Raw genomic sequence first — 72089 nt, 5'->3', positions numbered from 1 at the left:
AGAAATTTGAATCTCTCTCATAAAGCAAGAAACATCCACAGTTGAGATTTACATAAGTAGTACCTCTTTAAATAAATAAAAAATAAAATGATATCCTGTCTATAAAGTTGTACTAGTTCATTTTACAGATTATTAAAGTGCTTATGAATGCATTAGTTCTCAGTAAATAAACATGGTGCTACAACACATCTAAAAGGAAAAAGTCATCACACTGGCCCATAGAAGTGCCTAGGATTATTTTATATCTCTTAACATTAGAAAAATTAAATGAAATAAAGAATTAAAATTAAAAGATAAACAAGAAATTTTACAAAATTAGAACACCATGGCCTAAAAATATACTGAAATATTCAATTCGGTAACTAAGTCATTTCTGGATTGAACACCGTATAATTAGGTTTGGAGAGTGCTTCTGTTAGCAAGGTCATAAGGTATGTGGAAATAATATAAGCATTTTATAAAGACTGACCCTGAAACAGTAATTGTTTATAAACATCACATACACCTGGTGCTGTGATATAGAAGGTTAAGCCTCCACCTCTGGTGCTGACATCCCATTTGTTCCTTAGTTCAAGTCCTGGCTTCCCCACTTACAATCTAGCCCCCTGCTAATCTGCCTGGGAAGGTAGCAGAGGATGGCTGACGTACTTGTGCCTCTGCACCCACACAGGAGACATGGAAAGGTTTCCTAGCTTCTGACTTCAGCCTGGCACAGCCCCAGTCACTGTGGCCATTTGGGGAGTGAACCAGTTGATGTAAAATTCTCTCTCTCTCTCTCTCTCTCTCTCTCTCAAGTAAATAAATAAATCTTTCAGAAATAAATAAAAATCACATGCTAAGATACAACCAGCATACTCAAGGCTTTTGATTTTGGTGGAATTAAATCTTAGAGTGGGAATACAAATGAAACCAATAATCATGGAGATGCCACTTGTTTTCACCAAAGTAAACAATAGGAACATCATTTCAAGGTATAGCACATTGACAGACTAAAATGAGAAACTGTGAACAATGTTAGTTAGTACCAAAATATTCCCTAAGTTTGGAAGTAGTTCTAGTTCTGTTGCCTGTACAATTGCTCTTCAAAACATGTGTTATCCTTAGAAAATATGTCTTCTGAATGGCTTTGTAGTCAGTGTGGAAAAGTAGGAAATGGAGTTCACAGTGAAGCTGAGTGAAATGCTTCCAAGATGATTCATTGTATCAGTTAGTAATCTCACCATAACTACATGTTGAATTTCAGGATTTTGTTTTTTAACTCCTTCTCAAGTCTGTGGGCTTCAGCTCCTCAGGTAGTAATAATATTTTTCATGTTTAAGTATACAGGTCCCTGCTGTATATTATTCTATAGAGTATATGTCCCATAATTTCTTTATCCAGTCTACTGTTGATGGGCATTTGGGTTGGTTCCAGGTCTTAGCTATTGTGAATTGAGCTGCAATAAACATTAATGTGCAGACAGCTTTTTTTGTTTGCCAATTTAATTTCCTTTGGGAAATTCCAAGGAGTGGTATGGCTGGGTTGAATGGTAGGGTTATATTCAGGTTTCTGAGGAATCTCCAGACTGACTTCCATAGTGGCTTAACAAGTTTGCATTCCCACCAACAGTGGGTTAGTGTCCCTTTTCCCCCACATCCTCTCCAGCATCTATTGTTGACAGATTTCTGAATGTGATCCATTCTAACTGGAGTGAGGTGAAACCTCATTGTGGTTTTGATTTGCATTTCCCTGATTGCTAGTGATCTTGAACATTTTTTCATGTGTCTGTTGGCCATTTGGATTTCCTCTTTTGAAAAATGTCTATTGAGGTCCTTGGCCCATCTCTTAAGTGGGTTGTTTGTTTTGATGTTGTGGAGTTTCTTGATTTCTTTGTAGATTCTGGTTATTAACCCTTTATCTGTTGCATAGTTTGTGAATATTTTTCCCATTCTGTTGGTTGCCTCTTCACTTTCCTGACTGTTTCTTTTGCAGTACAGAAACTTCTCAATTTGATGCAATTCCAAATGTTAATTTTGGCTTTGACTGTCTGTGCTTCTGGGGTATTTTCCAAGAAGTCATTGTCGGTACCTATATCTTGCAGAGTTTCTCCAATGCTCTCTAATAATTTGATGGTGTCGGGTTGTAGATTTAAGCCTTTAATCCATGTTGAGTGAATTTTTGTAAGGTGAAAGGTAGGGGTTTTGCTTCATGATTCTGCACATGGAAATCCAATTTTCTTAGGGGATGATTTTATGGTTATTGGTGATTGCTTTGCCTCAGGATTTTGGTTTTAAGATCTGGCATGCTATAGTGACTCTCCTATGGCTGATTTTGTGTGGCACAAACTGGAAAGGTTACTGTTGCCTAGTAACCACAATAGTCTCAGGAAATGTATTGAATCTGTAATTTGCTTTCAGAAGTATGAACATTTGATGATGTTGCTTCTTCCAAGTCATGAACATGGAAGTTTTTTTTTTTTTTTTTCATTTTTAAATGTTGTTTTTTTTTATTTCTTTCTTTACTGCTTTTGTAATTTTCATCATAGAGAACTTGGTTGAACTTCTTTCTTAAATTTATCCCAAGATATTTAATTATTTTTGGAGCTAATGTTAATGGGACTGATCTTGAAAGTTCTTTCTCAGCTGTGGCATTGTCTGTGTATACAAAGGCTATTGATTTTTCTGTGCTCATTTTATATTCTGACACTTTACCAAACTCTTTTATGAGTTCAAACAGTCTCTTAGTAGAGTCTTTCAGATTCCCTATATATAGGATTATGTCATCTGCAAATAGGGATAGTTTGATTCCTTCTTTTCCAATTTACATCCTTTTGATTGCTTTTTCTTGCCTAATGGCTCTGGCTAAACCTTCCAGGAATATATTAACTAGCAATGATGAGAGTAGGCGTCCTTGTCTGGATCTGAATCTTAGAGGGAATGCATTCAGCTTTTCACCATTCAGTAGGATGCTGACCATTGGTTTGTCATAAATTGCCTTGATAATGTTGAGGAACATTCCTCCTATACCCAATTTGTTTAAGGTTTTCCTCAGGAAAGGATGTTGTATTTTATTAAATGCTTTTCTGCATCTATTGAGATAATCATATTGGTTTTGTTCTTCAGTTCGTTCATGTAATGTATCACAATTATTGATTTATGAATGTTGAACCATTCCTAAATACTAAAAATAAATCCCACTTGATCCAGGTGAATTATATGCCTGACGTTTTGCTGGATTCGAGTAGCTAATATTTTGTTGAGGAGTTTTACACCTATGTTCATCAGGGATATTTGTTTATAGTTATCTTTATTGTATCATTTTTCTGACTTAGAAAGTAAATGACTAACATTTCATTTAAGGAGTTTGGGAGGATTTCCTCCCTTTCAATTTTTCTGAGTAGCTTGAGAATAATACTGTTAGTTCTTTAAATGTCTGGTAGAATTCAGAAGTGATGCCATTAGGTCCTGGGCTTTTCTTTGTTGGAAAGGTCTTACTGATTCATTCTCTGTTGGTTATCAATCTGTTTAGATAGTCTATGTCTTCATGACTAAATTTTGGTAGATTATATGTGTCTAGGAATCTCTCCATTTTTTCTAGTTTTCCAATTTTTTGGCTCACAGCTTGTTCTAGTAATTCCTCATGATTCTTTTTATTTCTGTGGTGTCTGTTATATTTCTATTTTCATCTCTAAATTTATTGAATTGTGTCTTCTTCCCCCTTTTTTGTTAGTTGACCCAATGATGTATCAATTTGCTTATTTGCAAAAAATAAGCTCTTCATTTCACTGATCTTTTGTGTTGGTTTTTGCTTTGAGTTTTATTTCTTCTCTAATTTTAATTATGTATTTCTTCCTACTAATTTGAGGTTTGGTTTGTTATTTTTTAAGTCCTTGATATACATTAATAGCTCATCTATTTGGTTCCTTTCCAATTTATTCATGTAGGCAACAATTGCTATACTTTGCTCTTAACACTGCTTTTATTGAATCCCATAAATGTTGATATGATGTATTGTCACCTTCATTTGTTCCCTGAAAATTTTTGATTTCACTTTTGATTTAGTCTATGAACCACTGTTCTTTCAGGAACATGTTTTCAGTCCCATGTGTTTGCATATGATCTAGAGATTCCCGAGTTGTTGATTTCCAGCTTCATTGCATTGTGGCTAGAGAAGATGTATGTTGTGTTTCAACATTTTTTTAATTTGTTGAGACTTACTTTATGGACTTAGCATATGGTCTAGCCTAGAGAAAGTTCCATGCACTGATGAGAAAGATGTGCATTCTTCAACTGTAGGGTGAAATGTTCTGTACATATCTGTTAAGTCCTTTTGGTCCATAGACTCTATTACCTATGTTTCTGTACTGATTTTTTTGTCTATTTGATCTATTGATAAATGTTGGATACTGATATCCCCCCTTACTATTGTATTGTAGTCTATGTATCCTTTTATATCCATTAACATTTCTTTTGAATAGCTAAGCACCTTATAATTAGTTGTGTATACATTTATTTTAGTCACATCTTCCTGTTGAATTGATTTCTTAATCATTATATAAAGCCCTTCTTCATCTGTTACAATTTTTTGTGTTAAAATCTATTTTGTCTGATATTAGGATGAAAACACCTGACTTTTTTTACTTTCCATTGGCATGGAAAATTTTTTCCAGTATTTTACTTTCAGTTGGTATGTCTGTTTGGTAGTGAGATGTTTTTCTTATAGGTAGCAAATAGATGGTCATATGTTTTAATCCATTCAGCCAGCCTGTATTTTTTAACTGGATAGTTGAGGCCATTCGCATTCAATGTGACTATTGATATTTAACAACTTGGCTCTGCCATTTTCTAGTAAATATTCCTAGTGCTTACTTTGGATTTCTTTTGTATGTTTACTGGAGGATTATCAGACTTTACATTCTTTCATATTGATGGCTATCTTTCTGTGTTTCTGTGCATAACACATCCCTAAGCAGCTTATGTAAAGCTGGATGAGAAGTGACAAGTTCTTTCAATTTATGTTTGTTATGAAAGGTGTTTCTTTCACCTTCACTCATAAATGACTACATAGCAGGCTACAGGATTCTGGGTTGACAGTTTTTTTTTTCTCTTAAGATTTGGGATATATGCTGCCATTCTCTCCTAGCTTGTGTTTCTGATGAGAAGTCAGCTGTGAGTCTAACTGGATCCTCTGAAAGTAATCTGGATTTCTCTCATGCACATTTTATGGTCTTTATGGTGAATATCTTTTCTGGTAATATCTGTTAGGAGATCTATATACTTCCTCTACATGAGTGTTCCTTTCTTTCTCCAAATTAGTGAAGTTTTCTCTAATTATTTTACTAAATGGGGCTTCTAATCCATTCTCTCTTTCTACAACTTCAAGAACTCTAATACCTGTATGTTGTGTTATTTGATAGTTATTTGATAGTTTTCTAATTTCTTCTTTTTCTTCTTCTTTGATCTAATTGAATGATTTCCAAAGTTTTGTTTTCTAGGACAATATTCCTTCTTCTTCCATGCCAAGTCTGCTGTTATGGCTTTCCACCACATATTTTATTTGGTCTATTGAATTTTTCATTTCTAATATTTCATTGTGATTTCTCTTTAACATATCAGTTTCATAGGAAAATGTTCATTCATACCATGTATGGTTTTCTTAAGTTTGTGGATTTGCTTCTGGTTGCTTAAGAATAACCTATGTTTACTTTTTAATTCTATTTCCAGAATTTCCTCAATCTCTTCATCCAAACATTTAAATATTGAAACATAGTTGTGTTCCTTTAGGGGAGGGTAACAGGGTCTTCTTTATTATTGTTTCTTGAATTTCTTCATTTGTATTTAGTTAAATACAATGAATAAATTTGTGGAGTTTTTTTTTTTCTTTTCATGGTAGAGTTTTTTTTTCTTTGAGCTATGAATCTATGACTTAATGTAATGCCTGCACTTTTATTAAATACCCAGAGGTATATGGTTGGTATGGCCATGGAGCTCTGGTCAGCGCTTAGGTGTGGGGTAATTTCCAGAGTAGCACACAGGTGGTTATAGTAGATCTCAATGCCTGGGTGTGTTCTGAACCATTATAAACCCCACAAGTGTTCTGCACAGTCTTCACTGTGAGCACATTTTCTGCTGCAAAGACCTGTTATTAGTAACCAAGGAAATCCGAGCATGTGGAGCTGCAACCAGTGATTGCCCACAGGCCCCACTATACCCTCTACCTTTTCATGTATCCACCAAGTCTCTACAGTCTCAGTACAAAAGGCCCCAACAGACTCCGAGTGCACAGGTTTCTCTGCCCTACCAGGCTGTCCAGTCAATAGGGTGGCAAATGTTCCCCGAGACAGTTCTGCCTAGGTGTCTTGCTCCTGGGAGTCTGTGGGTGCTTTATTGTCCTCTGAGGTTGACCGCCTACCTCCCTGTCAGGCTCAAAGTCAGTGGGGACTGCCTAGTATTCTCTTTGCTAGAGTCACTGGATCACATGCATACATAAAAGTCACTGGCCAAATGTTGCTATCCCCTTACCATTACTGCCAATACTGCAAAAAACAGGGAGTCCTGCTCAGCCAGTTGCTGTGCATGTGCACAAATTCTTCTGCAGCTCCTGCTCTAATGCAAAATGATGCTCACTCCTTCTCATCCAAGCAGCAGGAGCTTTTATGGGGAAGTTGAGGTGAATTAAATATGCCCCTTGTCCTTCCACTGGGTTCGTGGACAACCTGTAGCAACTGCTGGCCTTCAGAGCTCCAGTCCAGACTCACACTGTGACTCCCTCTGGCTATATCACCATGGGTCGCTTCAGCCCAGCCTCACCTCTGTCTCCAAGCTGCCTCCTGCTCCAGCTCTTGGCTGCTTCAGTTGTGCTTGTGCTGGTGTTCTTACTGCATGGCTGCACCTTCCACACAGGTCCATGACATTCCTTTTCCTGTTGTAGGATTTCCAGTGCAGTTTTCTCTCCTATTCTATCCTGAGAGTGTACTCCCTATCCTTTTTCTTCCTGTTCATCTGTAGCCTATCACAGTGTGTTGGTCCCAAATTCACCATCTTGGAATCTCACTATAGTTATTCTTATCACAGAAGAGTGAGTGAGTTGTAAGAAGAGTCGATTCTGTAATATCACCCACAAACCTCACTCAATTTGGAATTTGGCTTAGAGACTACTAGAATGAAGCCAGTGGGGATTCATAGCAGAGACAATGCTCCACAGAGAAGCAGATTAAGTCAGAGTTGTGAAGTTGGAGGGTATTTGAAATCTTCAGAATTATTTTGATCAATGTGAAACCTAAAGCAACTTTCATTCCTGGGAGATTGAAACGCTAAGACAAAAGGGTAAGTCATAGTGTGTGTACTTTTGTGTTCTATAACACCTATGGAGTTTCTGGCTAAAAATGAACAAGTATTTCTGATATGAATTTGAGCCAATAAAATGATATATTTAAAACACAGTTTGGAAAAACTTGATAAATTATTCATGAAAATATGCATGGCTACTTTTTTAATCTCTCAAAAGTGTTCCATCCTCCCCATGCCAACCCACAGGCATGTGAAATTTCCTTTAACATTTCCATGCTTTTTCTTAAGTATGGAAATCAATGTCAAAACCAAAACTGTCTGTATGACTTCTTCCTCAGCATTTCCAGTTGATTATTCATTGAGTGCTGAGGAGGAATGTGAAATAAATAAGACCAAATAGCAGTGCTTATTTCCAGATGACTTTCCATTATATAGTCATTCATGTTCTTACAATTATTTTGGTTGTTTATCTTGCATGTTCATAAATCTTGTATGTTCATAAATTGTAATTTTAAATATAATTAGAAATCAGTGACATAACTCAAAGAATGATTTATTACTCTCAGGAAGTACTGAGGGCAAGCAGTCTTAAAGTAAAGCACCATATTTTTATAGGTTTGAATTAAAAACTCTTAATTTTGTAAAACACATCTAGACTATAAGATTAGAGATCAGATTATCCATTATTATTTACAGCCAGTTGGATCTGTAAAAGAAAGAAATTACAAAATAAGTCTGACATGATACAAAGCAATTTCACACCAGATGTTTATCTACATCCTGAGAGTATGTAGCTGAGGTGGTCTACTATTGAGTATATACAGTATTATAGTCTATAGATTATACACCACAATGGAGACAGAAGAAATCCTGTCACTGTTGATGATTTAATCCATGGAGAACCTACAAAGAGAAGAAAGGAAACAGAGTACAAATCCATTCTCTAAGTACTTCAGATGAAGGAAGCTGACTAAGATAGACTCAGGGGCATCTTCCTGTGTTCTACATATTAAACTAGTCAGTTATCTCTGATTAACAGCAAGCATTGATGTTGACTTTTCTTTAGACCTAATTTTTTCCTGGGATATATTTTTTACCATCTACCTTTGGGTTAACACAGAAGTTTGTAAGTTTGAAGCTTGTAAAAGATGACCTATTTTATCTATGAGCACAGCAAAATATTTACCATCAAACTACAGTACAAGATAGTTTTTGAGCACCCATGATTGTTTTTAACAAGAAAATTAACAGGAAACAGAGGGAAATATCTCAAACTTTGTGGCAAACAAAGGGAGATCAAGGATCAAAGGAGAGAGAAATACATAGGAAAGTAGGGCCCTCATTCATAAGGGTGATAGGTGCTGAGTGTCTTAGTGCAAGAACATTTCAGCTCTCTTATAGAGTTGTGAAAAAGTGAAGAGACCAAAGGGGAACTGATGCCATCCATCATCCTTTTACATTAAATAGGACTCCCACACTAATTCACAAACTTGAAAGTGCAAATGATATAATACTGGCAGCCAATGTGAATGTAGGCAGGTGTATCATAATTCCAATGACTTTAGAAAGAATTCACTCAATGTCATAAGTTATAAGAAAAAACAAACAATGCCTACCAAGCAGCACCATAACTCTTCACTACTGGAAAGAATGCCCTCCCCTATGTGCACTAACAAGATGTAGAAACATGATTCTCAGCTGGGTAAGTTTGACTTCCCAGAATTCTGAAAACTGTCCAGAGACATTTCCAGCTGTCACATAAGGGGCTTCACTGCCTTCCAGTGGATAGCTGTCATCCTCCTAAAAACAGCACTGGCCTGTGCCCCAACTATTATCCAGCTCAAAATGAGTATGGTGCCCAAGTAGAGCATTTTGGCATAGGAAAAGGGTCTATATTCCCCCCTCTTTCAAACTCTTCACCTTTTAAACCACTTTTCCAATAGTTTGAGATATTGGGATATTTTTGTATCATGAGCAAAGTTTTTCATAGAAGAGTGGGCACAGTAGGCAGAATTTTAAGGTGGCCTCTGACTTATGCACACTGTGTTATGCCCTGCATTTCCCTCACCCTTAGATTAGCGCTGAGTCTAGATGATTAAGGATGGCAAAGCTGATATACAGACACTCCTATTGTTATGGCCTTTGACATGAGGAACCACTTGAAAGACTTGAGGGAAATTCCTTTGCTGGACTGTGTACTGTGGTATGAGTGGGAAGTACAAATATACCCTAGGAACTGAGGTTAGATGACAAGTGACACAGAGAAGCTGAATCTCTCAGTCATGTGCCATAAGGAAATAAATAATGCTGATGATAAGTATGTATTCATGAGCAGATAAATATGATCCTGCAGATGACAGCCAATGCATGTAGAAATTTGATGGTGTCTTCAATTATGACTGTAGCCCTTTCTTGGCAAGGGGGTCTTTCCTTGTCTCCTGGGCTTCCTACTCTACCATGACTGTTTCTGCCTGCTTTTCTAGATGATTCATTCCACAGTCCTTCTCTCTCAGATCCTCCATGTCCCTGGATATTTCCTGTAAGCATGATCAGTCCCTAAGTTAAACTAATAAAACTAAGAATCCTGTCACAGTGACTTCAGCAAGGTGTTTCAATACTAACATATCTAATATGTTGAACCTGCCTAACTTCTTAAAATAAAGCTTTCCAAAATTATATGGTCAGAATCTTATATTTTCCTGTATATCTTATTTCACTTATACCAAGTGTTTCTTTAAGTATTTTTGCGTCTTACTCATTAATGTGATTCAGATTAGAAATATATTTTTATTCATGCGCATGATTTTTACATTCTGTGTCTCAGCAGTGTGAGAAGAGGAAGACAACTTTACACAAGAGAAGGAAATGGTCTAAACAAGATAAGAGTCGGAGAACTCAAGGGGCTTCCATAGCCTTGGAAACTCATGACTGGTGCATAGGGAGATTACTGATGCCTTAAACAGGAGTGTCAATTTGTAAAGTCAACAACAGGAGTCACTGTGCACTTACTCCTCATGTAGGATCTCTATCCTTAATGTGCTGTACACTGAGGCTTAATGCTATAACGAGTACTCAAACAGTATATTTCACTTTGTGTTTCTATGGGGGTGCAAACTGTTGAAATCTTTACTTAATGTACACTAAACTGATCTTCTGTTAAAAAAAAAAAAAAAAGAAAAGAAACTATCAATTCCCAACTTGACTCTCACTGGGATTAAACATGACAATAGGTCTGATCTGATTTCATCATCATTTAAAAAAAAATCATCTATTATTTTTCACTGTATGTTTCTGTGTGGGAACAAACTGTTGAAATCCTTACTTAAGGTATACTAAGCTGATCTTCTGTATACTAAGATAATCGAAAATGAATCTTGATGTGAATGGAAGGGGAGAGGGAGTGGGAAAGGGGAGGGTGGTGGGTGGGAGGGACGGTATGGGGGGGAAAGCCATTGTAACCCATGAGACGTACTTTGGAAATTTATATTTATTAAATAAAAGATAAAAAAAAAAAGAGAAGGAAATGAAGAACTGTGATTTATATGCTGTCCAGTCTGATCATAGTGACTTCAGTCCACCGGATTGAAACCTTAAGTACTCAGTGTGACACACTTAACCAAAATCCTCTGCCATAAAAATCTTAGAAGCAAACTCATAAAAGCTTACTTCAAAGAGAGGTTGTGAGGAAGAAATGCTAAATTAGGAACTTGCCTTATACATGGTGCTCCTAATTCATTTATTCAAGCCTATTCAGTCACTGCAAGAATAAAAAAGGCACTGAGTGCTAATACTCCTGTGAGCTGTGTGAAGTGTATATTTTATTGGAGTAGCGACAGAACAACAGAACAGTAGGCTCCAAATAATCATTGATAGACAAAATTGGGACAGGAGGGCATGGTGGTCACACTGACTACGATGTCATCAGTGTGACAGACTGGTAAGGGTCTTAGAAGTTGAGGGGATGGGAGAGCAGAAATGCAATAAGAAACACAATGGTGAGCCACATTAGGAGCAGAGACAGGTGTGATGACTCTTTAGTGGCCCTTCTCAAGACTCTGAAGTTCAAGTGGTAAGAAACAATTTATTCCAGAGCTAGAAAGGAAGTCTTGGGTCAGATTCTCTGTATTATTGATTCTGGATGACCCTGTAGTAATTCTGGCCATGTAGTCACCATTCTAGCAGACAATAGAAAGCCCCTGCCTCAACTGTCACCACATGATATTTCTCATCACCAAGAAAGACTTGAAACCTGAGGATGTAAGGAAACATCCACCCTCATGAGCATTCATCCTGCAGTGTTTGGCACTCACACAATACCTGTGCCAGTCCTCACGCAGGAGCAGTGATGGGGGTGGATGGCTAATGATCACATCACCAAGTCACAGGGTTAGGGGAAGAGGAGTTACGGGATTTGATCTGTGTCTGAGGTATCCCAGTACCCATCTGCCCAGACTCTGTATCTTTATGAACGGTGCTGCCTTCTGTGGACATCTGTCTCCTTGGGATCTTTCCACAATTTCATCACTTTCTATTTTCTAAAATGTGCGTCTGACTGGGCTCCTGTGTCTACAGTATGCTTTCTCATCACTTTCTGGACCAGTCTCCTAGTGGAGGGAGCACATGGAGACAACTCAATTACGGCCATGAAAAGTTGAGTGCAATTGCCAGGCTGTATTTTGAATACTTTCCTGAACCTTAAGGAAGAGACTTCAATCAAGTTTTTCACATTAGTGCAGGAAGCCTCCAGGGGTAAATGTCAATCAATAACCCTGGGCAAGTGCTAGGAGCAGAAATAATATTTTCCTATTCCTGAGTCCCAAAACCATTAAGATTCAACAATTATGATTAAGTCCTGACAGTGAACCTGGTCCTATTTCCAAAATTTCACAAGTGAGATTTGATGTTCTGATTATAGAAATAGACTAAACTATGATCAGAGTGTTGGTAAGTGACTGCTCACCTGCCATGTAGTATCAGCCAAGTGACTTTATCTTTCTATGCCTTGCATTCTCTATAAAAAAAGGGCAATGATTCCTGATGCCCAAAACTGTTTTTGAGTATAAAGAGTTCCAGATACAGACACTCCTCAGCTAGTGTCTGACAAACCCTAAACCCTCAATAATTCTTAGATATCAGGATTTGGAATGTTACACCTTGTGATGATTTAATTGATGTTTTCTCATTCCCTGTTCACCTCTAGTATCCACAAAGTAAGGGGTCTTTTCAGATTACTTCTCATTCTCAAGACAGAGACTGAAATGTAGAAGACCTCCAGACTGAAGAAAGGAATGATGAACCAAGAACACAGTTTTTTTTTACTCAATTCTGTCATCTTATCATGTGGATACTAGTCAGGCAGTAAAAAGCACTGAGTTCTGGCCTCACTTCTACCACAAAGGTAAGTCGTTGTCTCCAGATGAGTGTTACTGTGGCTATGACAGCCTATGAAACTTACATACACAGAGGCCTTATCTCCTAAACACAGGCCTTGTACACAGGCCTCTCACAAACACAGGATAGCACATCACACAGGCCTCTCTCTCTCTCTCTCTCAGAAAAAATATCTGGCAATCTGTCTCAAGGGTGTCCTACATGCATAAGTGTAAGGAATAGATCTCGCTCCTCCCTTACTCGAGTAACAAGAACACACCAGAAATCATTGAGTGAGTATTAATAATTGGACATGAAAAGTTCATAGTGATGTGGGAGAAGATGTTATGGAAATAACCTCTGTGATCCAAAACAATGAATGCAGTGATATGCTCTTATGAGGTTCTATATGGATTTATAGAAACAACTATCAATCCCACCTGTACATGCTCAGGGAAGACTTATCCTAAAAGGTGAAATCATATTGAAATATTCTAAAGCATTACTTTTTCCAAATCTTAAACTGTCTAAGGAAAGAGCAAGGTCAGCTTTGCAGATCTGAAGTCTTGTGATGCTGAGAGTTCGGAAATCATGTAAAATAGACAATCAGAAAGAATCTAGTCTTAGAACAACCAGGACACACTGCATCCCAAGGACCCAGAGAAGATAGACATAAATATATTAAGACATGCAGTATTTCAAATAATCCACTGAAAATCATAAGTCGTATAGATGCAGGAGTGCCTGCTATTCTGTATCTCCCTCCCATACCACTTCAGTCAGACTCTAGAAAGATGATGCTGGGATCTGCGGGACCTTGGAAACCCTAGGTCATAGAGGTCACTCAATAGCTCTTCAACATTAGAGGTCCCCAGACCTAACTGTCAGCAGTGGCTTTTGAACATGAATCATTGAGGTTCCACAGACATAGCAAGATGGCTCAAGTGCATTACCTTTTGCATGAGTTCAAACAGATCCTGGGCACCTGCTGCTTCTCAATTTCTGTTTGAGGAGATCATGTTGCAGAGTTTGAGAATCACTTAGATTAGACATGGCAGCCCTTGGGTTATGGTGAAACATTCACCAGTAAAAATGAGGAGACTAACACTTTGCCACACTTGCTTTCTCTCAAGAAAAAGAGATCTCCCCTTTATGCTTCTCCTCCTGTCCCCATTCTCAACATCTCTGTGTCTCAGTGCTCTGACACTCTCCATATTAATTGTTTCTCTCTTTTAACTCATAGCAGCTTCTACCTCCAAATTACAACTTGGCATGATCTTTCCACACTACCCACTGCCAGTCCCCACATCCATTTATAACATCTCTTATTTGCATAATTTAATTTCTTTCCTGGACAGCTACTAGATTACTAAGTTTCCAAATTCCATGAAGTAAATCAATTATTGGATGGTCTTGGGTCAAGGGTCCAGAGCCTATTAGTTGGTTTATTTTATTTATTTGTTCTGCTTTACTTCATTATTTACCATGTTGTATGCACTACACTTTACTTCTTGCTCCTTCCTAATTATTTTTCTTGCAGCGATTGTTCTCAGGGAATCTCATTCAGTCTAACATCTTTAAAGGACATTTGAAAGCTCATGACATCTTAATGTCTACCTACAGCCCAAACACCATCTTCAGCTTCTCTTATATTTAGTATACTGCCTTATAATAATAACTTATTTACATGACTTACTAATCATGATGTCTAATTGCCAGCTCCAAACTCACCTGCCCTGACCATATTTATCTCTCTTTCTTTCTTTCTCTCCCTCCCTCTCTCTCTCTCTCTCTCACACACACACATACACACACATACACATGTATACACACACACACACACACACACACAGAAGTCTGCCTTCATTATACATTTGAGTAATCCTAAACTACTATTTTCTTCTCATACCAAGGCAGGAGTCAGCTAAGGGTTAATTGGGGAATCTGAGAAAAACAAATTCTCAAATTATTTTGTAGTCTTAGTGTGTTTTTCCTTTTTCCAGTCTCTACCTCCTTGCCCTTATACTTGACCTTGAGGCAGTAGACAAAGAGATAATTGGGGAAGCTAAGGAAAAAAGTTGCAAACTTGACCTTCATATGCATGTGGTAAGGTCCAGATGGCTTACATGCCAGATGATCTCAGAACCACAGGGAGGGTTGCCTCTCACCAAATAACCACACCTATAAATATACAGACCTTAACCACATTCAAGTGGCTTTGGTCTCTGTTGCCAGCTCATATTTTCATAATGAGTATACTTTACTTTCCTGTAATAAACATTTATTTCTTTACTCACTGCTTGTGTGAGCCTCGTTCAATTCGTTGTCTGAAGTTCAAAAGAGCTTAGTCATGAACTTTCCACTCTCAACTCCAATGATACTAAATACTTAAATAAAAAAAATAGCTATTTCTGTATTTTAAAGATCTGATCTCAAGTCCATCTACCTCTACCGCCAGCATTTTTCATTCTATTCCTACATGACTCCATCTCCTGGACTGCGCAAAATCAATATTCTCAAATTGGTACTTATTTGGGGCTGGTGCTGTGGTGTAGTGAGTAAAACTACTGCTTGGAGTGTCAGCATCCCATATGGGCACTGGTTGTAGTCCTAGCTGCTCCTCTTCCAATTCAGCTCTCTGCTATGGCCTGGGAGATCAGTAAAAGATGGCCCAAGTGCTTGGGCACCTGCACCATCATGGGAAACCCAGAAGAAGTTCTTGGCTCCTGGCTTCAGATCGGTCCAGCTCTGGTGGTTGCAGTCATTTGGGGAAATGAACCAGTGGATGGAAGCTTGCTCTCTCTCTGCATCTGTCTCTCTGTAATTGCCTTCCAATTTTAATTTTTTTTGACAGGCAGAGTTACACAGTGAGAGAGAGAGACAGAGAGAAAGGTCTTCCTTTTCCTTTGGTTCACCCTCCAAATGGCTGCTGTAGCTGGCGCACTGTGATCCAAAGCCAGGAGCCAGGTGCTTCCTCCTGGTCTCCCATGCAGGTGCAGGGCCCAAGCACCTGGGCCATCCTCCACTGCCTTCCAAGGCCACAGCAGAGAGCTGGACTGGACGAGGAGCAACCGAGACAGAATCCAGTGGCCCAACCGGGACTAGAACCTGGGTGCCAGCACCGCAGGCAGAGGATTAGCCAAGTAAGCCACGGCACCAGCCGTAATTGCCTTTCAAATAAATAATAAATAATAATAAAATGTTTTCTTAAAAAATTGGTACTTAGGAGCTGGCACTGTGGCATAGCAGTTTAAAGCCCTGGCCTGAAGCGCTGGCATCCCATATGGGCACAAGTTCTATTCCCTGCTGCTCCTCTTCCCATCCAGCTCTCTGCTATGGCCTGGGAACGCAGTAAAAGATGGTCCAAGTCCTTGGGTCCCTGTACCTATGTGGGAGACCCGGAAGAAGCTCCTGGCTCCTGGCTCCTGGCTTCAGATCAGCTCAGCTCCAGCTGTTGTAGCCATCTGTGGAAGACCTCTCTGTTTCTACCTCTCACTGTAACTCTGTCTTTCAAATAAATAAAATAATTTTTTTTAAAAATGGTACTTCATAGTTGCCTAACAATAAATCATTTATTTGATTGAATCTTATCATATTGCTGCATAAATATCCTTTAACTTCTTTAGTCATAAATGTACATCCCTGATTAAAATTTTATGTTTTCCCATTCTACTCTGATTTTAATGACAACATCTCTAATCTAATTTGTATTTCCAATATGATCCTGAGTAAAGCCTTCCCTTTCCCTAGGCCTTGGTTTCATAATGTATAAAATGAACTCACTCAAAATGAGCACAGAAATGTTCAGTAGGGAGACCCGTGGGTCTGTCACTCCATTGGAATGTGCTAAATTGGAATGAATGTATGGTCAAAACAACTCTGTGAAAGCCAGTTTCTAATTTGACCATCCATCACATCCATCATGAATATCTTTTTTGAAGAGATAATCTTCAAAGCACTAATATTTAAGAAAATCTCTGCCAAGTCTGATCCAGAGAGAACACAATAGAAATTTCAGTGACAACTCACAACAAGGAGTGCATACTTTGTAAAATATTTTGGTAGGATCTTCATAGAAATGTATGACTGCAGCTGCCACAAAAACTCTGATATGCAAAGGAATCTGGTTTCTACAATAGCCCTAAATTACATATCCAGACTGTCAAATTCTGAGCAAAATGAAATTAACACTTTTATAAAAGAAAATTATGTTTCAGTCAAAAAAGGCATAAACTTTCCTTATGAAAAATTTATATTTAAAAAGTTTATTTCCTTATGAAAAGTATAATTACTTTTAAAAACATTTAGTTAAATACCCTACAAATGCCCAGAGGGTTAATGAAAGCAGGAGAAAGATGTATGATTGTCTAGTTTATACTGTGCCTCACCAAACTATACAAGTGCTACCTCTTAATCAAAATGTAAAAAGTAAATTATGTAATATAAAGATTTTTAAACATTAAATAGTGAATAAGGTATCAAGATATTGAGGAGATGATGATATAAATATGGAATTAAAAATTATGAAAAAAATTAAATAACAGTTTTGAAGAGACAGGAATCAATGAACATCAAGAGAAGGCAAATGAAGTTATCTAGATGTGTTACATGTTTTACTTATGTTATTTACTAAAACACATTGCAAATGAAAAAATAAACAGGCAAGCTATTTGTAGTACACCGTCAATTGTACTAACGCATGCATCGTGGGATACCCATTATGAGTGGAGAAGGAGAGGTAGAATATTTACAAAATTATGGCAAAAAATATCCAAATATGACAAAACACAGTTATCTGCCCATGTAAGATAATCAGTGAAGTCTAAGAGGATGGATCATAAAAATCTGCACTAAGAAACATTCTACTAGAGTTAATGTACAAATAAGAATGCACAATCCTAAAAGGAACAAAAAAGTGACTTTCGATTCACCAAACACCTTCAAATAGGATAACAGCTGATTTTTTGTACAAAACAATATCAGTCAGAAGTTAGTGGGTGGCACATTTAAGTCACTGAAAGGGAAACAACCACAGCTATCAGATATGAATTCTGTATTAGATAATGTGACAAGTAATTGAAATTGTGTTCCTGGAACGGCCATCAATAAGTGAGAAAAGAAGTTTCTTAGGCTAAAATGAAGGACATTATGCACTAACTAAAACCCATATGAATAAATCAACATCATAGATATTGGCAACAACATAGATATATGTAACAGTCATGCTTTTTTCTTTATGTGTTTACTTATTTTTTCTATGTCAAAGTCCAATGCAAAAAAAAAGTAATTATAAAGCCATGTTGAGGAGTACAGAATGTTTATGACCTAGTGGTGTTAAAGCTGTATTAGTGGACACATATTTAGTAATGGGACCCGAAGCTTTTGTATGTGGGAAGATTTTTTTGAATATTTTATTTTTTTATTTTTTTAACTTTTATTTAATGAATATAAATTTCCAAAGAACGACTTATGGATTACATGGCTTCCCCCCCATACCGTCCCTCCCACCCACAACCCTCCCCTTTCCCACTCCCTCTCCCCTTCCATTCACATCAAGATTCATTTTCGATTCTCTTAATATACAGAAGATCAGTTTAGTATACATTAAGTAAGGATTTCAACAGTTTGCTCCCACACAGAAACATAAAGTGAAAAATAATAGATGATTTTTTTTAAATGATGATGAAATCAGATCAGACCTATTGTCATGTTTAATCCCAGTGAGAGTCAAGTTGGGAATTGATAATTTCTTTTTTTTTTTTTTTACAGAAGATCAGTTTAGTATGCATTCAGTAAAGATTTCAACAGTTTGCACCCCCATAGAAACACAAAGTGAAATATATTGTTTGAGTACTTGTTATAGCATTAAATCTCAATGTACAGCACATTAAGGACAGAGATCCTACATGAGGAGTAAGTGCACAGTGACTCCTGTTGTTGACTTTACCAATTGACACTCCTGTCTATGGCATCAGTAATCTCCCTATGCTCCAGTCATGAGTTTCCAAGGCTATGGAAGCCCTCTGAGTTCTCCGACTCTTATCTTGTTTAGACAAGGTCATAGTCAAAGTGGAGGTTCTCTCCTCCCTTCAGAGAAAGGTACCTCCTTCTTTGAAGACCTGTTCTTTCCACTGGGATTTCACTTACAGAGATCTTTTGCCAGAGTGTCTTGGCTTTCCATGCCTGAAATACTCTCATGGGCTTTTCAGCCAGATTGCAATGCCTTTAGGGCTGATTCTGAGGCCAGAGTGCTATTTAGGACATCTGCCATTCTATGAGTCTGCTGAGTATCTCACTTCCCATGTTGGGTCACTCTCCCCTTTATTTATTCTATCGGTTAGTGTTAGCAGGTGCTAGACTTGTTTATGTGCTCCCTTTGACTCTTAGTCCTTTCATTATGATCAATTGTGAACTGAAATTGATCACTTGGACTAGTGAGATGGCATTGGTACATGCCACCTTGATGGGATTGAATTGGAATCCCCTGGTATGTTTCTAACTCTACCATTTGGGGCAAGTCAGCTTGAGCATGTCCCAAATTATACATCTCTTCCCTCTCTTATTCCCACTCGTATATTTAACAGGGATCACATTTCAGTTAATTTTCAACACTTAAGAATAACTGTGTATTAATTACAGAATTAAACCAGTCATTTTAAGTAGAACAGACAAAAAAACTACTAAGAGGGATAATGTATTAAGTTGTTCATTAACAGTCAGGGCTATGCTGATCAAGTCACCGTTTCCCATAGTGTCCATTTCACTTCAACAGGTTTCCTTTTTGGTGTTCAGTCAGTTGTCACTGATCAGGGAGAACATATGGTATTTGTCCCTTTGGGACTGGCTTATTTCACTCAGCATGATGTGTTCCAGATTCGTCCATTTTGTTGCAAATGACTGGATTTCGTTGTTTCTTACTGCGGTATAGTATTCTAAAGTGTACATATCCCATAATTTCTTTATCCAGTCTACCATTGATGGGCATTTAGGTTGGTTCCAGGTTCAATTTAGGTAGGTTGCATGTGTCCAGGAATCTATCCATTTCTGATAGATTTCCCTGTTTGCTGGCATACAAGTCCTTGTAGTAATTTCTGATGATTCTTTTTATTTCTGTGGGGTCTGTTGTTACATTTCCTTTTTCATCTCTGATTTTATTGATTTGGGTCTTTTCTCTTCTTTTTTTAGTTAGTTGGGCCAATGGGGTGTCAATTTTGTTTATTTTTTCAAAAAACCAGCTCCTCGTTTGGCTGATTTTTTGTAATGTTTTTCTTGATTCAATCCTGTTGATTTCTTCTCTGATTTTAATTATTTCTCTTCTCCTACTAGATTTGGGTCTGGTTTGCTGTAGGTTTTCTAGATCCTTGAGGTGAATTGAAAGCTCATCTATTTGATGCCTTTCCAATTTCTTGATGTAGGCACCTATTGATATAAACTTTCCTCTTAACACTGCTTTTGTTGTGTCCTATAAGTTTTGGTATGTTGTGCTGTTATCCTCATTTACTTCCAGAAACTTTTTGATTTCTCTTTTGATTTCTTCTATGACCCATTGTTCATTCAGGAGTATGTTGTTCAATCTCCATGTGTTTGCGTATGCTCTAGGGATTCCTGAGTTACTAATTTCCAACTTCATTCCTTTATGGTCTGAGAAGCTGCATGGTATGATTCTAACTCTTTTGAATTTGCTGAGACTTGCTTTATGGCCTAGTATGTGGTCAATCCTAGAGAAGGTTCCATGTACTGCTGAGAAGAATGTAAAATCTTTAGCTGTAGGATTGAAAGTTCTGTATATATCTGTTAGATCCATTTGGGCTATAGTGTCGTTTAAATCGACTGTATCCTTGTTGATCTTCTGTCCTATTGATCTATTTCTGAGAGTGGAGTATTGAAGTCCCCCAGTACTATTGTATTGGGGTCTAAGTCTCCCTTTAAGTCCGTTAACAAATCTTTTAGATAAACTGGTGCCCTGTAGTTAGGTGCATATACATTGATAATTGTTATATCTTCTTGTTGTATTGATTCCTTAATCATTATATAGTGCCCCTCTTTGTCTCTCTTAACAGTTTTTGTGGTAAAGTTTATGTTGTCTGATATTAAGATGGCTACGCCCGCTCTTTTTTCATTTATGTTGGCATGGTATATCTTTTTCCAGCCTGTCACTTTCAGTCTGTATGGATCTTTGTTGGAAAGATGTGTTTCTCGTAAGCAGCAAATAGATGGGTTTTGTTCCTTAACCCAATCAGCCAATCGGTGTCTTTTAACTGGACAGTTCAGGCCATTCACGTTCAATGTGACTAATGATAAGTGGTAACTTTGCCCTGCCATTTGCCAAAGATAAGTTCTAATATATGCTTTGAACTCCCTGTGATCTTTTGCTGTGAGGTTTCCTTCCTTTACCTTCTTTCATATTGATGACCGTGTTTCTGTGTTTCTGTGTGTAACACATCTTTAAGCATCTTTTGCAGGGCTGGACGAGTGGCAACAAATTCTTTCAATTTCTGTTTGCTATGAAAAGACTTTATTTCACCTTCATTCACAAATGATAGCTTTGCAGGATATAATATTCTGGGCTGGTAATATTTCTCTCTTAGTACCTGGGCTATATCTCGCCATTCTCTCCTACCTTGTAGGGTTTCTGATGAGAAGTCAGCTGTGAGTCTGATTGGAGATCCTCTGAGAGTAATCTGACGTTTCTCTCTTGCACATTTTAGGATCTTTTCTTTATGTTTCACTGTGGAGAGTTTAATTACAACATGTCATGGTGAGGATCTCTTTTGGTCGTGTTTATTAGGGGTTCTGTGAGCTTCCTGTACTAGGATTTCTCTGTCCTTCTCCAAATCTGGGAAATTTTCTGCTAATATCTCACTAAAAAGGCCTTCTAATCCTTTCTCCCTCTCCATGCCTTCAGGAACTCCTAGAACCCGAATGTTGGTTTTTTAATAGTATCCTGAAGATTCCCGACAATATGTTTCAGATTTCTAATTTCCTCTTCTTTTCTTTGGTTTGACTGTATCCTTTCCTGTTCTCTGTCTTCTAAGTCCGATATTCTCTCTTTTGCTTCACCCATTCTGTTTGTAAGGCTCTCTATTGTGTTTTTCATTTGATCTATTGAATTCTTCACTTCAGTCACTATCACAGTTTCCTGTTGTACTAGTTGTTTCGTTTCATTTTGATTCCTCCTTAATATTTCATTTTCACAAGAGATTTTCTATCTTGTCCATTAAGGATTTCTGTAGTTCAAGAATTTGTTTTTGAGAACTTCTTAATGTTCTTATCAATGTTTTGAGATCTGCATTTCTTCTATGTCATCATCTTCATAATCTTGAATTGGGGTGTCTTTTTCATTTGAGGGCATCATGGTGACTTCCTTGTTTTTATTACCTCGGTTTTTGCGTTTGTTATTTGGCATATTGGAGATATTTGGTTTCTTTACTGTGGTGCTTTTTCTTGTTATACTATGACTCTAGATTAAGTGGACTGTTCTGTTTTTGATGGAGCCTTAGGGCTTGAGATGGGTGTGGCCTGAGAGCTCTGTTTGGTGTGCCAAAGGTGACACTCCCAGGTTAGGCGTGGTAAATCTCTCTCTCTCTCTCTCTTTCTTTTTTTTGATTCAAAAGGGAAGTAATTCCGCACTGCTGAACAAAGTTGGAGGTAGTTAGCAGGCAAATGATATACCCACAGGAGCCAGAGATCGGAAGCTCTTTCCCAAGGACCACACAGGGAATCTGTTCTGCCCTCAGAGTGGGCTCAAATTCTCCTTCAGTCTCCCACTGGTTTGCCAAAGTTACGGAATTGTAGCGTCTCTGGACAGTGCTCACGTGAATTCCGTGAGTTCTCTCCCCCACCGTCTCTTTTTTCACAGTCTCAGTTCAGTAGCACCACAAATTTACTAGGTCCTAATCTCCTGTTAATTTGCCCCGGCCAGAGTCAGGTTTTTCTGCTAGGCTCAGGGCCGGTGCAGACCTGAGGTCGCTCTGCTTATGACGTATGTCCAAGATGGCGCCTGCTCTTTGTCTTGCTCGCCCTTGAGAGGTGAGCGGAGAGAGAGAAACCTGTGTCCATACCAGTCACCTTTTTTTTTTTTCTCTCTCCCTCTCTTCCAGTTAGCCTGGTGAACTTTTCCCCCCAGGGGTCGTTCCCTCTAGTCTCCTCTCTCCGCTTGCCTGCCGGTGTCTCGGGCTATTGAGGTTCGGCTCAGCTCACATTCCAGCGCTGGTGTGTTGAGTCTGCCGCTGGTGTCCCGAACTGTGGGCTCCCACGCTCTCCACGCAGGTCCGCTGTGAATCACGCGTTCCAGAAGAGTTTCTTCTGCTGTTTCTTCCCCTACTCTTCCTTGAACCTGCAGTATCTCCACTTTTATTAAACTATCTCTCCCCGGACTATCAGTGTGCTCCCTTCCTATTCCGCCATCTTGCCTCCTCTTCCCCACATTTTGGAAATTTATACTTAAAGTACACTTTAAGTGTAGAATATATTTGAATGTATATATTTATACAGGGTAAATGTGTTTAACAAAATCACTCTATAACATTCAGCACTTAGACATGTTCTTATACAGCTACTGAAATTATAAAGCAAAGGAAGATTTTATTAGTATCTAGAAATCTAGGCACTTATGAGCAAAATGAACGATACTGAAGGATTTCAAATTACCATAAACTACAGAATAAAAACGTGAGAAAATAAAACACTTCTTACACAGATGTGCTTTGTGAATATCATTTTTAGAATTGCACTTGATAAAGACATTTATAAATTTTATTAGTTTTTTTTCTGTAAGATGAATGCCATGTCTTTAACATGGTTTTAAGGACACAATTATACTAATGCCCTTATGACACATGGTTAACTTTTTTTAAAGATTTATTTATTTATTTATTTATTTGAAAGTCAGAGTTACACACAGAGAGAGTAGGAGAGAGAGACAAAGAGGCAGAGAGAGAGGCCTTTCATCTGTTGGTGCATTCTCCAATTGTCCGCAATGGCTGGAACTGCATTGATAAGAAGCCAGGATCCAGGAGCCTCCTCCAGGTCTCCCATGCGGGATCAAGAGCCCAAGGACTTGTGCCAACTTCCATTTCTTTTCCAGGCCATAGCAGAGAGCTGGATTGGAAGTATAGCAGCCAGGACTCAAACCGGTGTCCATATAGTATGCTGGCACTGTAGGGGGTGGCTTTACCTGCTACACCATGGTTCCAGCCCCAAAGATTAACTTTTTAATTTTTTAAAAGGCTGAGAAGGGGAGAGAGAGAGAAAGAGAGAGAGAGAGAGAGAGAAAGAGAGAGCAAGTGAGCTTCCATCTATTGTTTGGCTACCCAAATGGCCACAATAGCCAGCACTCTCCAGGCAAAAATCAGGAATATGGAACTCCATCCAGGTCTCCCACATGAGTGGCAGGATCTCAACCAGTTGGGCCAACTGCTACCTTCACAGGCACATTAGTGTGAAGTTGTACTGAAAGCAGAGGATCCAGGACTCAAATTGGCACTTTGATAAAAGATGCCTACATTGAAAGCAGTGCTTTAATGCAGTACACCATAACACAAGCCCCCAATTATTTTAATATTATAACTGTATAATTCAATGTATTTTCCATATATGAGATTTTACACTGGAATGTTTTTGTTTCAAATTATCCAGATCCAAACACATATAGCATATTATTAGAGAACCTAGTGTCATCATTATTAAAATTTCAATGTCCTAAAATCCACTCTAGAAACAATGGTGTTGAAGTATAAGCCCCCCTAATGTTAATGTAAATGTAATTTTTCTGAGACTGCTTCCAATTTAAAAGATATGTAGTTGCAAAGGAATAATCTGTGGGGAAGAAGAATTTTCCTGGGAAAATGTTTTTAACTTGATTAATTCTGTAAGGCTGTCAGTTTTCCATGAGGACATTTCCATTGCTTAAATCCCAGCACAAGCCTCTCTCCCATTCATGACTTCTTCAACTTTCAGTACCCACTATTATAGTTCTCATTTAAAATAATCGTAAAAGCAATGGACTAAATGAATACTTTTTGAAAATACAATCAATTTGGAAAATGGTTTATAAGGCAAAAAAACTCTAAGCATGATAGCATAATGAATTTTCATTATGCAAGAACAATTAATCACTGTGTAACACATTGTCAGCAAAACAAAATGCTTCAAATGTAAACAGGAGTGTCAATTTGTAAAGTCAACAACAGGAGTCACTGTGCACTTACTCCTCATGTAGGATCTCTGTCCTTAATGTGCTGTACATTGAGACTTAATGCTATAACGAGTACTCAAACAGTATATTTCACTTTGTGTTTCTATGGGGGTGCAAACTGTTGAAATCTTTACTTAATGTATACTAAACTGATCTTCTGAAAAAAAAAAGAAGAAATTATCAATTCCCAACTTGACTCTCACTGGGATTAAACATGACAATAGGTCTGATCTGATTTCATCATCATTTAAAAAATCATCTATTATTTTTCACTTTATGTTTCTGTGTGGGAGCAAACTGTTGAAATCTTTACTTGATGTATGCTAAACTGATCTTCTGTATATAAAAGAGAATCGAAAATGAATCTTGATGTGAATGGAAGGGGAGAGGGAGTGGGAAAGGGGAGGGTTGTGGGTGGGAGGGATGTTATGGGGGGAAGCCATTGTAATCCATAAGCCATACGTTGGAAATTTATATTCATTAAATAAAAGTTTAAAAAAATGTAAATAGTTACAAAATATTGTCTGTAAAGGTCAGGGAATTTTCTCTCTATGAAATAGGTTTTAATGGAGAATATCATAAAACCAAAAAATGTGAGATAAATCAACACTAATAATTTCTGTATTAACAAAATATATTTCCTATTCATTAAAACAGAGAGAATTTTTTGTGAATGTCCATAAAGAAAAAGATACAAAGGAATTCCAGTTAAAATACCTCAAGGGCTGAGATTGTGGTACAGTGGATTAAGCTGCCACCTACAATGCTGGCATCCCATATGAGAGCTCATGTGGGTGCCTGCTCGCTTTCTCGCTCTTCTAATCCACCTCTCTATAATGCTCCTCTGACAGTAGCAGAGGATGGACCAAGTATTTTGGCCCCCGTCACCCCCATAGGAGACTTGGATGGCATTCATGGCTCCTGGCTTTAGCCTTTCTCAGCCCCAGCCATTGTGGACATTTGGGTCAATAAACCAGAGAATGGAAAATCTTTGGTCATCTTTTGTAATGCTAGGCAAGTTGTGACAAATTCTTTAAATTTCTGTTTATTATGGAATATCTTTATTTCACCTTCATTTATAAAAGAGAGCTTTGCTGGGTGCATTATTCTTGGTTGACAGTTTTACCTCTTAACACTTTGCATATATCTTCCCATTCTCTCCTAGCCTTTGGTGTTTCTTATCAAAATTCAGCTATGAATCTGTGTGGGTCAGCCGCATCAGTCAAATGGAACCTGAGGAAGGGAGAGGGACCTAAAAGAGAGACAAGCGATCAGAGAGAATGGAGCCAAGACAACAAGGCTGATCAAAGCTCATTTATTCCAATGTCTGGGTGGTATTTTTACATAACAAGCACAAAGAAGCACAAAAAAGCACAAAGAAGCACAAAAGAGAACAACATACATAAGCAACTTATTGGGGCCTCTGGTGGCACAGATAATTTTAACAGAGTGTTCTTTTTCTTTTTCTTTTTTTTTTTTTGACAGGTAGAGTGGACAGTGAGAGAGAGAGAGACATAGAGAAAGGTCTTCCTTTTCCATTGCTTCACCCGCCAGTGGCCACTGAGGCCAGCATGCTGCGGCCGGCACACCGTGCTTATCCGAAGCCAGGACCACAGCAGAGAGCTGGACTGGAAGAGGGGCAACTGGGACAGAATCCAGCACCCCGCTGGCACCGTGGCTCAATGGGCTAATCCTCTGCCTGCAGCGCCACCACACTGGGTTCCAGTCCTGGCTGGGGCACCAGACTCTGTCCTGGTTGCCCCTCTTCCAGGCCAGCTCTCTGCTATGGCCCAGGAGTGCAGTGAAGGATGGCCCAAGTGCTTGGGCCCTGCATCCACATGGGAGACCAGGAGAAGCGCCTGGCTCCTGCCTTCGGATCAGCGCAATGCACCGGGTGCGGCGGCCATTGGAGGGTGAACCAATGGCAAAAAGGAAGACCTTTCACTCTGTCTGTCTCTCTCTCTCCCTGTCCACTCTGCCTGTCAAAAATAAATAAATAAACAAAAGAATCCAGCTCCCCAACCAAGACTAGAACCTGGTGTGCCAGTGCCACAGGCAGAGGATTAGCCTATTGAGCCGTGGTGCTGGCAAACAGAGCATTATTGATTATCATCCTCCTTCAGGATGGGAGTATGTGACTTTCTTATCCCAAGAACTCCACAAGCCAAGATTGGCCTTGATTGTCCAAAGCTGCCTACATGAATCTAATTTGAAATCCTCAGAAGGCAATCTGGAGTTTCTATCATGTGCATTTTATTTTTTTTACTTTTATTTAATGAATATAAATTTCCAAAGTACAGAATATGGATTACAATGGCTTCCCCCCCATAACGTCCCTCCCACCCACAACCCTCCCCTTATCCACTCCCTCTCCCCTTCCATTCACATCAAGATTCATTTTCAATTCTCTTTATATACAGAAGATCAGTTTAGCATACATTAAGATTTCAACAGTTTGCTCCCACACAGAAACATAAAGTGAAAAATACTGTTTGAGTACTAGTTATAGCATTAAATCTCAATGTACAGCACACTAAGGACAAACATCCTACATGAGGAGTAAGTGCACAGTGGCTCCTGTTGTTGACTTAACAAATTGACACTCTTGTTTATGGCATCAGTAATCACCCTAGGCTCTTGTCATGAGCTGCCAAGGCTATGGAAGCCCCCTGAGTTCACTGACTCTGATCATTTTTAGACAAGGCCATGGTCAAAGTGGAAGTTCTCTCCTCCCTTCAGAGAAAGGTACCTCCTTCTTTGATGACCCATTCTTTCCACTGGGATCTCACTCGTGGAGATCTTTCATTTAGGTTCCCCCGCCCCAGAGTGTCTTGGCTTTCCATGCCTGAAATACTCTCATGGGCATTTCAGCCGGATCCACATGCCTTAAGGGCTGATTATGAGGCCAGAGTGCTGTTAGGACATCTGCCATTCTATGGGTCTGCTGTGTATCTCACTTCCCATGTTGGATCATTCTCTCCCTTTTTGATTCTATCAGCTAGTATTTGCAGACACTATTCTTGTTTATGTGATCCCTTTGGTTCTTAGACCTATCATTACAATCAATTGTGAACAGAAATTGATCACTGGGACTAGTGAGATGGCATTGGTACATGCCACCTCGATGGGATTGAATTCGAATCCCCTGGTATGCTTCTAACTCTACCGTTTGAGGTAAGTCAACTTGAGCATGTCCCGAATTGCACATCTCTTCCCTCTCTTATTCCCACTCTTATATTTAACAGCAATCACTTTTCAGTTAAGTTTCAGCACTTAAGAAGAATTGTGTATTGATTACAGTATTCAACCAAAAGTATTAAGTAGAACAAACAAAATACTAAAAGGGATAACATATTAAGCTGCTCATCAACAGTCAGGGCGAGGGCTGATCAAGTCACCATTTCTTATAGTGTTCCTTTCACTTTAACAGGTTTCCTTTTGGTGCTCAGTTAGTTGTCACCTATCAAGGAGAACAAGTGGTATTTGTCCCTTTGGGATTGGCTTATTTCACTCAACATAATGTTTTCCAAATTCCTAACAGGGATCACTTTTCAGTTATAATTTAAACACCTAAGAATAATTGTGTGTTAATTACAGAATTCAACCAATGGTACTAGAACAAAAAAAAATACTAAAATGGATAAATTATTACATTGTACATCAACCGTCAGGACAAGAGCTGATCAAGTCACTGTTTCTCACAGTGTCCATTTCACTTCAACAAGTTTCCCCTTTGGTGCTCAGTTAGTTGTCGCCAATCATGTGCATTTTAGAATCTTTTCTTTACATTTTACTGTAGAGAATTTTAGTACAATGTGTCATGAAGATCTTTTCTTATCATGGCTATTAAGAGCTTTATGTGCTTAATGTACTTGAATGTTCCTCTCTTTCCCAAAATTAGGGAAGTTTTCTTAATTATTTCACTAAAAAGGCTTTTTTGGGCCAGTGCTGTGGTACAGTGGGTGAAACTGCCACCTGCAGTGCCAGCACCCCATATGGGCACCAGTTTGAGTCCCAGCTGTTCCACTTCTGATCTGGCTCCCTGTTATGTCTTCAGAAGGCAGTGGAGGATGGCCCAAATGCTTGGGACCCTGCTCCTATATGGGAGATCTGGAAGAGGCTCCTGGATTTGGATCAGCACAGCTCTGGCCATTGCAGCCAACCAGGGAGTGAACCAGTGCATGGAAGACCTCCCTTTCTCTTTCTGTCTCTCTTTCTCTCTCTCTTTCTCTGCCTCTCCTTCTATCTCTGTGTAACTCTTTCAAATAAATAAATAAATATTTTAAAAAGGCCTTCTAAATCCATTCTCTCTTTCCATGCCTTCAGGAACTCCTAAGATCTGTATGTTGGGTCGTTTGATAGTATCCCATAAATCTCCAACACTGTTTTTTATTTTTCAAATTTCTTTTCTTCTTTTGTCTTACTATAAAATTTCCATTGACTTGTCTTCTAACTTGTATATTCTTTCTTCTACCTCACCAAATCTGTAGCTAAAGTTTCCCACCACATTTTTAATTTGATCTATTGAATTTTTCATTTCTAATGTTGCATTTTTATTTCTCTTATAATCTCAATTTTATGAGAAAATAGTCATTGTTTCATATTATGTATGGATTTCTTTAATTCATGGATTTGCTTCTAAAACTACTTCTAAGTAATCCTATGTTCATTTTTTTTAATTCCATTTCTGCCATTTCTTCAATATCTTCATCTTCATATTCTGGTATAGAAGTGTTGTTGTGCTCTTTTATGGGCAAGATATTGTCTTCCCTTTTCTTGTTTCCTGAATTGCTGCATTTATTTTTAGGCATTTGTGGAGATACTTGATAATTGTTGGTTATTTTCCTTGTTATGGATTTTATCTTTGGACTATGCCTCTGTGGCTTAGTGGAGTGTCTGTCTGTTCTTTCAGTGAATATCAGAGGCATGTGCTGGGTGTGGCCAAGTAGTTCTATTCAATGTTCCAAGTTGAGGGAAGTGTGCACATTGACACCCAAGTTGACTGTGTTAAATCTCCTTTTTTTATCACAGGGGAGGTTTGATCAACTCTATTAATGTAGTCTCATGCTCACCTCCTTCCTCCAATGACCAATGCTTAGGTGCTAGCCACAGTTGCTACAATATTTATGCATGCTGACACAAGAACCATACAAAGATCTGTATAGCCCTTGGTGTGATCATGAATCCTGCTGCAAAGATCCTCACCGGGACTCAGGGAGCCACAAGCATATGGAGCCATGCATAGTGACTGCCCAAAGACCCAGCCACACCCTGTGCCCTCCAGTGCAGCCACAATGTTTTCACAACCCCAGCACACAGTTATGACTACCAGAACCCTGTCAATTCTCCCAGAAGACTTAGATGATTCCTCTTGGCTAGTTGCTGGGCACATGGACACAAGCTGGTGCACCTGTTACATGTGTTCAAAATGGTGCCTGTTCTCTCTCAGCTGGTTGCAGGATTCCAGTGTCTGCTGGTCAGGGAGAGAGAAACATGCCTGCTTTTTTCCCTCTAGGTTGGTGGGTACACTGTTCCCCACAGGGCTCTAACCCAGACTCACACTAGACTCTTCCCGCACCTTTATTACCAGTGGCTTGGGCTGCTGCAGTCTGATCTCACCTCACTCTCCAAAACTGGTGCTGAGGCTCTTGGCTGCTGGATTCCTGAGATGTGTGAATCCACATCCTCTACATAAGTCCACAGTGTTCCTCTAATTTGCATTAAATTTCTTCTGCAGCTTTTCTCAATGTATCTTCCCTGAGATTGTTTTCTCTTTACTTTTCTAAAACTATCTTCTGCTAGACTAGAGCAGTAAGCTCCCTCCCTATTTCACCATCTTGGAATCCTCTTAATAAATATTTTTAAAAATATACTATAGTTCTGCATAGAGTGATTAAAAACTCACTAACATAACAAGAAGATATTTAAAGGACTAAACAAGCTGAAATAACCATTCATAATGGAAAATAAAAATTAAGAATGTAAAGCTGATATTTTTGGAAAAAATAATGAATGTGAATGAGTGCTATAAGATGTATAATTGAAATAGAATAGAAATACATGAATAAATAAAATTCTCCCAGATGTTTACTAGAATTTTGTGTACAATATTGGTGGGACCTCAGATTGATGAAGATGTATTACAATAAATGTTAAAGGAAATAGGCTAGTCAATTTGTGGGGGGTATTAATTGACATATCCAGGCAAGGTAAACCAAACATGGAACTTGAATAGATCACAAAATATTAGATTTTAGTGAGACACTTTCCATTCAAAATGTTCCAATAAACCCAAGAAACTCAAATTCAAAGCTGAAATATTTAAATAATCAAAAGTAAACATTTTGATGTACAATGCATTGTAAGCAATGTTTTAAAAATTTCTAAGATATGGGGGCTGGTATTGAGGCATAGTGGGCTAAGCTTCCTCCTGGTGTGCCAGCATCCCATATGGGTACCAATTCATGTCCCAGCTGCTCCATTTCCAATTTAGCTCTTTGCTATGCCCTGGGAAAGCAAAAGAAGATGGCCCATATGCTTAGGCCTCTTACCCACTTAGGAGACCCAGAAGAAGCTCTTGGACCCAGGCTTTGTATCAGTCCAGCTCCAGCCTTTGCAGCCATTTGTGACTGAACCAGCAGATGGAAGGCCTTTCTCTCTCTCTCTCCCTTTCTCTGTTTATAATTCTACCTTTCAAATAAATAAAGCTTTAAAAAATATATAAGACATGAATCATAGGGTTTTTTTTACTTTAGATAATGGGTGACTTTCTCCGTTACATAATGAGCTTTTATAAATCAATTGAAAAAAAAAAAAAAACAGTAACCAAACAAAAACATGGACAAAATATGTATGGATTATTTTTAAAAAAGGAAAAATGAGTTTAGATATATGAACAGAAATGCAACCTCACCAGGAGAAATTAACAAAAACAATCCTGAGATCATCATTTTCAACTTTAAGATTGGCAAGAGTCCTAAAGGTCTCAGAAGACCATATTGGTCAGGATGACTGGAGAAACAAACCATCATAGCTATTACCAAACAGCTGGAAGAGCCAGATCCAATTATCATGACCACTATAAAAGGCAGTAAGACAGGGCCAGTGTTGTGTCATAATAGGCTAAGCCTCAACTTGTGGCTTTAGCATCCCACGTGGACACAAGTTAATGTCCCGGCTGCTCCTCTTCTGACCCAACTCTGCTTATGGCCTGGGAGAGTTCAGCCCAGCTCTGGCCATGGCCTACATTTGGGGAGTGAACCAGAAGGTGGAGGTCCTTCCTCTGTGTCTCTCCCTCTGTATGTAATGCTGCCCTCAAATACATAAATAAATATTTTTTAAAAAATGAAACATGACAATATTTATCAAAATTATGAGTTCTTATGCTCTTTAACTCAGCAATTCTAGTTCTAGTAATTTCATTTAGAGGTTTACCTTCACCTGTGTAAATTAATATATTTCATTGATATCTATTACAGCATGTATTGCTATAAAAATAAAAGTTTGGAAAAAGGAAAAAGTAAAATATCTAAGGAACATCTGTACTAGAGACCATGAGTCTCAAAATATGAGGAAGTGATTTTGGTAATGATATGATTGTCTCTGAGGGGGTGGACACCATGTATTTTATTGTACCTTCTGGACATTTTATTGCCTTTTAATTATATAAAAATAAAGGGAGCACAAACCACAATAAAATCACTGCAGAATACTATACAAAATAAATGTACATTAATTTTACATTAAGTAGGCTAGTACAAGATGCATCTGTGTAAATTACATAGACTATGCTAAGGATAAAGGGAAGTAACTATGAACAAATCATTCAGGGGCCTGTAATAAATTACTAGGAATCTAAAGTTAACCTCATTGGAGATGCAGAAGCAGACACTAGAAAGAACATGTATGAGGCAGCAGTGGCTGGGGTGACAGATGGGAGTGATCTACCTAGGATTGATGAAGGGTATAGGATTATCACATTCAGAAAGCAGAAAGGGGCCCAAGTAGGATGCAAAAATAGCCTATGTATAGGCACATCGTGGGGATCCTTCGGAACACCAAAAGCTTAAAATATAAGTAGTGTAAACAGCAAACAGAGAGAACACAGAGATTATCCTTATGTCATCAGTTGATACCACTTGGGGCCTTTCCTCAACAAGGGTCACAGCCAGAGGATCATGAGCTGGCATTTTCACATGCTGAGGAACCTGGTCACTCCAGAATTCCACACATGGAAGTTATGATTCAAGAGATGAAGAAAATGGAATTTACCTCTCATACACTTGTACAAAAGAAATGCTGAAATACACTGTTCAACACAAAGAAAATTGCTGTGCCATGTTCCAATGATTCAATGATTTGTTTATACATCCTCCTTCAGTGACCTTTTGGATTGTTTCTGCTTTAAAGAGAATGGCAGTTTTAAGTAGTGCTATAATGTTTAGTGATGTAGTACTTCAGGCTTTTTTATGAATAGGTGCTATAAACTTTAGTTAGGTCTTAAGGTAGATTTACACATCTACTTCTCTGCATACACCTAAGAGTGGGTCTTGAAGTAAGCCTATGGTAAATGTTAATAGAAACTGGTAAAGGTCTGTCCATGCTAATATTCTAAGAATAACCAAGGATCTCTAAATTTAGGATTAGGAGGGAAATTACACCAACGTACCTATGCATCATGCTCAGTGGTCAAACATGAGAAATATGAGGGCACTTCAAAGCATTTGTGGGAAAACAGAATTAAAAGATAAAAACTGTAGGCTAATCCTCCACATCGCGGTGCCGGCACACCGGGTTCTAGTCCCGGTCGGGGTGCTGGATTCTGTCCCGGTTGCCCCTCTTCCAGGCCAGCTCTCTGCTGTGGCCAGGGAGCGCAGTGGAGGATGGCCTAAGTACTTGGGCCCTGCACCCCATAGGAGACCAGGGTAAGCACCTGGCTCCTGCCACCGGATCAGCACGGTGCGCCGGCCGCAGCATGCTGGCCGCGGCAGCCATTGGAGGGTGAACCAATGGCAAAGGAAGACCTTTCTCTCTGTCTCTCTCACTGCCCACTCTGCCTGTCAAAAAAAAAAAAAAGATAAAAACTGATTTGGGTCTAACATGCTTTGAAATCCATGCATAGCATTTTCATAGCATTCTTTTTACATGAACTTCTTAAAATCCTCCAATTTTTCCTTTAAGGAAAAAGACAAAAATGCCAGGATATATAACAAAAAACAATTTGAAATTATGAAAGTACATTGTTTGCAGATTAATATGCAAAAAACTAATATACAAATCAATAATACATTGAAAAATCCACTAAAAATTCAATTTAACATAATCACACTTATAGTAACAGTAAGAACTACAATGTATCTCATAAGAAATACATGGTAAAACCTTTTTGGAAAAATATCACAAACCATTGCAGTAGTACATAAAAGAAGATTGAAACAAATAAAGAAATTTAAGAAATTCATGAGGGAAAGACAATATAGCAATTAATTAATCTATAAATTTAATGTAATTCTAAATCCCAAAAAGATTTTCCAAAGATATCAAAAAGCTGAATAAATGTGCAAAACTATCCAGGACAAAAAGAATAAGGAGAAAGGTCAAGGCCCTACAAATCCTGTTCCATTATCACTCAGAAACTCGGGCCACTTGGTATACTGCAGGGAGACAGAACTCTCTTAAGACAGAATAGAGTTTTCACAAATAGCCCAGGTACATATTTGCACTTGATACATGATGAAGAAGCTATTAAAGTTTCAGTGAGGACTGTGCCAAAATATATTTTACTTAAATCTAAGCCTCTAGATATAACCTCAAGCTTACAGTAAACAAGAGATTAAATGAGTAAATTAAAGGATACCATTAGGAAATACTCAGACAAAACTGAATACAATTTATTCTACAAAGGTATTGATTTTTACACTTTAAACAAATTTTTGAAACAACTGGAAAATTTGAAAAATGTTTAGTAACAATAGCAAATTTTGTAATTATTGGTAGTTGTTTAGGTGTAATAATGACATTGCATTTATTTGGGAGATTGTCCATATTTTTAGATGCATAATGAAATAGTGAGGAGTGAAATGTCAAGATATCTGCAACTTACCTGCAAATGAATTCAACAAAAATTACATATTCACCTGCACACTCATTGACACACAGCAAAATACTAGAAATTGCTAATTTTACATGTCAGGTATGCAGAACATCACTGTATGACTTTTGTTTCTTTCTGTACACTAAAATTTTCATAATAAAATATTTGAAAACCAGATGGGAAACAGTATATATTAAACAAATATTGTTGAGAAAATTGAGTTCTTATAAAAGCATATTCTTACTTGACATCCTAGGAGAAAACAAGAAAAAAAAAGCATTTTAGGAGAAAACAAGAAAAAGTCTCTTTTCTCAAGTTATGACAGAATTTCTTAATGCTCAGAATATAAGTCATGGGGCCAGCACTGTGGCATAGCAGGTAAATCCATGGCCAGCAGTGCTGGCAACTCCTATGGGCAGTGGTTCAAGTCCTGGCTGCTTCACTTCCAATCCAGCTCTGTGCTATGGCCCTTGGAAGCAGCAGATGATGGCCCAAGTTCTTGGGCCACTGTACCCTCATGAGAGACCTGGAGGAAGCTCCTGTCTCCTGGCTTCAGATCTGCACGGCTCCAGCAATTGAGGCCAATTTAGGAGTGAATCAGAGGATGGAAGACCTCTCTCTCTCTATCTCTCTCTGCCTCTCCTTCTCTCTGTGTGTAACTCTAAATTTCAAATAAGTAAATAAATCTTTTTTTAAAAGAATATTAGTCATGAGAAAAAGAACTAAGTAAAAAACTAAGAACTAAGTAAAAAAAAAACTAAGACTAAGTAAAAACACTAAGTAAAAATACCAAAACAGGTAAAAGGAAAAATCAGGACAACTAGAAAATATAACCTAGACAAATTAATATCTCCAAGAATTAATAAACATCAGTGGAAAAATAGAAAAAGTTCGTGAGACAGTAGCAGAGAAACTCACCCTCAGAAAACAAGTTCAACATCCCATAAACATATCCCAAGTTATACGATCTTGAAAGTTTCAATTGAAACATGACACTCCATAACACACAGATTGGCAAAGAATAGGAAAAATATGGTAGCAGTTTGAGATAATTTGGGTGAACTGGCTATTCAAATTTGACAGTTTCACTAATGCAGAAAATTAGCATACCAAATCATTTAGCAATTCCAATTCCAGAAAATTCCATTCATGACAAAAAGCTATTCTTGTTGTACTATTTGTTTTTTGTTTTTTTTTTTTTTGTTTTTTTTTTTTTTTTTTGACAGGCAGAGTGGACAGTGAGAGAGAGAGACAGAAAGAAAGGTCTTCCTTTGCCGTTGGTTCACCCTCCAATGGCCGCCGCAGCCAGCGCGCTGCGGCCGGCGCACCGCGCTGATCCGGTGGCAGGAGCCAGGAGCCAGGTGCTTTTCCTGGTCTCCCATGGGGTGCAGGGCCCAAGCACCTGGGCCATCCTCCACTGCACTCCCTGGCCACAGCAGAGAACTGGCCTGGAAGAGGGGCAACCGGGACAGAATCCGGCGCCCCAACCGGGACTAGAACCCGGTGTGCCGGCGCCGCTAGGCAGAGGATTAGCCTAGTGAGCCGTGGCGCCGGCCCCTTGTTGTACTATTTGTAACTGCAAATATTAGTAACCACCCGAAAGTCAATCAACAAAAATTGAGTATATAATACAGACCTTTTCATACAATAAGATACGACATCGCAGTCAAAACAAAGAATATTGTATTCATAGCAACATGGAAGTTTGCAAAATGGACTTCTAACAATAAAATCAAGCTGAGAAAAGACTAACAAAGTGCCATGGTATTTGTATTAACTGAAAAAATTGAAGAAATAAATCCAAACTGTATACCAGCACATTAATGCTATACTGTAAAGATAGGGCAGGCAGCTACATAGTGACTCACAAAGAACCCTCCTTGCTGTTGTTTAGCCTCTATAATCCTTTACTATATACACCAAAGTTGCCTTGTGAAGCCAACAGTCTGTCCTTAAGGTGTTGTACTATTCAAATTAATGGTAAAACTAGTATTCAAACAGTACTTTATACTTTGTGTGTCTGTGAGGGTACAAACTGTTGAAATCTTTACTTAGTATATACTAAGTTGATCTTCTGTATATGAAGATAATTGAAAATAAATCTTAATGATGAATGGGTTGGGAAAGGGAGTAGGAGATGGGATGGTTTTTGGGTGGGAGGGTGATTATGGGGAGAAAAACTGCTATAATCCAAAAGTTGTACTTTCAAAATTTATATTTATTAAATAAAAGTTTAAAAAAGTTAAAAAATAAATAAAAGTTAAAAAAAAAGAAAATATGGTAACAAAACAAAACAAAAAAGATTTGGTTATAAAAATATGGTAGCTTCTGTCTTGGGTGCTCAGTAGCACTCCCTCTCAGATGACTTGCTATGGGATTAGCAAGCACACTCTGGTCAGGCAATGATGCTGATGTCCACACGATGAGTAATGGAGGGTTTCTGCCACCCACCAAGTTAGAGAGTAGAAGTGATGTCTGTAGACCAAGGGCCAGAGTCAGCTTTCTCAGCTATTCATCCATCCCTGACCCTCAGGAACTGCACAGGGTGACAAACAGCTATGTTTGGGGAAAGATTGTTACACACCAATAGGTAATTCATATAAGGTACTTATACCCATTTTGTAAAATTAAACAGATGCAGCCACTTGGGAAACCTGGAAGAAGTTCCTGGCTCCCAACTTCAGATTGGCTCAGTTCTGGCCTGTTTGGGGAGTGAACCAGCAGAGGAAAGACCTCTCTGTCTCTAACTCTCTCTGTATCTTTACCTCTCTCTTTAACTCTTAAGAAATTAAACAGGTGCAGTAATTATGAGAACATATGCTCATTTTGAGATGAAGTGTAACTTTGGGGAAGGGGATGGATGGGCTTGTGTGATATTTTTTCAAAGAGATATTTCTTTGAAAGACAGAGAGAGAGAGAGGGAGGGAGGGAAAGAGACATATATATATATATATATCAGAAGCAGAGAAGGTAAGGGTTGATCTGCTACTCCTATGGGATGCTGTGTTGCAAGCAAAAGTTTAACCTGCTGTGCCAGAATGCCATCCCAGGGTAAGTCTTTAGTTATACTTACCTTTGATTTCCATGGGAAAATATTATTTTTCTTTTTACTTTTTAAAGATTTATTTACATACATGAAAGTGTGTGTGTGTGTGTGAGAGAGAGAGAGAGAGAGAGAGAACTTCTATCCAATGGTTTACTCCCCAAATGGCCAGGACTGGGCCATGCTGAAGTCAGGATGCAGGAGTTTCTTCTGGATCTCCCACATGAGTGAAGGGGCCCAAGAATTTGGGCTATACTTTGTGCTTTCCAGGAACATTAGCAGGGAGCTGGATAAGAAGCAGAGCAACTCTGCCTGGAACTGATGCCCATATGGAATGCTGGTGGTGCAGGTGACAGCTTTACCCATTAAGTGTTGTTAAGTTCAGGGCCATTTAACTGACTCTTTCCCTAAAATCAATGCCATTCTTATCTGCTGATACCCAAAGTCTTACAAGTAGGGCCTCCTCCAAAGCTTCATTGCCTAGGAGCCAATGACTGACCACAAAGGTAGCAAGAGGCTAACAAGAAATGACACCCTAGAACATCCCTGATAGAATGCACATGGAGGCTTTCAGCCCAGACATCTTTCCCAACTCCCTCTCCCCAGCAAGAACATAGAAGGAAAATGGAATGGTGAGGCTACATAGCAAACCAGGAAAATAGCAGTGAAAGGGAAAAATCATCAAAATTGAAATGCAAACACAGCAAAATCAATCCAAAAAACACCTATGTTATCTTAAGTGAGGTCTCTCATGTGAGTGGTAGGTGCCCAACTACTGGGGCCATCTTTACACTGCTTTCCCAATCACAATAGCATGGAACTGCATCAGAAGTGGACCAATCTGGACTCAAAAATGTGCTCATTTCAGATGCTCATCCTGGAGGTAACAGCTTAACCTACTGTGCCACAATGTTCAGCCCACCACAGCACTTTCAGACTTGGACATTTTGATTCAGGACAATGAAATCCCTTTCTTGCTCCCCATGTTTCTGCTCTGCGTTCTCGTAAAGCATTCTCTGAGTATTTTCCTATCAATCCTCTTTTAAATTCTGCCATCCTCATGGAAAAACTTGCTTTTGTTGATTTTGCATTGGTGGGGTATCTTAGTGAAGAGGTGTTAGGGAAATGTCTAAGGAGTCAAATGTAATATTTCTCTCACATTCAAACAAACAGTAGTAGCACCATGGTTGAACATACTTGGAAGAGCTCTTTGATAAGTGCCTACCATACTCCAGGCATTTCATGCCAATATCTCTCAACAAAACAGCTGTGAAAATAGGGAAGCTCCCAGAGGGCTCAAACCTCCTCCCCTGGCCACTAGCTATGACCTGGCAAAAACAAGACTGAATTTCAATTCCCATGATCCCTAGGTTATATTCTATTAAGTGCTCTTTGGTGTACCATGTTGCCCTGATTTGAAATTTGGGATCACACTGGGAATACATAAGACAGGTCCCTCAGGGGTTCACTGTCTTCAACCACCCATGATTTTCATTTTATCTCAAAGAAAGGGTATAAATAATTATTAGATTGTCCACTTGACTTTTGTCTGCTATGGAAGAAACAAAATGTTTAACAGTGATAGGAGTTCAGAAACCAGCAGAACTCAGATGAAGGCCAAAAAGGAGTAATGTCCATATTTTGATGTACTGTTTATTTTTTGTATTTAAATACCAATTTATTGATATTAATAGATAAACCTAGGCACACTGAAATTCTTAGAGTTTACCTGAGCACTCAGTGATTTATATGTTTTGCAGCCCCAGATTGCAAGTAGTTCAGGTTCAACCAAGAGGGCATTAGGGGAATCTTTAATGAGTTCACCGAAGATAAACAAATAAAATGGTTGAAGTGGAAGGTCCCTAGTTAGAGGTTACTTGGAGGTTTCTGACTGGTAAAGTCTAGGCAGAGGTTAGCTGGGGGTTTCTGGTCAGTAAAGTTGAAGTTAATCTGCAGTTCTAATTGGCTAAGCTTTTCATTTTATTATTTACACGGAGATGGATTTTGGTTTGTTTATGCAGCAATTCAAGGACTAGAGACAACACAAAGATTTTTTAGAGGTCTCTCCATTTTTTTTAGCATTGACACATTTTACCTTGTATGTTTTTTTAACTTTTATTTAATAAATATAAATTTTGAAAGTACAACTTTTGGATTATAGCGGCTTGTTTACTTTAATGTAATTATATTAATGAAGTCTTTTTCCTCAGATTAAAAAGGACTGCAAACTATACTGCTGTTTAAAATACTAAAAAAATCAGTGCATATTCAGATTCAGGTCCTCTGGGGCAAAATAAAGGTAATATTTTCTTATTAATATCACATTATAAGATTTCAAACTTAATAGATAATAGTGAAGAAAAAAAGCCCTCCCTTCAAAGTCTTTAAGATACATAGAGTGATCATTAGAGACCACTGGAATATACAGTGTGGCTCTTCACACATGATCCAGTGTTACCTGAGTATTCTGAGTACTCACCAGAGTCATGTGGGCCATGCCTTGCAACACAGCATCAAACACCTTCTGATGTCCCTGTCCATAATAGACTTGTATGACTTGTGCTAGAATGGGTGATATATAAGGGGAGCTTGTCATGAGTAACATGGAACTACATGTCCACTCATGGTTCCCGCCTGTCATCACTGAATATCTTCTGTGGATTTGGTTAGAATGTGTGATGTATGAGGTGGTAAGGCAGTGAGTGACCATGGAACTGCACATTCACACAGAGCTACTGTGTGTCATCACTCCATATCTGGTATTTACAGACCCATGTTGCCCCTTTATGACTAAAATACCTTTTTATCCTCAGAACATGGAACATGACATCTGTGAACCCAAAACTCCCACTTCCCAGATAAGGAAAAGGAGTCCCAGGAAAGGGAAGTTACATCACCTGAAATTACAGCCATCTCAAGGCAGAGCTTTGTCCTTGTTCAAAGTTGCCCAAATTCTTTCATCAAGAAATCTTTCCCAGGACAGAGGGAAGACACTTCAGTATCAAGAATTAAAATGAAATATTGACATTGCTGATGCAAATTGTATACTCCTCATTATCTCACTAGTGAAAACAAGGGAGGCTATTTTTATAAACATCACACATTCTCCACAATAAGTAATTAGTTGAGGCAGATACATGTGGCATTGCCAGCCCTGTCCATACCTGTCACCCTCTTCATCTGGAAAAGAAAGGAGAAAGGAGGTGAGTAGGCCTTCTGCAGACATGCCACATCTACCACCAGAGACAGAGCTCCCAGAAGGCCTGGAGTCCTGTGCAACTGGGTCCGGCTTCTCAGGCAAATCCATGAGTCATATGATCAAAAATACCAATCCGCTCAGTTTTAAGAAAGTGAAATTGACCAAGTTATTAATATTCTTTTCATATGTAAAATTATTTGCAGTTTAAAACACATAGATTTAAATTAAAACTTAGTCTGTTGATAAAAGTATTATTTGTAAAAATAATATTTATTTAATAAAATGGAGAGGGAGAGAGAGAGAGAGAGATGGTTTCCATCTGCTGGTTCACTCCCCAAATGAGTGTGACAACAGCCCTGCAAGTTTACTTTAAGTAAAATGACCCTTTTGTGAAATCAGCAGTCAATATTGATTTGTCTGAGAATGCGCTGTATGCCTTCTTTTCCTTCCTCCCTACTCTTTTTGGAGAAGGCCTGCTTAGCTGTCAGCAGAGATGTGGAGAGAGGCTTAGAACCAGCTCACTGAGCTTTCTCACTTCCACTATTAATGCTGATAAACCTCTGTCTGGTAGGCTTCAGCCATCAATTCCTGTGGAGCTACAGAAACCTGCTTTCTGGGCAGTCAGCATTTATTCGCTCTTCCTGTATGCAGAAAACTTGGAAGGACATCCACCAGCCTTGTGATCCACATTGGCATTGGGAGGCACCCTTGAAGAATGGAAGGCAGCTTTTCTGTTTTCTTTTGCCTGATACTCTTGTTAGCTTGCTCTGACATGCACAGAAAATGGTGCTAAGGTTACAAAGCAAGATTCCTGCTGACCTCCAGGGTTTCCATGATCGGGGGATTAGACACAGTTGGCAAGGGAGGCTGCAGACTTCATTATGAAGACTTCTCTTGGAGCTGAGTCACAAGGTACTGGGTTTTCCAAATCAGTGCCATCAACCGACTGAGATTGTACTCCACAAGTCAGCACCTTTGCACAGAAACTGGTGAGACCTAAATTTACATCTAGGATTCTGTGCTGGGGTCATGAAGAAGTAAAACAGGACTGTCTCTTCCCACTCTGCCCAACACAAGAAGTACCAGAAATGGCCCCGTGCCCTCACTTACTGCATACACTGAGGAACACTGTATCCCAGGATGGCACCAGCACAGGCAGATGTGGTGACCTGTATGCCATCCCAAATTGCAGTTAAACACCATAGGCAGCTTCTGGGTGCCTGGGAGGGTTATTTAACTGCACATGGGAAAGCAGCAAGTGCACCAGTAGGAGGCTCCATGGAACCCAACCCAGGTATGAGGGCTCTGAGGCACACGGGCATTCACTTGTTGCAGGGCATCAAGCACATCAAGGTCTTCTCATCACTTGCTCTCGGGCCTCAGACTGTGTGGCCAGCAGCCTATGGAAGTCTATGCTGAAATTGGGACTTCAAAGTTCATGGGAAATGCACAATACCTTTTAATTCCATCTTCTTATGAACTTTTTAACTAAATATTAACATCATTGACATCAGCAGTATTGCTAAGCATTTTCTTTGATTCTTATTGATCCTCATTTTCTTCTTGCCATCTTTTAATTCTTTAAAAATTGACAATATGAAACAGTAAGAAACAGAATTGTAAACTGGTGTAGGTGAGGGTTAATGTATTATTTATCTTATAATAAATTGAATGTGAACAGTGCTGATATTTCTTTTGCTTTCCTTTTAAGCAGAATTGAATTTCACAATGAAGATACTATTTGCAATGTTTGCATTTCCAGCAGACAACAATATAGAGTGCAAAATTAGGCACTATGACTTTGTTGGTAAACAGTGCTCAGTATCTAGGACAGAATGGATGACCAACATCTTTAACTTCCCATTGATGAAATTTCTGATTTAAAAAATTCAAAATTTACCAACCGCAGACGTGAAGCTTTATACTATTTTTTTTTGACAGGCAGAGTGGACAGTGAGAGAGAGAGAGAAAGGTTTTCCTTTGCTGTTCGTTCACCCTCCAATGGCCGCCGCGGCCAGTGCGCTGCAGCTGGCGCATTGCGCTGATCCGATGGCAGGAGCCAGGTACTTATCCTGGTCTCCCATGGGGTGCAGGGCCCAAGCACTTGGGCCATCCTCCACTGCACTCCCTGGCCACAGCAGAGAGCTGGCCTGGAAGAGGGGCAACCGGGACAGAATCTGGCGCCCTGACCGGGACTAGAACCCGGTGTGCCGGCGCCGTAAGGTGGAGGATTAGCCTAGTGAGCTGTGGCGCCGGCCCGCTTTATACTATTTTTAGTCATAATGTGCATGCTTAAAACAAGCAAATATCATTCTGAATAATGGGATGGTAAAAAAAGAGCATGGGGTTCAAAGATTTCTTAACATACATACACAAGGGAGCTTCAAGAAGGTTTATTAAAAGTAGAATTGTTTATTTTTTCAAAACTATTTAAATTCATACATAGTTTTAATTTTTTTCTTTTAGTTTTCTTTAATACCAATCTCTGACATTATAAAACTTCATTTTTGCTTTTTGTCCTTCGAGAATTTCTAAATATAAATTGAGTTAAAAGAATGTTCCAAAATCTGATATTTCATTAAAAGGCATTAAAATGTTTCTTAGGCATGAACGGATCCACTAGTCTTTTAGTTGTGGTTGTTTGGGGTTAACTGATGAAAAGAAACCAGGTAGGAAATGGCTAACAAACTGAGACTATCCTCACATGCCAAAATGCCACTATTTTTATCTCATTTGTGTCTTGGTTGGTCTGGAGGACTCTGTGCTGCTGGGTGGGCATGAGGTGTGCACTACAGGCAGATTCCTGGGATCGAGTTGCTGTACTCTGCAGTCTCCATCTTGAGGATATAGGATATTATGCTATCAAAGCATTGCAAATGGGATCAGTAAAAAAAAAATTCTTCTGTTATGTTGGATCCCATGAACCTGGATGCTGGCAGGCAGACAAGAATCTGGGCCAATTGGTAGGTGTGTTCCAAGTAGGTTTTCTGAATATAACCCTGCAACTCCATCTGTGCCTTTTCCTGAAATTTTTTGGCTTGTTCAGTCAAACGTGGATGCTCAGGACTAAAGAGAACTATAACTTTAAGGTATGTATACTCATAGCTGCCTATATCCAGCTTTGCCATGCGGTTACAGAACTCCTACAGCTTCCAGATGTGCTCCATGACCTGTTTTATCTAGTAGATGGAGAGTGTGTCTTCCTGGATGCTGTTATGCAGGTGGTTTATAATGGCAGCCAGAATGGTGGAGAGTGTTGGGAAGCAAGACATCAACAGCACTGACAACTTGGAGGCTCTTGTCTAACATGGCCAAAAGACCCTTGAGGAAGGGAAGAGGGGGCTGCACACAGTGAACTCTGTCCTAGTTTCACAGAACACTGCATGGAGCAATAGGGAATTTGGCTGTATGAGAAGTGCACAACATCCTCCTTTCTCAATATTGTGGATGATTTCATGTCTGTTTCCTCTCTGACGACCTAAGTCCTTACTGTAGTTATAGTTTTGTGGAAAACAAAGCCTCCCTGTCAAACCTCTCATACCAGACTCCATATTTCTTGTTTGAAAAAAAAATTGGCTGATCTAAAGAAGATAGTCCCAGAGTCTTCACTCAGTGCCTTCGATCATTTTTCTACAGTATTTCAGACTCACTGGGTTGCTGCTTGAGAAAATAAGCAGCATAAGTTTTGCTCAATGTGGGGCTGGCACAGTTTGCATTTGCTATCTTTTCATCATCTGTAATGCACTGCCAACCCCTGCTGCTCACTGCAGCTGTAGTCCTTGCCTTAGTCTTTCCTGCTTCTGATTGGGACAGAGGACTCATCCTGGCACACAGCACTTTCAGAGAGGAGAGAAATTCACCATGGCAGTTCGGGTAAATAGGGGTAATTGGTCCCATAAATACAGGTAGTCATGGGAAATTCAGCCACTGTGGAAAGAAGGCATTTCATAGCTATGAGAAAACGTATGCTAAAGACAAGAGGAGTAAAGTGTTCACATAGTCAGTTTCAATGCCTTTTGGAAATTACTATTGTATATAATCCTTGGTTTCCTGAGGAAGGAACAATTGACCTTGAATCTTGGAAATGGACAGGAGATAATGGACATAGGGAACATAAAAAGGATAAGGTTATTCCTATTTCCTATTTTTCCTTATGGTCAGCAATATGCCAAGGTCTCAGTCCTGATGAGCACAGGATTCCAGGTAAGCCTGAAATAGCTATTGCTTCTGCCCCACCTCCTGATGCAGATTCCTTGTTCCCCAGATTTGCATTACAGGGTAAATTAGAGAAAAGCTCTGACCCAGAATCCATTCTGCCCTTGTTTAAAGCAATGTGCTAAAATGAAAAGTTGGAAGATGAAAAAACTCTGCCTCCATATATTTTCTCTGTGACTTTTACAGCTAGTAATCCTAATAAGAGCATCATCCCATAGACGTGCAAACATTATGGTGGTTCTGAAAATCAGTACAGGAAAATGGCATGCATGGATCATTTACAATGACAGTGCTGGAAAATATTACCAGACAAATTTGTGTACCATAGGACTATGAACAATTGGCCCAAGCAGTTCTAAACTCAGGACAGTGGCTTCATTTTAAGGCAAAGTACTCCATGATGAGTGTGATGATTAAGCAGAGAGAAATCAGAATGGAAATATGCCTCTTACTGTTGATATGCTTCATGGTGAGGGACAATACGTAGACACCCGAGAGCAAATGCATGGACCCCCTCAATATTTTGATCAAGTGTTGTTGTACACACTTAGAACAGGGAGAGCCACCCCAGATCATAGTATGGGAGAACAAAAGCTTACACACTTAAACAGAACACTGAGCTGTGAGCTGATTTTCTAGCCAGACTAAAAAGAGTGGTAGAGGGCAAGTTCCATCATATGGGTGTGGCTGATGTGCTTATCCATCAGCTAGTGTTTGAAGGGTCAAATCAAGAATTCAAGGATGCAATAGATCCAGTTAAACATGGAAACCTGGGTTCTTGGGTCTTAGCCACAGAAGACATAGGTGTACAACCTCAGCCAATACACTGCAGTTACTATGGCTACAGCCATAGCTTTAAGCTTTAAGGGATAAGCAAAAAGTGATCCATGTTAAAATTCTGTGAAATTTGGCCTCATAAAAAGGGATTACAAGGAACACCCAAAAATGCCAAGAAATTTCTGTCCCAAGTGCAAAAAGGTATATCATTGGGAAAAAAAAAAATCAAGAGCAAAATTTATTAGGGATTGTAAGCCTTTAAATGGCCATGGGGGCAGCCCTCAGCCCTGTCCCCAAGAAGGTCAGAAGCCAACAGCTCCTCAAGTGTATTGGTGATAAAGCCTTGGGCTCACTGGACTCAACTCTTGAGAACAGATAATAAGCCTTTATGAGATTAACTGTGAATGACATGGTTTTCAATGGATTGCTTGATAGGGGGCAGACTACTGTGTGATGCTAAGTGAGGAGTGGCTTCATCACTGGCCTTCAAAGCCTGAACCAATATTACATGGAGTGGGGGTGTGACACACTCTCCAGACAGGCTGCTCAACCCTTGAGTTGGGTCGACTATGATGGAAATTAAGGATTTTTTTCAACCACTCATTTCAAAGAGACTTAGTACAAATTTGTGAGGAAGAGGTGTACTAGCAAGTCAGGGAGCTTGGTTCACTACGGATTATCAGGTATTGTATGATGATACTATGGATCACCAGAGAAATGGTTGCACTAGTTCATCAGTTCATATTTACCCCCAATTCTAAGGGCCACCACCAAACATATAGCTTCTTCCTTTACAGTGGACTTCAGATACCACCACATGGGTTGAGCAGTGGCCCCTGAATGAGAACTAAAGGCTTTTCAACATTTGGTTGAGGAACCAATTAAAATTGGGACCTCAGAGCTCTTAATAAAGTCATGAATAAGATGGGCACTTGAAGCCTGCACTCCTTGCTCCTCCTGCTAGCCCTGCTCATTACCATATCATTATTTTGGAACTAAAAGATTGCTTTTGCTCTATTCCTCCCCATACTAAAGACAAAGAGTGATTCACCTTTCTAGTGTAACAGTTAAATAATAGTATCCCTACACCCTGATATCAGTGGACAGTCCTCCCCATGGGAATGAAAAATAGTCTTAATATATGCCAGTATTATGTTAATAAGGCTACATAACCTTTCCTTTGCCTATATGCCACAGTTTTCATTATATGGATGATATATTGGTAGGACATCCAGATGAGGATTATTTAGACAAAGCCTTTTGTGACCTTCAGGGCATGCTGTATAAACAGACTACATAGCACCAGAAAAAGTACAAAAGTAGAAACCTTTACAATATTTGGGAACAATAATTACTGACACAGCCATAAGATCTATAAAACCTCATTTGGAGTTAAAGAAAACTTTAAGGTTAAATGAGCTAGAAAAGCCCTAGGACATATTAATTGGTGTGGACCATATTTTTCCATTACTACTGCTCAAATGAGTCCTTTATTTCAAATTATTGGAGGGAGATTCCACTTTAATTCAATAGGAATGGCTACTCTTCATGCTCAGGAAGTACTTCAATTGATAAAGTTTTGGATAAAATGGAACTACATAGATAAAATCCAAGAAAAGGAAATACAATTACTTATAGTCCCTACCAAAAAAACAACCTTTGCGAATAATAAGCCAAAATTCAGAAGCAGGCATAGAGTATACCCATCTCTCTCATGTACTTCCTAACTTCATCACACCTTATTTAACTATGACTATGACTCTTAATAAGGAAGGCAGAAAAGTGTCAAGCTATTGCTGGGGTAGAGTATCATACCCTCATACTACATTTAAATAAACAAGAAGTAGAATATCTACATGAAAATGATCCCATAGGGCAAGCTACTCTACAACATTTTCTGGGAAAAATAAACTCCCACTACCCATCTAGGAAGCTGCTCACTCACCTTACTTGCAAGACCCATGTTATGCCTCAAATGCTGAGTAGACATGCTGTTCCCCAGACTGATACCCTATGTACAAATGGTAGTTCTACAGAGACAGCCACAATGACTTGTTATAAATCAAATCAAAAACTTTCTGTCCACAAGCCTTGGCATAATATTCAGGGATCAGCACAAATTTTAGAATTAGTGGGTATTCACAATGACTTACAAATGACTTCCCAAGAGGTCAATGTCCTTACTGACCCTTTACAATCCTTATAAACTTCCTATATTAAACCAAAGAATACACCATTTGCAACTATTTTTTTACCTCTCTACAAAAATTTTTTATCACATAATAAGCCTTTTTACATCTTCCATATCAGAGTCCACTCTGGAATTTCTGGACTGCTAGCTGAATAAATGAGGCTACAGACAAACTTACTAGGATAAATATCCAATATTTAGAACAAGAAAAACTCAATCATCTGTTGCTACATCAAGATCCAACTATGCTAAATCAACAGTTTCTACAATTTACTACTCAGCAATCAAAATGTATTGTCTTGTCATGCAACCAATACTCTCCATTCTAGCCATTAGGTCTATAAATGTCTGCCAACCCTAGAAGATTTAAAAAATGCTGTTTGGCAAATGGATGTTACACATTTTCTGGAATTTGGAAAATTAAAATATGTCCATATAACTATAGATACTTATTCTAATGCCTTAATGGCCTCCACTTTGACAGGAGAAACAGCCACACACATGCAATAAGTTGTTGTATTAAATATTTCTTATTTTTAGGCATTAATTTTCAGATTAAAACAGACAATGGCCCAGTATATTCAGGTCAATGGTTTCAGGACTTCTGCAGGCAGTGAAAAATTCAACATGTCACGGGCATTCCCTATAACAGTATAATTCAAGCTATCGTGGAGCACCATCATCAGAGATTAAAGGCACACATATAAAAAAATCACAAGGGGGGAGCCCACTCTCAACATGCATTATTATCAAAAGCCTTACTAACTATTTTTTAACTTAAATATCAAACTAGAAGCTCCTATTATGACTCATTGGACCTCATTAGCCTCTTGAACTCCGTTACCTCAGGTACAGTGGAAGGATCTCTAAACTAATCAATGGTGTGGTCCTAGCCCATTACTAACCTGTGGCAGAGGATATGCTTGTGTCTTTCCAAAAAATGAACCCAGATCACAATGGATCCCTCTCCTACACATCCAATCACACCATACAACAGGGGATAAAGAGACTACACATCCCCAAAACACTGAGGGAGATCAAAAGTGGGCCAGGACATGGAGAGTGCTGAAAGCACTTGTGGAACAAGCCAATAACTTAGGAAGAAGAGAAAGACAGGGCATTTCCAAGCCTGAAAATTTATTAATCTTTTAGCGACACCTACGGTTAGCAATGTAAATGTTCAAGGAGTACATCGGGCTTCTGTTCCTTACCCACCTGGTATGCATGTGCTAGAATGGTATCAGGCAGCTCCATATTGGTGTGTAAATGATACAAAGTTATATCCAGGACCTGCATAATGGGATCATGACCCTCAAATAGAACATAAATCTCCTAAGGGAAGTGACAGAGGGACTTGTTAATTATGTTCAATTGGATTGTGACAAAAATTGGAGAGATATATATGTGTCACTACCGCACAATGGAATAGCTCAATGTATAATCTGTCCATGATTAATCAGTACATCCCTGGATGGTGGAGTGTTCAAAATATGCAAGGGATTGTAAATTTGACAAAATGTAATTATGAATTGGCTAAAATTCATGTGGATGCTATCAATGAATCAGTGTTCACAAACCTGATTATAATTTTACTAAAGGCTTACATAAGATAAGTCTGGGGACTCTTACTTTATAGGGTGCTACCATAAATGTTCTTTGTATATTTCTTAAAATAATTTGGTGACTACTCTCTAATATTCATAAATCCTTGATGTTCACTGTGTATTATTTACAAAATAAAAAGAGTGGAGGAAATGTTAGGGAACAAGACAGCCACAGTATTGACAGGTTTGAGGCTCTGTGTCTGCACATGGCCAACAGACCCTTCAGGAAGTGAAGAGGGCAGTCCTGCCCAAGTGCCTGAAAGGCTTGGACTGAACTGGCCCAGTGCATGGAGAGGAAGAACAGGAAGGACACAGACTTGCAGATGTACTGCACATTGAGGTGCTTCGGCATCAGGCTGGGCATTGTCAGCTTAAACATGAAGTGTGTGTCTGAAAGGAGAGGGCCTTCAACCTCAATGGCAGGTGCTTACTGGTCTTGTCTGGTGACATGGATGCTCCCTCCTCCACTGGCGTCCATCTGTTTGATCAGGCTTGGTGGCCAGGAGCTGTCTGTGGTATTAAGTGCTTTAGCTAAGGTATCAAATGCCCTGCAATCTCACTTGCAGACTGGCCCTCTAGCTAGATTTCTGAAGTGTAACCATTGTTCAAGGATTCACTTAGGTTGACAAGGAGGTCACTACGTTTGCCAGTGTGCCTAAGCTCCCTGGCTTGTTTCTGCCTTGGAGTAAAGAGAATTGTGCCATCCTGGGCTGCTAGACATTCCCAAGCATCCCTGCTCCTTCTATTTCTTGTGGATATCAGAGGACTTCTCAGGTCCTTCTGGATATAGATTTTCTCAGGTGAAGCAGCACAATTGCTCAGTTTCTCCCACTGCTATCAAAGGACATCTGTTTACTCTGTACAGATTCTATTTTAATGCTCATAGCCAAGCATTTTTTCAGCTGGCAAAACTGACAGTGATTGTAGTGATGTTTGCTGATGATGAAGTCTTGGTTGCTCTAGACATTTTTTTTTTGCATGGTCCTTTTAAAGAAACCTTTGCAACCTTCACAACTGACAGCCACATAATGATGGCCAGAGGCTTTGTCACCACAGACTGTACAGTACTCCACCACCTGGAGCTGCTGTAGGTCCATCCTGCCCAGAAATTGCTCCACAGAAGCAGAACCCATGACGACCTGGATCCTGCCAGGAACCAGGTTGGTGTAATGATCTGAAAGCACAGGGAGAGGCTGGCCATCCCTTAGAGATTCTGGTAGAGAGGTCTTTGTAGGTGGTAATTCAACCACTTGTGGGTCCCCATTCTGTAATGAACCAGCCCCTCCATATTTGTAGCCAAGGTGAAGCAAGATCATTTGAGAACCTCAGGATTTGGCACCAAAGTGGCCTGGAAGCAGGTCTCATGTTGGTGGTGGGCAACCCCCAAAGAGGAGGGCAGGGCACAGTGAGACTGGGCCCCCTGAGTAGGTAGATGGCAAGAGCCTGGGGGTGCCACAGGGGTTGTGGGGAAGGAAGAAACTGTTATTGTTTTTGTCAGTGAAAGGTCAGAGTTCTTGACCCCATTGCTGTAGCCACTGCAGCCTGGGCACTGGGAGGAGGAGCACGAATGTTCTTCCTTTTCTCTATGACAACCATGACACGCAGTTTTTCTAAAATACATATTTTCCATGATTTCTAATCATATCATCTCAGATTCATTATGCAGATATAGTATGACTTTTTTCCCAATATTAAAACATTCTTTGTGTAGCATGGTAACCTGAATTCATGAGTTAATGATATTTATTTTTATTAGGCAATGAAGTCCTATCCCATTTAATGAGCAATGCTTACTTCAACTTTCCCACATAACAGGAATGTTCTGGGAAGAAACCAAGTCAACATTCCTATTAACATTTCACTGATTTTTTTTAGATATACTTATTTAGCTGAAGGTCAGAGTTACAGGGAGAGATACAGAAAGACCCTGAAAGTGTGGGTTCACTCCTTGCAATGTCCAAGGTGGGTCAGGCCAAAACCAGGAGCTTCATCCATGTCTCCCACATGGGTGGTGGTGACCCACACACTCAGGCCATTTTTTGCTGCTTTTCCAGGCCATTACCATGGAGATGGATTAGAAACAAAGCCACCAGAACATAAACTGGCACCTATATGGGGGGCAGGAATTGCTGGTTGTAGCTTTACCCACTATGGCAAAATGAAGGCCCCTACTTCACTGAATTGCAGGAGACAATGGCCAGCTGTACCCAATGCCACCTCAGCTTACTTTTTAGTCTGGGTTCTCTTAGATTATCCTTGAATATTTCATTTTATCTACAAATATCCTTCAAAAGGAAGAAAGTTTTAAAGCTAAATCTTTATAGGTTCCAGGTAAACATGCTTGAGTGGAAGGCAGTGTGTTTGTGCACTATGTGTATCACATATTGTGTTGCTGCAGGGGTGGTTTGCTATATAAAGTCCAGGACAACCTAATATTGTGTGGAACATAATTATACTAATATGTATGTTGTTTAACTGAAATTCAAATTCAACTAAATGTTCCATCTTTCTAACTCTGATTGCCTTACTCAAAAGACGCATAAAAGCTTCTCAGATTAACTAATAAAATGACAAACTGCTATCTATGTTGTATCATTGTGGTTATTTCCTTCTTGCTACCAAGTGTGTGAGGTTGCTTGCCTATCATATAAATTTCCACTCTCAACAACCATTTAACCAACTTCCCAGGTTATTACACTGATTCTTTTCCAGTCCTATCTTTAGGCTTCACAAAATGCCTCTCGTAATTCTAAGTTGACTTCTACATTATTTTTAATAGAAAATTTTTATTTAATAAATATAAATTTCAAAAGTACAACTTTTGGATTATAGCAGTTCTTTCCCCCATAATCACCCTCCCACCCGCAAACCATCCCATTTCCACTTCCTCTCTCATCTAATTCTTCATTAAGATTCATCTTTAATTATCTTTATATACAGAAGATCAACTCTATACCAAGTGAAGATTTCAGCAGTTTGCACCCACACAAGACACACAAAGTATAAATTACTGTTTGAAGATTAGTTTTACTATTAATTCTCATAGTAAAACACATTAAGGACAGGGTTTCTACATGGGGAGCAAGTGCAGAGTGCCTCCTGTTGTTGATTTAAGAGTGTCAATTGTTAAATCAACTCCTACATTACTGTAGTAACATTCTACCGCACAGAAAAACTTCCTTTGTCAGCTGAGGCTATTAGTAATGCTCAAGCTATGATTCCTAATCAAAGCAGAGGAAGGCAGGAACACTGCTTCCATAACAATGACTACAACTCGACCTTTTTTCAAATAGCCACAGCTCAAGCACCATGACTCTAAGAATAGGATGCCTTGTGTGAGGGAAGATTAGACTGTTTGTGCTCTTTGACCTAGTAATTTCATTTCAGGAATTTATGCTAAGGAAACAAAAAAAACCCACAAAAACATATGCAGATGATGTTCCTTACAGGTTTACTTGTAATAGCAATAAATCAACAAATAAGTAGAAACAAAAATGGAGGCCAACATTCAAATCTCCATCAGCATAGGATTAGTTATGTGCCAGATGGTGCACCAAACAAGATTAGTTTCCTAATGGGACCTTACCCTACTGTCCAGTCTCAACAAACTATGTGATCTCAAAAAAACACCAAAGACAAAAAAGCTCTCCATGCTTCAAATCCACCAATAGATTCTCATTTTATTTTTATTAATTATTTATTCATTTGAAAAAGCAAAAATTGCATTTTAATTAAAAACAAAAATATATTCATTATATATTAATTAATTATGAACAATGGGTATTCAAAAGTTGGAGGGAAATAGAATTTAAGCTAAATTTATTTTAGTGGAAGAAATTTTGAAATCTATGTATATATGTGCTCTTTAAAAAGTAATAGGACATGTTTATTATAAAAATCTATACATAGATTCAAGTCTTTTTCAACAAAAATAATCTCTTAATTCCATTTTGCATGAACTATTTGAAACATCATTGTCTGCATTGTTCTGAAAGATGTACACATTGCAGAATGACCAAACAGTGAATTAACATATATATCATCTTGCACATTTTTAAGAGGTAGTAGTCCTTAAATCTATTTTTTTAACAACTTTAGAGAATACAATACATTTTTATTAACCATAGTCACCATGTTTCACATTTTATTCATGTCCCAGCTCAATCATCTTCTATCTTTTGATTATACACGCACATTTTTCTTCTGTTAATTAAGATCTTCAACTTTGTCTATTGAACTTAAATGTTCTTTTCCTAGTTTCCTTAAAGTTACCCTATTATTATGCTTTAATATTAAATATTACCAATTAGTTATGTCTTTCAAACTACTAAAGCTAAACTAACATTTAACCCTGTACTAGGACCTGTCACATTACAACATTTTATTTTTTTCTCCAGAGCTCTTTAAAAACATGAACTATTTTTACACAAAGTTTTATTTTGTACTACCTTCTTGAAATATGCTCTATGAGGTCAGAGTTTTTGACATTCAGCCCACTCCAGAATGTAGAATGAATTATAGAAAATTCAGATATATGAACTTCATTTTCAACACAAGTTAGCAATTAACAGGCAGCCCCATAAAATAAAAAACAAACTAAAACAAACAAAAAAATCCAGAAAGCTGAAAATCAGAGCAATTACATTTGTTATGAAAGAGTGCTTTATAGGCTGATAATGCAGAATTAGTCAGTAGTAAATACGGGAGTGTCTACCTTTGAAGGTCTGGGAAAGTTTACTTGCTTCTCTAAAAGAAAACAGGAGAGACATGGCTCAATGAGGATGTAATACATTTTGAGGGGCTACAGTCCTTTTGTAGACATGGAAAGGGTAGTTGATAGGCTGTGACTACCTGAGCATATAAGTGTAAAGAATGGGTCTCTGATGGTTGAGGCACTAATTCACCAATCAGAATAGAAGGACTTCAGGAACAAAAATGGAGACATGCATAGCCTGTGATGGTTGCAGGCACATGTGGGTGGAGACACTGGGAGTCAGACAGGGCATGCACATATAGGGTTTGTAGACATGAAATGTAATAAAGTGGATACAAATAAACCATTGCTTGGAGATAATTTATAGTCTTAGATGATTATGTCAGAATAAAACACTGAAAAGCAATCATTATAGCTTCTTTGTCAAGAATTTAAAAGAAAATTAGAAGAATATTGAATGAAGGAAAGAAAAAGTAAAAGTAGACATCTATCAAATACCATTAAAAATACCACACATAAAAAAGGATCCAATGATTTTTAAAGAAAAATGTTAATAAAGTTAATAAACCATTAATAAAGGCAATTAGGGAAACATAGGGAAAAGTAACACAAATAACCAATTTCAGTAATTAATACAGAATCATCCTTTCGTAGAGGTTATAGCCCTGGCCTGAAACACTGGCATCCCATATGGGTGCCAGTTGGAGGCCTGGCTGCTCCTCTTCCCATTGATCTCTCTGCTATGGCCTGGGAAAGAAGTAGAAAATGGGAAATGACCCAAGTTCTTTGACCACTGTACCTGCATGGGAGACCGAGAAGAAGCTCCTGGCTCCTGGCTTCAGATCCGCACAGCTCTGGCCATTGTGGCCATCTGGAGAGTGAACCAGCAGATGGAAGACCTCTCTCTCTCTCTCTCTTTCTCTCTTTCCCTCCCTCTCACTCTCTCTCTCTACTTCTCTCTTTAACTTTATATTTCAAATAAATAAATCTCTAAAAAAATACACCATGTTTTGAAAATTGAATTTCCAAAACACAAGTGTAACATAAAACAATATAGGGTGATTACTGACACCATAAATAAGAGTGTCAAATTGTTAAGTCAACAACAGGAGTCACTGTGCACTTACTCCTCATGTAGGATCTCTGTCCTTAATGTGCTGTACATTGTGATTTAATGCTATAACTAGTACTCAAACAGTATTTTTCACTTTATGTTTCTGTGTGGGTGCAAACTGTTGAAAGCTTTACTTAATACATGCTAAATTGATCTTCTGTATATAAAGAGTATTGAAAATGAATCTTGATGTGAATGGAAGGGGAGAGGGAGCAAGAGAGAGGAGGGTTGTGGGTGGGAGGGAAGTTATGGGCAGTGGGAGGTCATTGTAATCCATAAGCTGTACTTTGGATTTATATTCATTTAATAAAAGTTAAAAAAAAAAACATAAAACAGGAAAGCTCCTAAGTAAGTTGAATCACATTTTGAAAATCCCAAACAACCAACCAAGAAAAAAGTCACACAGTAAAAATTTCAGGTCCAGATTTACAGAATGCTCCAGAGTTTTAAGGTAGAAAAAAACAGATCTACATTTCCCAGACCTACCCAAAGTAAAAATAAGCAGAGAACATTTTTAAATTTCCTTTGGAAAATCAATGTTTCTTTGATGATGAAGCAAGTGGACCAGGCTATTAAATAAAAAATAAGTTTTTTAAAAGCATCCATTCATAAACTGAGCTATATGTATCCAAAGCAAAGTAATAATGCAATAAATTAAACCACATAAGAAAACATCAATAGCAAGCAAGATATAATAAAAATGAAACAGTCGTTAAAGTTCTCGGACAAGTCATCCAGGTAGGTAAAATTACAGGAAGAAAAACCACATCATCATGTAGGTTACATGTTGTAAAGCATTTAATAAGGTTCAGCATCTAGTAAAAAAAATTAAAAACTGCTAGCAGAACATTGAAATAATAAAAGCCAGTGAGTTCATTACTGTGATCAAGATTGAAAGGAACTTACAAAAACAGTGCAACTAGTACAGGATCACTGTATTATCCCCCTCCTGGGAGTAAACCTAGACCATGATACCTGTACTATATCTCTTCAGCTTTCTATTGCAGGAGTAGTCAGGGAAATAAAACAGTAAAAAGAAGCTATAAGGTGCAAAAATCAACTTCTAAGTAACAAAATGTGACTATATTGGATGCTGCTTTTATACAGAGATGAAGTCTAAAAACATACAAGGGATAAATGAAATTACTGGAGAAATCAATATATAAATAATACATAAAATATATAAAATCCACTGGATTACTAAGTACAGCAAGGAATACAAAATAATATTAAAGGACAATAGGTAGACTAGAAAAAAGTCTGCAAGAGAAATGGAAAAAAGGATGAAAGTATTAAATATCTTTAAGTATTCTTAAAATTAAATTAAAAAATGAATGAAAAGAAAAACAAAGGCTTGGAAGGCAATAAACTGCCTCTAAATTGTAACTGACCTGAATAAAGTAGGCTGCTGCAACCCCCAGGCAGGATCCTCTCAGGAACAGGGACCAGGGAGGCAGGAGGGGCCAGCAGTGGCAGGACTGGGAGGTGAAAACCCCTCCTGCTGCTTGGCAGGTGATGTGAGGACTCTGTCAGAACTAACCCCGGACCAGCCCCTACTTTTCTCCCCTGTGATCCCTGAAGATACACGTCTGCGCTGTGGAGGGTGCTGATTGGCTTCGTTCTGTATTACCTTGTGCGTGCCCTCGGCTACCCAAACTGTCCAATCAGGGGCGCTTGCGTAAACAATACATAATCACGCGGGATCTTGACGCCACAATAGTCTTCCGGTTTTGCGGTGGAGAGAGGTCCAGGGAGGAGTTTTCAAGGATGGGAACCTGAGAAGGTGAGGAGCGTCCGGTCCGTTCCTTGTTTTCTGATCTTCCTTCACGCAGGACGCCTGGCAGAGGTGAGTGTGCGGGACAGGGAGTGCGCGGAGGGGTAGGGGGGAGTTTGCAGAAGTTGATGTTCTGCCTGGCAGGACTCGCAGGGCTCCGGAGGTTGTCCCCAGGCCTCATATCACTGCTGGCACCTCACTTCCTTCAGCTCCCGCTGCTCCGCGGTGTAGGCCTGGACTGGCACCTGGGACTCCGGGCTTCCTGTCACTTCCTCACAGAGACTTGTCAGCCCGGAGCCATCTCTGGGCAGCTGTGTAGCAGCAGTCGCCCATCTTCTCCGATTGTGCAGTGGGGATGAGCGGTCCTTTAGGAGAATCCGTGCTGGGGGTGGGAGGGTGCATGGACGTGGAGCTGTCCTCTATGGGGTCCTCGGTTCCCCTTCTCATCCCAGGGCTGACCCTACTCTGACTATGTCAGAGGCAGGGTCTCATTTCGCAAACTCTGACCTCTCAGCATAGCTCTTTCTGGGAGTCTCATATCAGTGTTATAGACTAGGCAAGTTAAAATCAAAGCTGTGTGGTTCAAGGCTTTTGGTCCAGGTTTTAGTGGGGCAGGGGGACACTGTGTTTGATACTTGAATGTCATTTTATCACGCACACATTCCCTTAACAGGCTGTCATCTGTGTTTGAACTTTCAAAATAGAAACTTCGGTTACATTTATGAGTGTTTTAAAAAAGATTTCTGTTCCATGATTACCTTCCCAGTCCCAAAGATAAAGTAAAACTTAGATTCCTAAGTTATTTTTAATTTGTATTTTAACAAGGTAATTTTTCAAGATTATTTGAGTACAATTGACAAAATTGGTTTTTACTGAAGGCGTGCAATCTGATATTTTGATACATTACTGGCATTTCAAAAGTATATGGAAAATTAAGATTATTTTTAAACCTATTTTCACAAAACATTTGGAGTCCCCATGTGCATATATATCATGAAATTATTAGGACAATCCAACTTTCATATCCATCAACTTACATCGTTCTTAAAAGAGTACTTAAGTTTTTAATAAGTTATATCTAATGCTGTATTCATCTCGTTATTGTGTTGTATATTATATCTCAAGAAGTTAATTTATCCCATAATTGTAAATGTGTATTGTTCCAGTAACATCTTTCCATTTCCTCCACTCTCAGGCTCATGGTAACCACCATTCTGTTCTGTCTTTCATTTGACTTTATTATATTCCACATATACATGAGAGTATGTGGTATTTATCATTCTCTGTGATATTCCAAATAGTGTAATGTCCACATCGGTACTTTTGGATCCAAATTGTGAAAAATTTCAGAATTTCCTTTTCTCCACATCTGATTCAGCATTTGACACTTTTGATTTTATTTTACTTTTTGATAATATCTTTTTAGCCTATGTGAGGTAGTAGGCATTATGGTTTTTATTAGCATTGCTGAGCCATTTTTCATATGATTGCTTGCATACGTTGATTGGAAAATCTGATCAAATACTTTGTCCATTTTTATTACAGTATTTGCTTTTGCAATATGTATGTTCTTTATATTATTACATTACTCTTACTATCATCTGCCAAGATTTTCTCCCATTTATTTCTTTCTTAATTTTTTCTGTTAGTATGCAGAATCTTTCTTCAGTTTTTAAAAATATTTATTTATTTGAAAGGAGAGTTACAGAGAGACAGAAGCAGACAGACAGCAAGAGACATCTTCCATTTTCTGGTTCACTCCCCAGATGGCTGCAATGGCCAGAGCTGGGCTGATCTGTACCCACAAGTCAGGAGTTTCTTTTGGGTCTCCCAAGCACTTGGGCCATCTTCTACTGCCCTTCCAGGCCATAGTAGAGAACTGGATGGGAAGTGGAGGAGCCGGGACTCAAATCAGTGTGCACGTGGGATGCCAGCACTTTAGGGGGCAGGTTTTTATTTTTCTCTGCTATGCCACAGCTCTGGTGACATCTTCAGCTTTGTTTTAAACCTATAAACCTTTTATTTAAGATATAAAAACTTCAAGCATTTTGTAAATACAAATTTAGGAACATAGTGATCCTTTCCATCCTGGCCTCCCTCTCACCTGCACCCCCCCCACCCTTCTTCCTCTTCCCCCTCCTATTCCCAACCTTATTTTTTGCCAAGATTTATCTAAGATATATTTTCTATTAACTTTAAACACAAAAGATTACCCCTACACTAAATAAAGAGTTAAACAAATAGCATGAAAAACAACAACAACAACAACAACAACACTGTTCCTCAACAGTGGAGACAAGGGCTGTTCAAGGTCATTACATCTCAAAGTGTCACTTGCATTTCTATAGATTACCTTTGAGGCATACTTTAGTTACCACAGATCAGGGAATTCATAGTATTTGTCTTTCTGAGACTGACTTCCTTCACTGAATATAATATTTTCCAAATGAAAATGAAAGTATTCCATTTTCATTTTTTTTGCAATCCTACTTCCTTATTTTTGCTTTTGTCACCTATGCATTTTGTGTCATATCCAAATTATTGCTGAAGCTAAAACCAATGGATTTGCTCCCAGTATTTAAGGAGCTTTAAGTTCTGAGGTCTTCTGTGTAAGCCTTCAATCCATTTGGATTGATTTTCAGGCATGGTGTAATATAATGATTCACTTTCAGATTCTGGCATGTGGATGGCCAATTTGCCCCTGCCTCCAATGCTGGCCCCCAAAATGTCCAATGAGTACACTCAGTGAACCCATTTTCACTTGATCAAGCGCCCCTGATGCTGTGCTTGGAGCTGAACAGTGATAAGGTAGAAACTGGCAGAGTCCAGTTTTACCATCACTTGCTATCTCATCTCCCAGGCCCATCTTGCTGTGCTCTGTTGCTCTGCCCTGTCTGTATTGGGATACCACAGAAGGGGAGAATTCAGGGAGAGGGACATGAGAAGAGTTTGGGATGATGGGGAGAAACAGACCGTGCAGTGATGGGGTTGGGCTCATGGGGCTGTGTCCCCTCTCTGCAAGCCAGAGATGTGGAGGTAATTCAAAACTTTCCTGGAGGGATGGACATTGTGTTACAACCTTGTTTAGAATGCACATGTCCCATATTGGGTTGTCTGGGCTAAAGTTACATCTTCCACTTCCAGCTTCCTGGTAATGTGTGTTCCTGGATGGGGGGGAGTGATAGTTGAGGTAGTGAATCCTTGCCACCCACCTGAGAGACCCAGGTTGAGTTCCTGGCTTCAGCTTGGTCTGGCATGGCCATAGCTTTATTGGGCATTTGTGAAGTGAACAAATAGATGAGGGTGTTCTCTTCCTCTCTGTCTCTGTGCACATCTCTTTTTCTTCCACACTAATTAATTAATGAATTTGTAAAAACTGCATGGAATAATTGGTACCAAATCAGAGTTAAATTATAGGAGTAAGTTCCTAGTGTTACATAGCATATTGGAGTAACTATAGTCCATAATCTTATATTTTATGAACAAATAGAATTGTGAATTGTAATTTTGAGAAGGGAATGTGTTGTTTACCCTGATTTGATCAATACACATGGATTAAAAGCTCATACTGTATTCCATAGATATGTACAATTATTGTCAATAAAAAATTAAAAAACAACATTTTACTTAGTGTATAATGTTACAAGTTGTTGAAATATTTAAATTAGTATCACAATTAATGTGATCTTTGGAAGTAGTTTATTAATACAAACATAATCTAGAACACATGGACTGATATTTTGTCATGTTAAGTGGAGCAATCAGGAGGCAGTATTTTACCTTAAATTAATGATTAATATTTTAAACTGTTTCATGTAAGAAAAAAAATAAATTATTTCTTAAAGTGTATATGGAATTAGAATTAGGGCAATATCAAACAAGAAATGTGGAATTAAATGTTGGGTTAATTTTGATGCAGAAATTTCTTGAAACATATGTATAGTTCTTTCATACAAAATATTGTCCATGAATTTAAAGTCCCCTCATATTCATGCTTTCAAATATTTTTGAAATAAAATGAACATTTTAATTTCATGTTCCACAAAATACTTGAAGCCCCCTCATATTTATTGGTTTTTAGTTTCTTCTGTGAAGTCCAAACTCATGAGCCTGTCTGTGCAGTCCTAACTGTCCCATGTTTTCAGTGTGTGTTCCATGCTTTGTACTACTTTGGGAGTCATATAATCATAAGCACAGTATAAGATAAGCCCATTTTCATTAATTCCACAAATGTTTCATATTATTTACAGTACCTCTTCATGACTGTTAGTCCCAGACAGGTCTTAATCCAAATTTTGTCTCCAGACATTGACCTTTTCTGGACTGACCCATAATTGGAATCATATAGTGTTACAGTATGTGTGGTTTTGCTTTTTATTTCTTTTCTCTCTTTTTTCCTTTTTTGAGTTTCATTACTTTTGTAGTCTGTCATTTCATAGTTATTTTTGATTTCTAAATAGTATAGCATTATAAAAGATATACTACGTATTGTTATTTTTTCACATCAGTATTTGGGTTGCTTTCACATTTGGGTTTCATGAATATTGCTGAAGTGAGTATTTGGGTGCATGCGGGCTTTGTATCTTTTAGTGATGTATCTTGGAAGGAAACTGCTGAGGCAATCAATAATCCCATGTAAAACATGCTGAGAAACTGCCAAATTATTTTTCCTAGTGGTCTCACAGTTTTATTGGAAGTTTGTTTACCTATGGCTGAATCAGTCATTTTATTGACTGTGAAGTTGGATTGTCCAGAGGCTTTGATTTGCATTTTCACAATGACTAACTTTAAGCATACCTCTTTTGTAATATTAAAATGTGTTACTGAAATCACTGCTTCATTTTATTATGCTTTTTAATTATACTTTGTAATTTTAGTATAAAATCCATGGTCTTATTTTAATTCCTTAGTGCGATTTTCATTCTGTGATGCTACACTGAATGTTCTCATTGATTATATTTTCAGAATGTTCATTGCTACTAAACAGAAATATGATTGATATTTGAATCTTTTATATTTTGCAACATTACTGAATTTTACTTTGAGTGGGTCTATAGTGAGTTCCTTAGGATATATTTTACATACAAGAGTATATGTTAGGCATTACAAGCCAAGTTTGCTCTTTTGTTTCTAATTTGGAGAGTTGAATTTTTTATTATGAGGTCTTTAGCAGAATCCTCTAATACACTGTTGAGTAGAACTTCTAAGAGTATTTGTGGTTTGTTTTCATCTTATAGGAGTTTACTGTAGATTTCCCATAGGTGCCCTTCTTGAAGTTCTCTTCAATTCCTAGTTTGTTAAGGGTTTTAATCATAAACTGCATTAGTCAAAAATTTTCCTCTATCAATGAGGTTATCAAATTTTGATTTCCTTTTATTAGCATAAATTATTACATTAATTATTTATCTGTAACATTTTCTTTGTTTATATTTGAGAACTACATAGAGATAGAGCTCCTACCTTTTGGTTCACTCCCCAAATGTCTGCAGTAACCAGGTCTGGGATAGAACTGAGACCAGAGCCAGAAGCCAGAAACACAATCATGGCCTCCTATTTGGCTGGCAGGGAGCCAGTTGTACCATCACCACTGCCTCCTAGAGTCCAAATTGACAAGAAACTGGAGTCAGGAGTCAGAGCTAAACATTGAACTGTAATATGGAGTGAAGGCATCTTAGCCAGCATCTTAAATGATGGGCTGAATGCCCACACTTAACCTCTGTAGTCTGCTCCTTTGTTCTATCTGTTTTTGCAGTAATAATGCATTGTTTTGATGACTTTTGCTTTTAATATTTATCATATTTTCAGTAATACTTTGTGTATTTGAATTGTTGACATTCCATGTGAATTTTCTGTATAGTTTTTTTTTTTAATTTCTGCTAAAAGTAAGTATTGGAATGTTATAAAGAATATGTTGAATTTATAGATCACTTCGGATCATATTGATTTCATTTTTAATGAAAGTTTTTCTCTTTTTAAAAATTGTTTGAAAGACATAGTTACATACAGTGAGAGAGATCTTCCATCCACTAGTTCATCTCCAAATAGCTGCAACAGCTGGGGTTGAAACAGGCCAAAGCCAGTAGCTTCTTCTGGGTCTCCCACGTGGGTGGCATGAGCCCAAGGACTTGGGCCATGCTACACTGATTTTCCCAGGTGCTTTAGCAGGGAGCTAGATCAGAAATGGAGCAGCTGGTTTTGAACCAGATCCCATAAGAATGTCAGCATCACAGGCAGCAGCTTTACCCACTATACCGCAAAGCCAGCCGCAATACTGATTTCTTACATATATTTTATAATCCACAAACACAGGATATATTTCCATTTACTTGGGCCATCTTCAATTCCTATCAGTAATCCTTTATAGTTTTCAGTGTTTAGATATTTTATTTCATTGGTTAAATTTATTCCTAATTATTTTATTCCTTTTGATGCTATTGAAAATTCAGTTGTTCTTGTTATTTCCTTTATTATTGTTAATTTTTAGTTTATAAAAAGACAGCTACTTTTACTATGCTTATTTTGTATTATGAAACTTTGTTGTATTTGATTATATTAATAATTTTACTGGAGAATCTTTAATATCCTCTACATGAACGGTCATGCAAATAAGGCTGCAGAAAGATTCTGTTGTTTGTCCTGCAAGAGTTAGAAATCTGTCTGCTGGGCCGGCGCCGCAGCTCACTAGGCTAATCCTCCACCTTACATCGCCGGCACACCGGGTTCTAGTCCCGGTCGGGGCACCAGATTCTGTCCCGGTTGCCCCTCTTCCAGGCCAGCTCTCTGCTGTGGCCAGGGAGTGCAGTGGAGGATGGCCCAAGTGCTTGGGCCCTGCACCCCATGGGAGACCAGGATAAGTACCTGGCTCCTGCCATCGGATCAGTGCGGTGCACTGGCCACAGCGCGCTGGCCACGGCGGCCATTGGAGGGTGAACCAACAGCAAAAAGGAAGACCTTTCTCTCTGTCTCTCACTGTCCACTCTGCCTGTCAAAAAAAAAGAAAAAAAGAAAAAAAGGAACGCGGGGTATCGGCGCCACAGGCGGAGGATTAGCCAATTGAGCCATGGTGCTGCCGCCCCTCCCTCCCCCCCCCAAAAAAGAAATCTGTCTGCTGGACATTGTGCTAACACTGCCAACAAAATCCACAGAATCACCCAGAGCATCACACCACCTCTGCTTCATACATTCCCAGTTAGACACTACAGCTTCTTAAGGGATATCTTACACCCTATAATGTGTATTGTGTGCTTCTAGCAGCAGTCTATAAGCATGACTGATCCAATGGGATTTTGAGACTCAGGTCCTCTAAACTGCATAAACAAGAGTTTTGGTAGCTGTGAAATAGTGATTCTGAGAGCACCAGGTGACTGCTGCCTGCACTTCAGGTTCTTACTGTTCCAGCCTAGCACATAAGCGATGGCCACATCTACTGTCAGTTAGGAAGAGGAAGATTGCTACCCATACTAAGGAACTCCATACCAAGGTATGACCTTTGATAGAGATGGAAATACAAAGCCTGTTCAAAGACCCAAGACAAAGTCTCAGTGAGAAAGACACACCTGGTGCACATATGTTCCTGACAGGAAGTGATCTGTAACTCAACAGACAGGGACTGGAGAGCTGATAGCCATCACTGAAAAGATGCCAAGGTCATCTCGAAAGCACAGTTGATGGTGTCCTAGGTGCAGAATGCTTGTTTGGAGACTGACAAATTGCATATGGCAGCATAAATTTTCTTACATCAAATGATGGTGCACAATTGAGAAAAGAGCTGCTGAGGCATTTAGGTGTTTTTCATAGAGTTTATCTGACTGCCATCCCTGTGGGACAGGAAGAAGACCAGAGTAGTCCCATTCTGCCACATTTGGGTTCAGCAATTTATTAAAACTTTAATCAGTGTTCTTTGTGTTAAAGGCACTAAGACAGATATTCTATCCACTGATTCTCTCATCAAATGCTCACAATAGCTGGCACTGAGCCAGCCTGAAGTGAAGATCCCAGAACTCAGTCTGGGTGGCAGAGACCTAAGTTGTTGAGCTATCACTTGCTGCCTTCTAGAGTGTGTTTTAGCAAGAAGCTGGATTGGTAATAGTGTGGGGGTCTCAAACCTATGTGCTCAGACACAGGATGTGGGCCTCTAAAGATCTATCTTAAGTGTAGTTCCCAAATGCTGATTCATCTATTATTTTATGAGGACTCCAAATGGAGGCCAAACCCACTCTCCTTGCTCTGATGATCACAGACCCTAAAGTTCCCAGGCACAACCATCCAAGGAGTCTTCACAGCATCAGACTCCTGCTGGCTACCTATCCAGTGTACCACCAGGTGCTGTTCTCCCTGACTTCTCTCCATCCATTATCCACAGGCTGGCACCCAATCTGGTCATCCACAACAAAGTCAGAATGCTCTCTACTGATGTGGTGATGAGGGGGGCTTCTAAGATGACTCATTTCAGGTAAATCTCATGGGTTCCTCTAGTCCTTCCTTGACATCCAGGTGGCCCATCTACCCAGATAACCACCAGTAGCTAGCCCCTGGCATACTAGGCCTGGAACCCCACAGGCACCCCTCTGGATGACAGTCACCTGTTTACTGGCTCATGGCATAGATAATCATGGCCTTATTGGAACTGAATCACAGGCCATTTGGTCTTCAACTCATTAGTGCAGTGCACTAGCCCTGCTGGGTCATTAAGAAGAAGGCTAGCCCTTAGGATACTCTTATGGTCATCATTCTTAAGGCCATGTTTTACATCTCTGGTGTTCTTTCCCACCTCTCATTTACCATTTCTGATCCTTGGCATGGATGGAATTTATGATAGTCTAACATCATTCTCCAGTATCTGGCTTTGTAATGTTTCAACTAATGAATTAAATCTGGATATGTTGGGTTCACTATCTGCCTCCTGCTTTATTTAGTTTTTAAGGGTAGCATGTAAGCAGATAATACTTTTTAAGAACATAAATCCAGTACCATCATCCCAACTTTCAAAATTGATAGTTGAATATTATCTAATACCTACTGCTTCTGATTGTCACATAGATTTTGAGTTAGTTATGGCTGGAAGAATGGCTAGAGGACTTACTCTTACACTATAGGCCATGAAACCAATTCTTCCCATTACTCCGTATTTCCCTTCCAATTCTACAGCTTGAGACCAGGGACATTAGCTATGCTGGGCTTGGGGAACCAGTAGACTCTTTGAAAACTAACCTTGGACTAGAACACTGTTTTCTACCAGTGCCCCATGCACAGCTACTCTAAAATAGGACTGTGATTCTGCTTTATACTTAGGATATACAGGTCAAAAATATTAGGGCATTTATCTCCCCTCACTGTGCAACTACCCACATAAATGTGACAGATTGTTTTAGTTAGAGACTGGAAGAATGTTAACATATATGCTTGATGTGATGTTACACATATCTGGGAACTTGTCATCTACTTCAATCAAGTGAGATTTGTGTTTGAAAACTGGCTTATGTACAGGAACAACAGAAATACGACTGATGGAACATGTGCTCTCACTCGTCTTATGAACTGATCTTAAAGTGTTTAGATTGCATCAGTCGAGCACTGCCCTTTTTATCTGAGAATTCATGTTGTTTCTAGGGATGCATGCTATAATAAGCATTTCCATAGCTCTCTTGATCAAGTACCCTTGGCTGCTATTTCATTCTTATTCAAAGTGAACACAGCTTGCTTCAATAGTTAAGTACTTCCACCGTGTCCCTATTATTATTGTTTTGGAATCTTGACATTCAAATTGCTGAGTTCCCAGTGTTTATGGCATTTCCCACCATCAGGAGTGACCTAGAGAGAAGATTCACCTCTGTGGTACTCAGAAATGACAGTGCCTTTCTCACCAACACACATTTTATAAGTTTCATAAATGGATTGTCTTTGGGCCTCTTGTAGAAAAATAGTCGTTTTATAAGTTTTTCAATTTTAAATATGCTTCTGTATTAATTTAATAACTGAAGTGTAATTACTGTGAGATTTCGATTGTTTCTCTGTCACGGCAATTCAGGTATTTGTACCTCACTTAACATGGATTATTTGTATTCAATTTCAGATGTCATGCTAGCATTACCATCACCATTTGGAATTCTTGATAGTAAAATCCTTTGTTTTCAATGAGTGCTCTCACTTTGAGAAATGCCCCTTTCCTAATTTTGTCCTGTACCCTCAGGACCCAACCCCATACATATTCTCCTACTCCTGATAGAACATATTGGCTATGCCCTGCAACTGTTTCTTTTGAGATAGATCCATTTTTCTCTCTTAAAAAAACTATACTTCTGTATCTGGGTTCATTAGGACGAAAAAGTTATTTGGTCCTTCAAAGTACTTTTAGGATTAGTAGATGTAGTAAAACCCCCAAGTGAAATCTATTTGTAGGTAGCAGACTCCTTTCTTTCACTAAGGCATATGTGATATGATTATATTACCTTTACATAAATTCATGAAGCCAGGATGACCACAATCAGTAATTTCAGAAAATCCACTGTCTGGGAACTAGTTTAGCAAGACAAAAGAGAGTATAGTTAGTTCTACTAGGCAAAGACCATTTTCCTCATGAGTAAGCAACATAACCAGTTAATTCCCCTAATGTTATGGTATTATCAAAATTATGTAAGTATATTATATGGCTTCACTGGAGTACTGTCATAATTTAATCTTTTTAAAAGTAAGCTTTCTTGTATTTCTCCCCAAATCCACATGTTTGATGAATATTATCAACATTAAAATGATAGTTGTATTAAAATGTTTTATTGACACAGTTAACAATTATAGGTTAATCAGACATGGAAACTAACTTTGTGGATGAATATTATAACTGTAGCTAGCTGAATCATCTTCTAGGACAAACATAAACCCAACAATTAAAGGTTGATATACAGTTTTGGCCTTGTTGAATATTATAATCTATATAAAGTATTTTATGTCCTAGAAGATGAAATATAAATAACACAGCTAAAGTACTTAACAGAAATTACATTGAAAGTCAACAGTCATTGTCGTAGGTGTCTATCTTAATTTCATGGTTGTTGGTTAAGCCTTGTAATTCTAGAAATTCATCTGATTCAGAAATGAGGAAATCCTGTACGTGATATCCTAAGCTGTTTATATAGTCTGCCATATTTGTGCTAACACTGTAACCTGTACTGAGAAACCTCTGCTCTAAACTTTTTAACTTTTTCCCCAGAAGACTCAATATTTGATAGCAAGAGCTTTCTGTATAAAGCAGAAATGATCTTAGAATGATAAACTGACTGTAGTCAACATATTGTAATTATAAACATCATTAGAATGGAGAACTCAATGCTTTGTTGAGGAATAATAAATCATCAAGCTATGGGTGTAATTCAGTGATTCCCTGGGGGGAGAGAATATTTTGGGTATTGACAGATTTTCAAAGCTTTCAATTAATGACATAAAATGTATTATAAGTAAACTCTAGGCTGGCGCCACAGCTCACTTGGCTAATCCTCCGCCTTGCAGCACCAGCACACTGGGTTCTAGTCCTGGTCGGGGTACTGGATTCTGTCCTGGTTGCCCCTCTTCCAGGCCAGCTCTCTGCTGTGGCCAGGGAGTGCAGTGGAGGATGGCCCAAGTCCTTGGGCCCTGCACCCCATGGGAGACCAGGAGAAGCACCTGGCTCCTGCCATCGGATCAGCGCGGTGTGCCGGCCGCAGAGTGCCAGCCATGGCGGCCATTGGAGGGTGAACCAATGGCAAAGGAAGACCTTTCTGTCTCTCTCTCACTGGCCACTCTGCCTGTCCAAAAAAAATATAAGTAAACTCAATAGACAAGACAATCAGTTGTAAATCTTATAACCATGTCACAAAGTGGGAAAATTATCTTCTTACATTAGTAAGCACTAAATCACTAGAATATTTGTATCATGTGGGATACATTTATGAGTAGTAAACCATTTTTGTTTTAAAATATAAATCTTATTTTATTAGAAATTATTATTAAATTTTGAATAAGCAGTTTAGAGGTAAAATATAAAATGTGTATGTGGGGGCTGGCATTGTGTTGTAGTGGGTAAAGTCATTGCCTGTAATACCAACATTGCATATGGGTGCCCTTTGGAGTCCAGATACTTCACTTCTGATCCAACACCCTGCTACTGTGCCTGGAAAAGCTGCAGGTTATGGCACAAGTTCTTGGGCTTCTACACCCATGTGTGGGACTCAGAACAATCGCCTGACTTTGGACCGGCCCAACTTTAGCCCTTGTGGCCATCTGGGGAGTGAACCAGTGAGTGAAAGTTCTGTGTGTGTGTGTGTGTGTGTGTGTGTGGATAACTGCCTTTCAAATAAATAAATAAATCTTTTAAAATGCATTTATGTACAGTATATATATATATATATATAAATGTTTCAAAAATCAGTGGTGTTATTTGAACAGTAATAATTGAAGTTCTCTGTTTTAAAATAAATATTAATAGAAGTAAATTCATTGTTTTTGTTTTATGATTTTCTTGGGTGTTCCCTTTGTAATACTTTATTGGTCTTGGACATACTAGTGGGTATGTTGAAGTTTATCTTGGTATCATTTAAAACTATGATGGCAAGAAGAGTTTCCACTGTTTTTGTCAGATTGCATCATATCAAATAGCCTATAGTCAGGAAATTCTCAGTCCAAACCTTGCAGAGACAAAAAAAAACTGAGATGATTTCAAGGAGGGTCCCTCTTTTTCTGGTTTGTATCAACTCTTTCTGGTTTGTATCAACTCTGTAAATCTAAATACTGTTTGCTATGTGCCCTGGATTGCAGAAGGAAAACAAGCAACAAAGCTTTAGCTGCTGAGAATAAATTTTGTTTCAACATTATTCTAAAGACTGTAGTTGATTGAAAAAACTCAAAGAAACAAAAATGGGACCTTATTCCTCAATGTCCTTGGTATTTTTAATTCTGAAGTCAATTGAATCCAAAACATCTGGCCTCACATCCATATTGTTCACTTTGATAGTGCTGAACAAAATAGCCCTTTAAAAATCATAGAGTCAGTTGAATTTCAGAACATCTACAGGTTCCATAATGGCAGATTTGGGCCAGCATTGAAATATGAGTGATCAGGAATCTGGTTCTTTTGTTCTGCTGAGAGCACATCCAAAATTTCCCCAGAGGCCGGCACCATGGCTCAACAGGCTAATCCTCCACCTTGCGACGCTGGCACACCAGGTTCTAGTTCAGTCGGGGCTCCGGATTCTGTCTCTGTTGCCCCTCTTCCAGGCCAGCTCTCAGCTGTGGCCCGGGAGTGTAGTGGAGGATGGCCCAGGTGCTTGGGCCCTGCACCCACATGGGAGACCAGGAGAAGCACCTGGCTCCTGCCTTTGGATCAGCACAGTGCGCCGGCCACAGCGGCCATTGGAGGGTGAACCAACGGCAAAGGAAGACCTTTCTCTCTGTCTCTCTCTCTCTCACTGTCCACTCTGCCTGTCAAAAAAAAAAAAAAGAAGCCAAAATTTCCCCAGAGCAGATGGCCTATGTGAACCTGATCCTTGAAGGCTTCAATGTAATTCTATTTAGGTCTCTGTGTAAGATAATGATCATGAACCGAAGGCCATGATCACCATGAATCTGACCCAAATCCAAAAGCAAAACACAGAGCTAATTATCACTGGCTCATTTTCAAAGGACTTACAATTCTGCATACGCTTGGTGCCCAGTGGCCCAGTTATAATTGGCTTTGTAGTTGAATTAAGCTTGGCTTTAAGTTATACAGTGGATAGTGTCTTCTCCCTGAAGACAAAAGCTGATATCCAGCAGAGTGTTGGCCTGAATACAGTCACCCTAAACCATAGAAGACGGCAGTGTTAAGTCACATGTGAGAAATGAGGAAGCTTTCTCAGTAAGGTGGTAAAAGTACCTATTGATAGATCTTAGCATTAAAAGTTCCTGTATGGGGCCAGTGCTGTGGTGTAGTAGGCAAAGCCTTTGCCTGCAGGACTGGCATCCCATAAAGGCACCTATTCATGCCCAAGCTGTTCCTCTTCTGATCTAGCTCTCTGCTTATGGCCTGGTAAAGCAGTGAAAGATGGCTCAAGTGCTTAGGCACCTGCACCCATATGGGAAACCTAGAAAAAGGATACTGGCTCCTGGTTTCAGATCAGCTGAGCTCCAGCCTTTGTGGCCATTTTGAGAGTGAACCAGCAAACAGAAGACCATCTGCCTTTCTCTCTCTCCGTCTGTAATTCTACCTATCAAAGAAATAAATAAAATCTTTTTTAAAAAGTTCATGTGTCTATTTGGTACTTTATATATGCATTTAAAGTTCAAGTGGAAATTTATCTTAATTTAATGTGTTATTTTTCTCATATAGGATTGTTGAAAGAAGAAATAGACTAAGTGTGTAGAACGACAATATATATGTGCTAGTAGAATATATGGCAATAAATTAACCCCTTCATTTTTTACATGGAAACCTTTGATCAAAGACTAGAACATTTTCTTCTGGTTCTAACTGTAGGACTCTACTTTAGGGTTTCTCACTCCCAGGCCATATTGGTTTTCCTATT

At 38.8% G+C, this 72089-nt stretch overlaps 1 long non-coding RNA gene and 1 pseudogene across 1 annotated transcript in view; one reads left to right on the top strand and one right to left on the bottom strand.

The window, feature by feature from the left end:
* LOC127489839 (uncharacterized) overlaps nucleotides 1-10262 on the top strand; it is a 16811-nt gene extending 6549 nt beyond the window's left edge. The window contains exons 2-3 of the long non-coding RNA XR_011385933.1: nucleotides 7053-7304; nucleotides 10093-10262. This is a non-coding gene — a long non-coding RNA (uncharacterized lncRNA). The remainder of the gene's footprint in view (nucleotides 1-7052; nucleotides 7305-10092) is intronic.
* Nucleotides 10263-45102: 34840 nt separating this feature from the next.
* On the bottom strand, nucleotides 45103-61293 carry LOC127486032 (nuclear receptor subfamily 2 group C member 2 pseudogene; annotated as a pseudogene).
* Nucleotides 61294-72089: the final 10796 nt, after the last annotated feature.

The sequence above is a fragment of the Oryctolagus cuniculus genome, unplaced genomic scaffold (assembly GCF_964237555.1).
Source record: "Oryctolagus cuniculus unplaced genomic scaffold, mOryCun1.1 SCAFFOLD_81, whole genome shotgun sequence".
NCBI lineage: Eukaryota > Metazoa > Chordata > Mammalia > Lagomorpha > Leporidae > Oryctolagus > Oryctolagus cuniculus.
Note: the sequence above shows the minus strand (reverse complement) of the source record. Positions and strands in the feature narration are given on the sequence as shown.